The sequence below is a fragment of the Populus trichocarpa genome, chromosome 1 (assembly GCF_000002775.5).
Source record: "Populus trichocarpa isolate Nisqually-1 chromosome 1, P.trichocarpa_v4.1, whole genome shotgun sequence".
Taxonomy (NCBI): Eukaryota; Viridiplantae; Streptophyta; class Magnoliopsida; order Malpighiales; family Salicaceae; genus Populus; species Populus trichocarpa.
Window position 1 is genome coordinate 30,806,534 of NC_037285.2, and position 72,089 is coordinate 30,878,622.

Below are 72,089 nucleotides of genomic sequence, written 5' to 3' on the forward strand. Positions count from 1 at the left end.
CAGAAAGGTGCCAGCGTCGCTGTGCTCCTGAGTTGTCCAGCACCGCCACTAGATGATGTCAATCACTGCGAAAAGATACATGGAGATGGGGGGGAACTAGAACAACATCCTAAACCACAGAGCATTCAGAAACGACCCAGGCGTGACGATTAAGAAAAAAAATCCAATGGTTGCAGGATTAGTGAAGATAAAAGGCTCTAAAGATTGGGGGGTGAATTAAAACGTTGAATTTCACGCAGATCCAAAAGAGGGAGATGAAGGAAAATGTGCTGATCTCAACAATAATAAGCATTAATCATTCAATATTTGATCAACAAATATCATGGTTTACATCCCTTTCAACAGCAATGGAAAAGCACTGCAAAAAACAGATGCAGAACGGTGAAGAAACTCGCTGGTCTCGTTTTACCCTGCCTGCATTCATCAGATACCGGAAACTTCCATTCCCTTCAAAACCGAGAAGAACCTTCAATAAAAACTGTGCATCCACACGAGTAACAAGCCCACAAACAGAAGTGAACAAACTAGACATTCGAGTTAAAACTCATGTTAGCCAGAAGCAGTTTTCCTTTCTACTGCCACCGCTGTATGCATTCAAGATAGAATTAGTAAAAATGTATAGAAGGTTAACAGTTCTGCTATTTTAAAGCTTCACCACCTTCCTCCAGACATGGAAGGTAAACTAAAACTAAACCTCCATTTGCTCTATCCCTAATTGGAAAACCGAGCTCCAACACCTTAGCTGGATCCTGCATTGAGAGTATAAAGATTCGTCCAGGCCCTAGTTTGAGCCGGTGAATGATCATGCTCTATTTACAGATTAACAGAGGCAGATCCCGAAGTCCAAAAAATGACTTGAACTCCTACTTTGTAACTTCTAATCCGTTAGTCAATTAAAGCTAGCTACCAGTATAAACAATTGTAGTAATGCAATCCTACCCCTCAATCAGACACCTCCATCTTCCATATCATGTTATCTGCACAGCTATCATCTGACTTGTCTAGGGCTGCAACTTTCGCCCGATATGCTGCTAATGCCATTGCACTCTTTCCCCTTTCATCCTGAGCTAGCTCACAAGCTTCACTAAAGGACCCTGATTTTAAATCTGCTGGAGGGATAAAACAGTCTACTGAAAGGCCGGGCACATTGAATGCAACCTCTTCAATAGTCCAAGCTTCCTCCATCTTTGTCTTGGTATGGCTCATTGCTACCTCGCCAAACCTGTAAAGAGTCACCACAGTACGACCCGAGTGGGCAATCATGATCCCTTCAACTGGCCTGTAATCATCAAGGAACGAATTGATTGTTGTTTCCCAGTAAACTGCATCTCCACCATTGGATTGGATACGGGTCAGATGTGAATCCTCCATGTGAACAAGAAGTCCAGTCTTTTGACTGAAGTAGCCGAATAAAACATGCCTTATGATCTCTGCAGGGCCTTCACTCCGGGCCTTCAGAGTCTGTGGATCAGCAAAAAGCTTTAGTATAAAGCAATCCTCACCATTTATGTTTTTCTCTCCTATGCACTTTGCATCAGCAAACATACTGGCTGTGGTTCTTGGATCAAGACCCTGAAATAGGATTAAAAAGTACACGGATGAGCAAATTAGTAACACAAAGGTAAATGTCCCAGCACTGTTTGCAGGAGGAATTAGCATAAAGAACGTCACCTGAAGTGCTCGACGCAAGGGTCTGACAGGGCCTTTAGCAGTATGTGCACCAAGCCAAGGTGTGTGCCTCCAAACAAGTTTGCCATTGCAGCCAGCATGAACCTTACTACCCCCAACCGCTAGCTCAACATACCACATATCAGGATTCATCTGCCAAAGCACAAACCCACCCGATTCCACACCTCTAGCACCATTCCGGTTCTTCACCACCCTCGTGGGTGTTTCAAATTCCGAAGCTATCATCTTAAGCTTTCCCATAGCATACGCATTTCGAATAGAGTTCTGCACCTGGTGCCCACCAGACGCTGCCATGTACTGCTGCAATATGTACTGGGCAGAGGAAGTTTCCTGCAGTAATGCAATCCCATAAAAGACAAAATATGAGCAACAACTCTTTTTTGTTTTTCAAAGAAATTAAAACAATTCACACCAAGTAACAGTGAAGACAAATGGAGTCGAGCGTCCACAGTTAGCAGCAACCCATTACACACTATGGTGCAAATATCAGTTTCAACTTTCATGAAAAAAGATTAAAACAAACAAACAAGTCCTTACAATATCATATTTTTTTCAATAATTTCAGCAGAAGAAGAACAGATTGTACTCTTATGAGCACCTTTGGAGATTCAACCAGAAATTTTGTAGAGCAACACCAGATGTAACATCATGAACTTTTATTTCTTTGCCTTTCCTCTGTTTCTCACCAGCCAAAGAAAATATTGGCGCCCCCCAAAAAAATAAAAATAAAAAGCAATTTAAAAAAGTTAACCTAGAAAAAAAAATATTCCATGGATCTAGCAATTCACTGATACAATAATTCTCAATTCACTTAAAAAGAATGAAAAGAAAAGGAAACCCACAAAACTACTACTCTCAGTAAGCCAATGTCCAATCCCAACTCTGCTTAGTTGTTTCCACTTAACCTTCTCCACAAAACAAACAGTCCTCAAAACTAATTACTTAAAAAAATGCAGTTTTTTCTTAAACCTTGCGAAAAAAAAAAAATCAAAAACCGTTTGTGCATTGCTAAAGAAAAAGAGACAGAGAGGGAGTTTACAATGGGAGTGTCTTTAATGCTAAGGTGAGGCAAAGGGTCCAAAGTGCTAACATGCACTGGAGCCAATGGTGCACCCATAACCCCAAGCAACAACCTCAGATCAGACCTCTTGTAAGCCAAACTAGTAACCGACGGAGCCCTCGATAACTGCCCTCTCATCCACTGACCCAAACCCGACCCGACCCGTTTACGCTCACCTTCCCCTCCATCCGGATCCGGACCCTCCATTAGTGGAGATAACGCTTCCCCAACCATTGGCCTCAAACTCCCTGATCTCCCAATCACTGGTTCTGGTTGCGACGCGAAGAAGGAAGTTTCCTTATTGTGTTTTTTGCGGCGAAGCAGGCCCGACATTGGAGACGCGGTTCGAGCCGGGCTGTTGGAGCGGGAACGAGAAGGGGAGAGGCCACGGACAACTTCTTCTTTGAGCGCCGAGAAGAAACCTTGTTTTTTTTCCATTTTTTGTAGGGGGAAGAGATGAGATGAGATGAGAGTAGCCGCCGGTGGTGAGGAAAAGGAAAGAAAGTGAGATGTTTTTCTTCTTCTTCTTTTTTTTATTGGTGAGGGGGACTAGGTGGGGGAGTTTGTTGGAATAAACGAGAATTTTTCATGGGAGATGGGAGTGTTTTAGGGTGTGGGAATGGTGGAGAAGTGGGGAGGGAATAGTGGGAAAACAGTTTGGGGAGAGGGAGGGACAGTGAGCGTGTGTGTTGGGGTTTGTACCAGAGCGAGTGACAAAGCTTGTGATATATATATATATATATATATATATATATAGAGAGAGAGAGAGAGAGAGAGAGGGTTGGGGGTGGGTGAGTGGTTACTGGGCAGAGGCCATATTTGGGAGGGGACTGCGTGGTTAGTGGGCTCGAAGACTTTTACTGTTTTGGTAAGAGCTCTCTTCGTGTTGAATAAACATCCATGAAATTAAAGGACATGGATAGCACCTGTTTCTTTTATCCTTGATTTTAATACAGGTTTTATTAGGGCTGATTGGGAGTCGTTTATTTAAAAATAAAAATATGTACATTAATTTTACCATGTCTTCTGGAAATAAATGGTGATAATATGATAGCATTTGCAGAATGTTTTTTTTTTTTAATCTCAACAATATAGCATGGCCAAGTCAGCAAAAAAAAAAAAAAAAAGCATTAGTAAAGCTTTGTTGCTTGAGGCAAAGCGCTAGGGAATAGTGTTTTGCTTTTTTTAAAAAAAATTATTTGAATTTTTAATATTATGTTGATTTAAAATTATTAAATTAAATATGGAATATTAAGATATGAAATGGGTAAATTAAATTAAAGATATAAAGTTAAATGGCAATGGATAAATTTTTTTAAAAATAGTATATAGCATAAGTTGTTAGAAAATAGAAAAGATGGGGATAAAAATAAAATAATTAAAATATTGGGTCAATGTGTCATTACCTAAAGTTTTGACTATAAAAACCCCAAAATTTCTCTTAAATGGCCGGCTACAAAAGAAGAAAAGAGGGGGAGGATTTTCAAGCCTTTTTCACCAAAAACAAAAAATACAACAAAATTGAAGAGATTTGGATAAGATTTAGCCTAAATAGTGAGAGAATAGTTCCTAGACTAGACAAAGACAGAGGGAGAAAAAATTGAAAGAAATTAGGGAGATTACGTGGAAAAGGGTCGGTCAAGTGGGATAAAAAGTGATTGTTGGAAAACTTTCGACTAGTCGAGGACTCATAGGTTTTAAATTACTATAAAAGTTAGATTGATTATAATTATAAATTGATGTGTAAATTGTAAATTTTATGTTAGGGTTCATGAATAAAATTTAGGAAATGAGAAATTGACTTTGTTTAATGTAATTGGCATGGAAATGGATGAAAAACACACTCAAAATAATGAATTATTGAAGAAAAAAATCCTAGGGATTAGAAGGGTGTTAGTCCCAGCCATAAAGGGATTAAATTGAAAAAAATTAAAAACAATGCATGAATCTACCTTGACATGTGTTAAATGTAAAGAATGGATGAAAACGAAAAAGAAATTTTGTGTTTTTAATTTTAATGAAATGTTGGTTATACTCTATGTTAAGAACATTTCAAAGCTTTTGGGAATTATGGAGATTTTTGTGTTATATTGAATATTTAATAAATAAAGGAATGTAGAGAAAGTAAATGCATTTTAATAAGATAATTTTGATTGTTTATAGAAGGAAGTGAGAAAATTAGTTGATTAGTAGGATGATAGGGTAAATGGCGTAATAAATCACATAGAGGAGAAACAATGGTGTTGAATGGTGAGAAAAACGAATGCAAATACAGTGTTATAAGTCAAAATAAAAAAATTGAAAAACTGGATAGATTCATTATCCAACTTCTAGTCGGATTTATAACTCGAAAATGACAAAAAAAAATTGGAATAAGTTCTCCATGAAAGTTGAAGTAAAGGATAATATCTTTTCAATGAATTTGACCTCATTTAAGTCAGAGTTCTAAAAATCCATATACAAATTAAAAATTAAGGGAAGGTCATACTAAATTTGGCTAAACAATTTTGATGTTACAATAAGAATAGTCTTGAATGTGTCGATGAAAAAAATTGAGTTTCCTTCCTTTTAGTAAAGCTGCAGCCTGTAATTTAGCTTTCAAAAGAAATAAACTATACATGAAACCAAAATTTTAGTTTGGTTATGTTTCAAGTAAGGATTCGTTTAAAGATAGGAAATTGTACCAAGTCATTTTAAATCAAGAATAAAATTATGGTCTATTAAGTTAAAATATGAAGCAGCCGAGGACTTGAATAGTAAATGATATTATTCCTGTTAGTATAAGAGAGACTGTAGAACCCACCTAGCAGTAGAGAATCCGTTTACACGCCCAGACTTCAGGCAGGTGCTTCGCATCTTAAAACTAGAGCATTGTTTAATTTGCATGTAATTCCTTTTTAAATGTATAACAATCGTATTTGATTGATGATAAATTGTTGAAGAAACTAATTACCCTGGTAAATAAGACTAGTGCCCTGATTAATGGGTGATTGAGAAACTAGTTACCTTAATTAATGAGACTAGTGCCTGGTAAATGGGCAAATGAAGATATCGGTTTCCTGGTTAATGAGATTAATGCCTTGGTTAATAGGTAGATGAAGATATTAATTTCTTGGTTAGTGAGATTAGTGTCTTGGTTAATAGGTAGATGGAGATTTTGGTTCCATGGTAAATAGGATAATTCCTTAATTAATGGGAAATTGGAGAACTAGTCCTTGTGATTACTGAGACTAGTTCCCTGGTTAATGAGTAATTAGAGAGATTCGTAATGTAGAAATGAAATAAGTGATGGTCTGACAAGAGAAGATACTACATTCTTAAATCATACGAATTGTATGAATTGGGAATAATTATATATAAAAGTAACAATAGTAAATTTTTTCGTGTCTAAACTAATTATGCTAAGTATTATATAAATTTCAGGTATTTCACAGTGTTGTGACGGGTAGTGGATATTGCATTTGTAATTTTGTGAAATCAATGCATATTTTGTTATATAATATAATTTTGTAACCAAGTAGTGTATGAATCCAAAATAAGTATGGGTGATGTATCTTAATTAGTTTATTTCAAACCATATAATTGTAATTATATAGATAAAGTTTTAGGTTCGCTTAACATTAATATGAATATGTGTTTGTTTTATGTCGTAACTAAGTTAATCATACTGTTACTTAAAGTATTTTGGAATAATATCATAATTGATTTGCTTGAGAAAATATGGAAGAAAAAAAAATTTGTTTTTGAGTTAATGGTAATATCTAAATATGGAAGTACCGATGATGAAAATATGTTGAAATTTTATTAACAGGTTGTGAAAATTGATTGAGTCGATAACTTGGTATAAAAATATAAAGAAAACTCTGCTGAAATTTTGATAGGATAAAAAAAATCATATACTTTAAATGGTAATACTATATGTTTTTGTAAATATGATAAAATAAAATTTAGAGTTATCACAGTTGGTATCAGAACCCTAGTTTAAGTTTATGAATTAGAATGGAACTTTGACAATTGTTGAATTGTATTAGGATGGTTCTTATGAGGAAAGGTACAATGACAAATTCCTTGACAGGACAGGAACATATTCAACATATCGGCATTGTGGAGAGGTAGGGGAAGGATCCCCTATAGGATATTGTCTCTCATATTTCACTGATATCTCATCAATCGAGATTGAAGGAGGCATTTAGACTTTGTGATAATGTTGTCTCAAGACAGGTGAGAGTGTCACAGTCTGAGGGGCTAAGTTAGTAGAGACAGAGAACATATACCCTTATCGACAACAACAACATTTACAAGAATACCCGCACTACACATTAACCTTGCATTTATATATTAAATAATGAGAGTAATGATTGAGGCGATACCCAGTACACCAGTTACGACAGTTCTAGTAGCTCCAGCAGAACAAACAACACTAATAATTATGACCTTTACTAATAATGTAGTTACATTGGTGCAGATTGTGTAGAGCATGAGAGAGTTAGGATGTGAACCTTATTTAAAGGAGCTAGATGTTGAGATTGCAGGTAGATAGCTTCGCACAATTGAGAATATTATGGATCAAATATAGGTATCAAAGGATTTATGAGTGAATTGTGTCATGCACTTACCATCAAATAAGATATGGTCTTGGTGAGATACAATACAATTAAAAAGACCTGCAAGAACATAGATTAAATTTAAGATAAAGTTGAAAAGTTAGTTTTACTCGTCATATCATCGTAAAGTGAAAGAGCAGAAGTTCCTGACTTTGGTACAAGGAGACTTATTGGTGCTTGACTATGAAAGAAGGTTCTATAATCTTTTCACGTTTGCTTCGCATTATGTACCTCCTAAGCAGCGCAAGATAGAAAGGTTACAAGATGGATTATGATAGGAACTGAGGCAATGGCTGATTGCATTCAAGTTCGACATAGCTAGAGAACTTTTTGAGGCAGCAGAGGCCTTAGAGGCATGTATAATAGAGGGCCAGTAGGGAAAGTTTAGGTATGACAAAAGAAAGGATGTGGATTACACTTCAAATAGACCCCTTCTTTTTAAAAAAAAAAACAAGAGACAATTTAATCAGTTTAGAAAATAGGGAAGAGTAATGGTTGAGTCTACTTAAGGTGTTGATGTGGGGTTAATTGGAGGGCAATTGAACCCAAGGGATAGTTCTATTAGAGAATCTTCAAAGCAGAAGACATTTATCTATCCACAGTGTGTTCAGTATGGGCAAAAACATTTAGTGGACTATTCTGCATCGCTAGGATAATACTATATTTATAGAGGAGAGCATAGATGATAGGACTGCCTATATTTAGGTCGAGAGTGCTACTATTGTGGGGGACAAACACATTTTTTAAGGAATTTTCCTCGGTGGACTTAGTTTATTAAGATTTAGCAACAACAAGTTTAGAGTCGGCAGTAATCAGTCACTGTGGACAGACGAGCCAGACAAGCACAATCAGGGGCCAACAACAGTAGGGGTTGAACTTAGGCTCAGACTGACAGGCCTAGAGAACCAGAACTTAGGGCAAAGTATTCTACGTAACATAGAAGAAGACTAGGGCTACCCTTGATGTAGTGACAGGTACATTACAATGAAATTCTCTGCCCGTGTATGTGTTTTTTTATGTTAGGGCTACACATCTTTTTGTCGCAAATAAGCTTGTGGGGAAACTAGGGAAGAATCCATGTAGGTTGTTGTTACCTATTTTTGGGCCCTACGTGCTGGAGATGGTGTGTATCTCTCTTGAACCAAATGCAGGAGTTTGGCTCATGGTTGCTGAAAGATTGACAAAAGCAGAAAATAAAGAAATGTTTTTTGAACCCTAGTTCAACTGTTTTTTGCTCTCTTTATCCTCCTTCTTTGCTGCCGAAATCGTCAGGATTCTTAGGCTACTTAGGAGTCTTTATAATTTTAAATTTGTTCCTTCTTTATCTAGTCTTTAAGGTTTTTATAAATCCCTCAGAATTTGCACTAAAAAAATTGATTATATTGTTGTCGTAATTCTGTTGTAATACCAACTTTGTTCCAACTTAGACTTTGATTCTGATCTGATTTCGTGCAATATCAGACCTTCCCAACTATATTTTGTCATTCATGACATGTTAAAGAATTGATTTGTACCTTTATTGGGTGCTAGGGCCCACTATTCTGAGGTCAAACTCTTAGTCATATTAGGATGCTCAGCATTGTCAGTTTCCGAATTAGATCAAGAAACCCTTTTTGACCAACCAGATTGTGGCCGGATTCTGTTCTTCAAAATGATTTTATCTGACTTTGAACCCCTCATGAAAATTGTATTTCTAGATATGTAGATGAATTTGAGTTTTTGAATCGCCTGATTTCGATATCATAAGCTCAAGATATTCCCGTTTGAATGTCTAGTGAAAAGTAGAGAATCTTGTCGCGAGAAGGATTCTGATCCGAGTTTGCAGGTCTGATTCGAGGAACCTGATTTAATGTTTCAAGGATTTATTAGGTTAATTAAAGACCAATTTTAAACTTTTGAAAGTTAATTGGTTTCGTTGAAGAAATTGAGAACAAGGACTAGATCAGAAAATGTCATAATAAAGGTGCCACCATTTGGAACTTAGCATATTAATTAGTATGTTGGAGACATCATTTGTTTTTTTGCCGTGCTGGGGAAACATTTCTGCTTCTTCAAATGACGTCGTGCAATCCTTTATTTTTAACAAACCACGTCGCGTATAAAACAACCCCATAATAGGAATTAATTGGCATGGTACTGTTCATTTGTGTTTTGAGAATTGTACCCCTAGTCTGCGATTTCTTTCCTTTTCCTGCAACCGTTCCTGTTGATAAGTTTTTCTTCCTCTCATCCTTGCGTCCTCTAGCTGGTTTGGTGTGTAAGTTGTCACCTCTTTTCATGCCAAATGATTAGCTACAATTTGCCTTTTCCAACACATACGGTCAAGATGAGGGAACACTAGAGTTGGTCTCCAAGTCTAAACAATTGTATAAAGAGTTGGTTTTGCAAGAAAAAAAAGGAAAGAATGTGTGGCGGTAACATAGAGCATTAAGGCTAATATCAATGAATCATATATGTTAGGAAAATAATTACTGCAATATAAAAAACCATAGATATAGGAATTGATTGGTGATGGTTATGAAAAATAATTACTGCAATATAAAAGACCATAGATATAGGAATTGTTGGGGTTGTTTATAGAAGTTAATCTCTGTAATAATTACTGCAATATTTCCTTGAATAGCACGTGTAAAGGTTTCTATATAAGTGAACCTCCAGCCATATGCAGAGGGGGGGAGAGTTTTTCTTTCATCTTTTCGTTACTGTGAAAGCCTTCACTGAACGGGAAAAGAAAGAGAGAGAAAAAAAGAAAAACAGAGCAAATGAGTAAACAGAGGGAAAAAGGAAAGAAAGAAAAAAAAAGAGAGGAGGAGAAGACGTTTGAGATCTGCATCACATAAAGAGGAAGCTCTGCTGCTAAACATTGACATAAACTTTCGTCTGTCAAAACTAGTGAGACCTGCAGAAATGAGGGAGATCTGCAACATATAGAGAAGAAGCTTTGTTGCTGAACCTTGACAGAAACGATAATTTGGGTTTGTATTTCATCTTCTGCAGCCAAAACTAGTGAGACTTGCAGGTATAAGTCTCAACTTTCTTCTCCTTTGCTGCATATAAATCTGATTGTTTTTTTATGTTTTAAAAACCTGTTTTGTCTTTTGGCTTTGCACTTTCATTTTCTATATTTTTGACAATACAATGAATGCTTGTCTTCTGTTTCCTTCCGTGGCTTTGAGCTTAGACGGTTATTTTTGTTAGAGTTTGCGGGTTCCTAATGTTTTTTTTTCTTTCTCTCTGGATCATGAGGAACCGTGGGGGGCTGTTAGGTCTTCATTATCAGCTCACTCTTCTGTTCGGGTGTTTTCCCTGCTTTATAATCTTGGATTGCATTTGAAGTAATCTTTCGGGCAAGTCTAGGGGGGATGCGTTTTCCTCTTTGCTTTTGAATGACAACATTTGTGTGTGTTTACTGTTCAAGTGAATTATAATTCATTTGAACAATGACTAAGTTTGGTTTTGGGGTTTAAGTTGATAGATCGAATTTTATTTGAGGGGAGTAGCTTCGAAGGGCCATCTTTTTTTTTTTTTTGAATTGTTCATTTTTTTTTCTCTTGCAAAATTTGAAGAATATATATATGGGCACGGTTTGTCGTCTTTAATTGTGATTAACTGTGATGCTTAGGTTTTTCGAAAAAATATAGAAATGTTTTCTTATATGTTGCATACGGCCAATACCCTAACATATTTGAACATTCCTTTAATAAAAAAAAACTATTTGAAGTTTCGAAAATGTGTTTTAGCATGGATTTCTTAAACACAAAAATTATTTTCTTGCATTCTGAATTTTACAACATGTTTGTAAAACTTCAAAGGGTGTTGGTCAATATTCCAAAAAATACAAAATCTTATTTTTGGGGAATTCTACTTTATTCACCATTTATATTTGGATAAAGAAATTCCAAAGGGATTAATATCCAAAATATTATTGGGAATAACTTGTTATTATTCACTGTTAATATTTGGATAAAACAAAACCAAGTGGTAAATATCCAAAATATTTTTCTAGAAATAACAAGTCATCACACATCCTTAAAAGAAGCCTCGATTATAATTGAGGACATTTTAATTTTTGACTTCACAGTTTACGAGCCGTGAAAGTATAAAACACTAAGGTAAAAATAGGCTTTTAAAGCGCTTTGAATTTTTTTAGATTTTTAATTTTTTATTCCTCTTCCTTGCGATTTACGAGTCACGAATACTTGAAATACTAAGAGAAAAATGAGTTTTTAAGCATATTGAATCTCCTTAGATTTCTATCTTAGCTATCTTGTAATTCATAGGTTATAAATTTAGTTCAAATGAAACACAGATTTTAAGAGATCTACATCGGTTCTTCTTGGCACTCTGTAGACATATCTAAATGTATGATCTATATTGGCCAAGGGTTGCTTTTAGACTTTGAATCCAAGTCCATTCATCATTGAAAACCTATCCTAGGAAAACTGATTAGAGAACACCAACACCATAATAATTATAAGGCAAACCAAACACCAAGTAGCTTACCTTAGGTAGGGCGAATTAGGGATGCTAAAACCTTCCCTTTAGGTAACCAGTCCATTGCCTTAGAATCTCTGAAAGACCAGTTAGGTTTCCTAGTGACCATAAAACTAGGTGGCAACTCCTTTATTCACAAAATAAAGACCCCAACAATCGATTCCCCGCTTCGGGAAGGGTTGCTGAGACGTCGAGCTCTGGCGAGGGTGGGATATAGGTCAGAAAAAAAGTTTACTATAAATACTTTTTTAGGAAAAAATGTTAATATTGATCACGCGTTTAATGGAATCAGGGTTGATATAAAAGGTATGTGAGATTAGAGTAGACCATTAGAAATGTTAATACCATTAGAATTACATGATTTTGATGTCATCCTTGTGATGGATTAGTTGGGTACAAATAGAGCTCAGATGGACTGTTTTGCGAAAACAATGACTCTCAAAGGACCAGATGATGAGAGAGTAATATTTAGAGGGGAAAGGCAGGTTGTACCGAATTTTGTTATATCGGTTATGATTGTTAGGACAATGATGAAAAAAAGGAGTATCTAGCGTATGTGATGGATATGGAGAAAGAAACTATTGATGTAATACCTGGTATGTGATGGATTACCTCTGAAAAGGGAAATGGAAGTCTCTATTGATGTAGTACCTGATATGTCTCCTATAATCCAGTCTCTATTGGTGGTTAATAAGATTTAGTTAATTTTTTCATTTTTATTTTGAATCTTAGAGTGTGTTTGGTATTGCGGTAGCTTTTGTGGTTGTGGTTTGAAAAAAATTGTTTTATAAAAAGTACTTTTAGTTGAGGTTAGTTTGAAAAAATAGGTGTTTGGTTAAAACTGTGGTTGAAATTGAGGTTGAAGAAAAAGTAGTTTAATGTGTTTGGTTAAAAAAATGCTTTTCAAATTGAGGTTATAAAATAATTAATATATATATATATATTAATACTAATGATTTTTAATGCAATAACATAATTGGAATTGCGATCAAATTTCACAAATGCTACGTTATTATGCGATATCCTTCTAATTTATGTAGTGTTATTAAATAATATTAAGTACTAGTTTTTCGAGTAAAACACAATTTTTTTTAAAAAAAATCAACAATTTCATTATGTACAAAATTCATTCGACAATAACTACAGTTATCATGATTTATCATGTGTGCAATAAAATTAAGTAAAATATTATCAGGAATAAAATTGAGATTACAGTACGAATAAATTTAATTTACGTTAAACTAATTTTTTTAAAATATATATATATATATATATATATATATATATATATATATATATATATATATATATATTTCACGTGAACAATACGAGTGCAATTAATTAACTGTACTAGTTTTTCAGGAAAAAAAAACTTTGCGCACTAGTTTTTTTTTTTTAAAAAAAAACTAACTGTTCAATTAGTGAACAGTGTGCAGTGGAGCCATGCTCCACTGTTAACGTTGGGTCAGCATCATGAGAAGCAGCATTTTGCTGCTTCTCAAAACCTGCGGTGCAACCTCAAATATCAGTGGGCCCTACCAGCAAAACACCCTGCTTTTTCTTTAACCAAACACTAGGTAGTGTGGCTGCGGGTGAACCTCACCCGCAGCCACACTACCAAACAGCCACTTAGAATTATTATTTCAGAAAAAGCACTTTTTCCACCTCACCCGCAGCCACACTACCAAACAGCCATTTATAATTATTATTTCAGAAAAAGCACTTTTCCCAATTACATAGAGCTAATTAAAAAAATACACTAAAATCTTACCATAGAATAAATAAATAAATGTTTTGACTTACCAATATATTATTTCAACATAGTAATTTGACATATATCAATTGATATCTATTTGCGATAATCAAATGATAACCACACGATATTTGCTAGAATCATCAAACCCTTGCCCTGTAAAGAACTAGTAAACATGAAAAAAAAAATTCTTTAACTTTTAGCTCAATGAAAAAATAATAATTATAATACGATAAGAATCAAGATGCTAATTTAATTATAGTGTTTAGTAATGCTAATTTAATAGCTTGGAAGCAAGACTTATGTGCTGGATAATCGATTAATCTATTTGTTATAGTAGTATGATTCATTCTCCTTAATCAAAGTGACTGGTAGCCTGTACTTGGTGTTTGGTGAGCCAAGGTGGCTAGTACCCGCTCCTTAATAATCAAGGTGATTGGTACTTGTGCCTCGTAGGCTAAGGTTGCTGGTAGATTATACATGGTAGGTCAATGTGGTTAGCACATGTAAAAGGTCTCATTTTGTAGATTTTAGGACTCTTAAATGCTTAAGTATTTTTTTAGAGAGAGAAAGTGTAATGATATTTTAGAAGGATAAACTCTGAAAAAATATATGTTAAAAATATTGAGAATGAAGAGATTATAAACCTTGGCATTTGAAGGATTCATGGTGTATATATAACCCATGAATCTTGTTCTTTTGTGAAGAAAAGAAACTGAAAATCAATTTCCTCCTGTTAGTATCTATTAGGGATAAATATCTCTTATACATAATTAACAAGGGATAAAAATCTTTTACATTTCATTGACGAGGGATAAATATTTGTTTCACGTCATTAATATTGATGGGAAAATGACAAGTCATTGAAAGACTTTTATACACATAGGAGTGTTGAGAGATGAGTATCATTGACTTCAACATTTTATGTTAAGGTTCACATGAATAAACAAATGAAGTCTTGTGGTCCAATATGGAACCTAAAAAGATCGTTAGTTCTTTATCCATTTGAGCTTGGCATGATACGAAGCCTATGAATATTGAATCTAGCAGCTCGTTTAGCCCTTATATATTTGGCGCTGAGCATAAAGATGTTAGATCTGATAGATGTATTTGAGTTCAATGCATAACCGAACCCAAAAAATATTGTATTATCACCCTACTTTTAACTCTTTTTAACATAAATTTAGACAAAAATATTATATTCAAAACATGCTATCCATCAATTAACTAACAATTACCTTTGAAATTTGTATTTTCAAGCACGGTAAGCACTAAAATGACCGCTTTATTTTTCAAAATAAAGATGATGAATATAAGGTTGCCAACTTGCCATCTCTAAATCACAATAAATGCTCATTGTTGGCTCTAACCCATCACTAAATCTAAGATTTCTTTATGATAATAACTAAATCCATTTTTTTATTTATAAAAAATCTAAGATTCTTTTCAGCTACGTGAGGAAATGTTTTTTTTTTCCAAATTCAGTGATAAGATACACCAATGATTAGTATTTTTTAGAATTACTTAATCTAAGATTTCTTTATTGATCTATGACGGAATCTAAGATCTGGACCACCGAAAAATCTCTTTATATTTTACATAATATTGTTTTGACTAATAACAACACAATCATTCTAGACTTATAATTCATTCGAACAACTATTATATATCTTAATTACTCCATTATTGTAATTTATTCGAACAACTATAATTATATAATATAATATGTATATTATATAATTTATGGTACATTTATTAATTTATTGGTATATTTATTAGTTTATGTGCTATTTATAATTTTATAAAGTTAAATTTGATATTATACGACTTTAGAAGGTTTAAGTTTTAAAGAGTGTTTAGCATTGCAGCTAAAATACTATTTGTCAATTTAATTTGTTAATTTTTTGTATTTTTAAATTGTTTCGATGTACTGATATTAAAAATAAATTTTAAAAAATAAAATTTAAAAAATAAAAAAATATTATTTTAATATAATTTTAAATTAAAAATACTTTAAAAAATAATATCAACCATCAGCTTTTTGCTATAAATTATAATTTTTATAACTAAAATTTTAAAAAAGAGCTTTCACGGGAATCCAGCAAAAATATAATATATATTCATTAATTAAATACTTCTAAATTTATTACAGGAAAACTGATGGGGATTAAAAAACAAATGTCACCGTAAAAAAAAAAATTCGAGCCTAAACGGCCCTTGGTTACCACCATTGGGGGATGAAAGCTGGTGCCGCAGCTGTATGGCACGCGTACATGAGAAGCGTGAGCGAGAGTTGGATAAAAAAGACGTGCATTACATATTCAAGTGGATTGCAGATACGGGATAGCGAAAGGTCTGACGCGAATAGAATGCTGTTCATCCATGCGATTTGAACGTACATATCACGACCTAATGTACCGCGTGGAAGTTATTCTCTTCGCAGGGATCGAATCATTTTTGGCTGCATATATTCTAGATTAACAGCCACGTACTCGCTCAGTTAGTGGTCAAGAATTCACGTGACACCGTCATTCAGAGTCTACAAGAGGATCTGTGAATTGTAACCAATACGAAGGAATGCATGGTGACACGTGGATGAAAGCAAGAGATAGTAGAGATATTTACACTCGAGACGGCATTTGATATTTTGTTCCGTTATGGCAAGTGATTGGATGTTGAAATTTTCAGCAGAGAGCAAATCACCGTTAGTTTTAGCGGCGAGTAACTGAACATTAAGGTAGTTTTTCTTAAAACAATTAATTTTTTAATATTTTTAAATTATTTTAATACAATAATATAAAAAATAATAATTTTTTAAAAATATTTTTTTAATTTATTTCAATCTCAATCTCAAACATGAACTAAAATAAAAATAACAAAGATGAGAGCAGTGGTTTTCTTATCTCAAATTTTGTTATTCCACCATAATTTTTTTTATAATATGGTGTCCGGACCAGTTTACGCGCATTATGACTAATTTTCGGATTTATTGAACACCCTGCAAGTCCAGTAAGTAGATAAAGCACTGCAAGGTATACAAAAATTCAAACCTAAAATGCGAAGATAAAAAATTTTCTGCGAGGACAGCTAGGCCACGAAACTGGGGTGCATTCCACCATAATTTTTATTTTATTTGCAGGGTAAATTATCATCACCCACGATAAAAGGTCTGTTTTTCTATTTTTCAGCGTGCAATCAAAGGTCTACTTATTTTTACACGACGACCTTTTCTTTTTCAGGAAATGACAAATCTAAGTTTGGTTTGGACAAATTATTATCTAAATACTAAAAGAAATTGGAGTTTTCTTATGATATTTTACCTGCAACATTTTAATATATGCTTTTAATCATTTTATAATAAATTCATATCATGACTCGGTCGGTTAGCACTTGTGACATAAATCACGAGTTCTTAAGAGTTGGGGCGCTTTTCTTAAAAAATAAGACTGTCTGCCCTCTTAATTAAAAAAATAATAAAGCAAAGCCAGCGTGGAGGCTTGTCCTGTTGCTAAATTTTTCTCCCCCCTCCTTCTATAAAAATTCACCGATTCACTTATTATTTGATTTTTTTACCATTCTTAAATAAATATTATTATATTTGTTTTGGATTTTAATGATTTTCTTAATTATCATATATTTAATTTAAAAATAATAAAAATAAAAATAAATTGTTCATAAAAAATTGATTGAAATCGAGTTTTTATTCCTAAAATAGTTAAATAGATTTTAAACATGATTTTATCATGTTTATTTTTTATATTTTTTATTAACTTGCTTTAATATCATAAAATATATATTTTAAATAGAAATAATAATTTTAGTTAAAAATATTGTGTAAGCTAAGAAAGATAAAAAATATGTTACACGAAAATTTATCTTTATGAAAAAAAAATCAAAACCACTGTATATTAATGTCTAATTATAATAACAAAGAATTTTATGAGACATTTTTTTTTTTGTTTCAAAAAAACCGGGTCTCCCCGCAATAAAGGCGAGTTTGTTAATGCATTTGCACTTCATTTGAAATTGACCGTCAAAAAGGCATCAAATTAACAATTTTCAAGTGATTTTAGATAAATGATATATTAATTTCAAAATTGAAAAAAAAAAACACCTCAAAAAGGTTGCAAGAAAATAGTTTTATTTTTTCTAACATGTTGGTTGCTTTAGCTTGAAATCTCATTGGAGAGTAATCTAGTCTCTTCCATAAAAAAAATGATCCACATATAACAAAATTGATTTAAAAATATAAACTCACACCTATCATCTTTAAAATTTAATTGGTTTAAAATGAAAAATTTGCTTGTTGAAAAAAGAAAACAATTAATAGTTAGTTTGCATGGGTAAATAAATATAGATATGAAATCAAACAAGTATTTAATCAATTTAGTCACTAATAAAGTGTTGGTCTAGCGGTTAAGGTATTGTTATATCCATGCAAGAGTGAGAACACAAGTTCGATATCCAGAAAGCGCATTTATTGGGAGGGGCATCCACAAACCCCGAACATAACTAATCTCGTCCTTTAAAAGAGTACGAGGATACCCGGAAAAAAAAACAAGTATTTAGTCAAGTTCCTATATAATCAAAACTAGTCGATATGAATCGGATTGAGTTCGAGCATTATACAAAGTTGCAAGATAATATTTAAACTTTATTTGTTAATTTTTTTTTGAACTTTTTGGACGTTGAATTAAAATAACAAAATTAAGAACTTTCGATATTGAATTTGATTCCTAGATGTCTAATGAACACAGAGCGCCGCGCCTGCAAGGCAGGAAATCATGAAGACACGAACCATGCCAGGGGGAGGCCGCTATACACGTGGAAGGCCATGGAGGATGGACGAGGGGCGCCCTTTGCCAAAGCAATCCGTAAACATAATTCGAGACTTCCTTTGACCGTTAATTGGATGCTCATTGACAGTTCATTAAGACAGGCTTTGCGTGTGATTATCTGCACGTGTGGCGACATTATAAATCCCTTTTTGCCTTGTAAATATCTTCACTCCAGAGTCCAGAATACAAAGGCGCCGAATAAATGCAGCATTCAAGCTGAGCACTTACCAAGTTTTGGTTAAATAAATCACAAACTCAGTTGATTTTGCTACGTTCTTTTAGTTTTTTTTTCTAATTCACATGATATTTCTCGAATCAATTATCGTAAATATTTATTTTTATAATTGTAAGCAAATTGGTTCTACACATTATCGTAAATATTTATTTTTTTTAAAAGTGCAAGATAAATAATTTCATCAGATCATTAGTGTTCTGGGTGAAACGTCAAGCACTGCCTTTTTTCCGTTTGGTTACTCATTTTTTCGTACGGGGCTCATAGGGCTCCACACTCAAAATAATGACGAGAGAGATGATTAAAAAAATTATTTTTAAAATTAATATATTAAAATGATCCAAAACATATAAAAAATTAATTTTAAATAAATAAAATTTAATTTTTTTGGAAACATGGGTGCACCACGTTTCCAAACGCAAGATTTGTTTTTTTCCTTTTAATTCTATTATTTAATGTTAATTTTTTATTGAATTTTATTATTAAGTTCATTATTAATTAATTTTTATATTTATTATTATATAATAAAATTTTAAAAAATAATTCAACCAGTTAATAATCCGGATGGCAAATTTAGGTTGACTAAAATCAATTTGATTTATTTTTTTTCTTTTGATTTTCTTAGATCTATCCAGTCGAGAAAGTCATGTCGAAATAATTCTCACACAATTTAATTTAAAACTCGAGCAAAATAAAGATTTTTATCAAGATTTTTCAAGTTTGAACTATTACATCAAGTTTAATAATAATATAAATATTCTTTCATAGTCTGGATATTAATTTTTTACATTCCAATTTTTTTTTGTTATCAATCACAGTGATAGTGCTAGCAATAACCTGGTAATATTTGGATCCAATACATGAAGCTATTTACTGCATATAAAAAAGAATTAGAATAAGAAAAAAGTATAGTGAATGACTGCCGGTACATATAATCAGTATAGATTATTCCTCCAGGCTTAAATATTTTTAACCATAGTTTTGAAATCCAGACCAGCAGGTTGACCTGAGACTGAAACCGATACATGTTGAAGAAAAAATAGAAAAAGAAAAAACCTGGTGTAACCTGGCGGATTGACTCGGCGACCTGGTCAAAAACCCGATTGCAACCTGTTGATTTTTTTTTTACTAAAACGATATCATTTTAATTTTAAAAAAATTTGATCCGAACAAGTCTGTCAAAACTCGAAATCCAGACCTTGAAGTAAACGGGGTCAAAAATCTATATTTTTAACCTCATTCTTTGTACACACGCGCGCGCATTGGGATCAAGAAGGTTGGATTGTTACAGTGGTGCTGTGCTCAATTAGAAAATTCAACACTTAATTCACAGGATGAGACAATTAGCCATGTGAACATGCTAAAGGTTGCCGCTTTGGAGGGCCCAAAGAGACGCGTTTATCACCTTTATTTCTTTCTTTGAGGTTGCTTACAGTTCAGAAAATCCTCCACTAGGAGTCCAGTAGCTCATCTGCAAGGATCAAAAAGAAAAGAAAAGAAAAGACTGAAGGGATTGCCTCTTCTTAATTTTTTTTTTTTAAAGTAGATATCCGAGCGAGTTTATATATACTTTAAATAATTTTTCAGTATTTTAAAATTAATAATTAAATAAATTTTTAATGATTCTGAAATTTGTGATACTCGAATCGGTAATAGTAACAAATTCAGAGCTTGGCTCATTTTTTTCTATGCAGTGCTCGGTTTTTGCACCAGCTATAAGAATGGCTGTCCAATCTTACGTAGAATCTAATTTGCCAAGACAGAAAAAGCTTATCATGATGTAGGAATTCCTATATGAAATACCATTAACTTGTCCGCCTACGAGGGTGGAGATCATGGTACCATGCTCATAGTTTCCTTAGACCATACTTTGAACATTGGCCATTGTTATAGTTGCATGTTCCGCCTCATTTCTATTATTAGTCTACTCTTGTCTGTTCTTTTGTGGTCTTGATGTGAATAGAAAAACAAAAAAGTAGGTTAAGAACCAAAGTAGTTTTAAAGAAAAAACGGCTAAATTATTGTTCATGGGGATCGAGGATAGGCCACCATCTACATTTGTCAATGGACTAGGGTAATGTTTTTCAAAATTCAAACCCACTTTTGCAATAGGATGCGATCCTAAACGTCAAACCTAGATGTTAATCTTTTCATAAAAAAATCCCACTACACCCTCTTTTTTCTCTCCAGCCCCACCTCTCCTTGGCTTGAAACCATTTGACTCGATACTTACGACTCAAAAAGGTGCTTTCCACTTCCATTTGTTCATGGTGATAGGGTGAAAGTAGCTAGTCTCTAGTGCCCACCAAAACATCTATGGAGGTGGGAAGATATAAATTTAACCACAGAAAAGTAGTACATCATTTAGTATCATTTTCTAATTCATTAATTAATATTATACAATGCAATGTAATTTATCGTTGAATTAGCTTTTGTTTTGTGGGGCTCGATTTTTGACTAGCTTCCGGATTGGGAGATGCCCAACTTACTAGGTTTTGATTGACTATACATGAACAAACATGGCATCACATAGATGAAAATGTGCTTGTATTTAGAATAATAGGTGCTGTATCAGCAATACATGTAGCTTTGAATTCATTACTGTACATCCCCAAATCATTCATGTATACTCGTCCAAATATTAAGGTGTATATATATATATATATGGAATTCTCCGGTAACAATGACAAGGGAAGGATGCATGCTGAGTCCATGACGACAACAGAATAGCTGAAAACTCATGCTTTATTTTTCACAAGATATTAGGTAGCAACCCTCGCGTTGCTTCGAAATATTTAATTTTTCTATCAATTAGAAACTCACAGAAAAGTAATTTTATAAGCACGATGTTGTATGAAGGAAAAGACAAAGGCGTGCATCATGTAAAGAAAACAAAATTGAAATCTGTTCATATGTTTAATTGCACTAGGAAACATCTATCTAATACGAGGGGGAGTTGCTATAGTTATGCTATTTTAGTCTAAGCAGTCCAAGTGTAAAAGGAAACTAAAAGCAATTATTTGAAAATTAAATAAAATAATTTTTTTTTTGAATGACTATATATTTCTTAACACTCCCTAAGTTGAAGAGTGGATGTTAAGATCGCCCAACTTGCACGTCATGGTTGATTGAGAATGCTTCCTTTTCTATTTGCTTTGTAAAAATATCCGTGAAATGATCATTTGCTGAATAAACATATTGTATTCTTGTATCTTATCATGAATAAAATGACAGTTCATTTCTATATATCTAGTTTTGTTATGAAAAACAGGATTGACAACTATGTGTAAAGCTGTTGTGTTATCACAATACAACAATGTTTGCTTCGGATGCAATATTCACAAGTCCAATAGCAACGAGTGTAACCAAGATAATTCATAGCATGTACCTGTCATGGCTCTGTATTCGGCTTTTGCTGAAGAGAGAGACACAATTTTCTACCTTTTTATCCGCTAAGAAATAAGGGCAGAACCTAAGAAGATATAATAGTCTGTAGTGGATCTTCATGATGTTGGACATCCACCCCAATCTGAGTCAGAAAAAGCTCTCAAAGACAAATTATTCTGAGTAGGAAAAAATAAACCTTGTCCTGGTATGCTTTTCAAGTAATGCATCACACGCAAAACAACTTCCATGTGTGGTTTACGTGGTGCATGCATGAATTTGCTTAATATATGAACCGAATAGGTAACGTTTGGATGGGTAATAGTTAAGTAAATTAGATGACCAACCAATCATCTATATTGGGAAGGATTTTTAAGCAGATCACCTGATTCTGAGAGCTTCAAGTCTGCTTTATTGGAAAATTTACCAGCTTGACACCTAGAATACCACAGTCCTTCAAAAGGTTGGGCCTTGCGACATGTGAATAATGAGTAGTCCGCATTGGCTTGAACAAAACCAGTTGCTTCACTACCAGAAAATCGATAAATACAAACGAAAATACCGAGGGAATATTTTCGTTGATAAATTGCCGACGGATTTTACCGACAAAAATATTCCCTCGGTATTTACCGAGGGAATAATAGTGGAAAAAAATTTAAACAAAGAAAAAAAATGATGACGTGCCATTTTTACCAACGGAATTATCGACAGACTAAATTTCATCGGTAAAATCATTGGTAAACTGTGAACACTATTCATCATGTCAATTACAAAGAGAATCACCGACGGAAACTTCCGTCGGTATTTTATAGAGAGCTCTGGAACTATTCACTTCCTAATTGCACTGTTAATTATTGTTTTTTACAGACAAAATCACCGATGGATTGAAAAGCCGTCAGTGTTATTTGGCGGTTTTCTAAAAAAATTAGCTTAAATTAAAAATTTAAATTAAATATTACAGACGGAATCACCGACGGATTGAAAAGTCGTCGGTGATATTTGACGATTTCTGAAATTTTTTGATTAAATTCAAAATTTAAATTAAATATTATATACGGAATCACCGACGGAATGATTAAAAATATTAATATTTAATTATCCGTCAGTAAAACCGTCGGTAAAACGCCTTAATAAAAAGCCTAGAATCACTAATTTCACAACAGACTCGTCTCCTTTCTTCTTCTTCTTCTTCTCTTCTGTCCTCAACTCCTTCACTTCTCCTCTATGCTCAGATATGTCTTCTTCTTCTTTTTCTCCTCTCCTCACCTCACCTCCTTCTCTTCTCCTCCATGCTCAGGTATGTCTTCTTCTCCTTTCTTATTTTTTCTTCTTAGTTTTTTTTTAATTAGTATACTTTATGATTTTTTTTTCTCTTCCTAGCTTCACTTGCAACTACATTAAGGTAAAAAAAAATTCTTCTTTTTTCGTGTTTTTTTCACTATATTTGTTTTTTATTTTATTTTTAATTGTTTTTGTTCTTAATAATTGTATGAATGTTGTTGTAGGATTTTTTTTTTCATATGAGATCAATTTTTAGTTGATTTATTTATAGGATTTTTAAATTTTTTTCATATGAATTTTTTTAGTTGAATTTATTTTTTCGTGTTATTTATTTGTTGCAAATTTTTTTGAGTTGATTTTCTTCTTCTTTTTTCCAAGCATTTTGAGTATTATAGAGTGTTGATTAATATTAATTTAATTATTTTATAGTTTTGTAAAATATATTTTTTAAAATATTTTTAAATAATTACCGACGGAATTACATACATTATTTTTCCGAGGGAATTACTGACGGAATGAAGCGAGTAATTTTTTTTTGCTTGCTTTTTTTGTCAGTAAATCCATCAGTAATAATATTTTTTTATTACCAACAGACTTATCGACGGACAAAAAATTACCGACGAAAGATTCATCGATAGAGCATTTCCGTCGGTTATTTTGTTGGTAAATTAATTACCAACGGAATGGTAGTGCAAATACTGACGGAAAATTCCGTCGGTAAATCTAAAGATTGTGGTAGTGCTTGAATAGCTGTAGAGAATTTGGCAAACCATTATCGTGAGGCTTGCTTCAAATCATACAATGATTTGTGAAGACGATACACTAAGTTCTCCCCTTGTTGGCGAAAACCACAAGGTGAGGACATATAAATTTCCTCATGGAGATCACCATGAAGAAAAGCATTGTGAACACCAAGCAGATGAAAGGACCAATCTTGGGCAGCTGTTAAAACTAGTAAATAACAAATAATAGTCATTTTAGTAGTAGGAGAAAAAATGTCATGATAATCAATACCATCTAATTGAGTGTAGCGTTTTGCTACCAAACGAGCTTTATAACGCTCAATTGTTCCATCAGAGTGTTGTTTTACCTTATAGACCCAATGACAACTAATTGGTTGCTTACCATGTGGAAGAGAGGTGAGGGACCAAGTGTTGTTGGCCTTCAAAATATCCAATTAAGATTGTATTGCCTTTTGCCAATAGGAATGACAAGCTGCTTCAGCATGAGATGTTTGCTCAACATCTTGATGGATAACAACGGTGAATGAATAATGCTGCGGTGAGTAACTATGATAAGAAACAAAATTTCCAAGTGAAAATATGTACCTTTGTAAGATCTGGATGATAAAGATGAAAAATGGTTAGGAGATGTAATTTAGTTGCAGATATAATCACGCAAGACAGTTGGAAGGTGATAGTAGCATCGTGAACAACGCAAAGGTGATGGTGAAGGAGCATCAAGAATTGAATTTGGATGTTCAAAATATTGGTCTAGAGGTTCTGTAAATGTTTTGGTTAAGAAAGTTGTGACAATATAGGGTAATACATCATTATAGTTTGTGGAGGCGGAGTGACTGGACTTATAAGGAAATTTGTTTTCTTAGAAAACAACAGCACGACTAGTGAATATTTTATGAGAATGAAGGTCATCAAGCTTGTAAGCTTTCTGACTAGTAGGATAACTGAGAAAAACACAATGTTCAGCATGAGGAACAAATTTATGAGTAGCATACACATTGGTAGCATATGCAAGACACCTAAAAACTCAAAGATGATGGTATGGGGGTGGTTTGTTGTAAAAGCATTCGAAAGGAGTTTTGTTGCCAAAAAGTGGCATGGGCAAACGATTAATTAAGTGAACAACTGTAGAAACATAATCTGTCCAGAAATGTAAAAGAAGATGGACTTGAAAATGAAGGGCTCGTGTAGACTTAAGAATATGATAATGTTTGCGCTCTATAACCCCATTTTATTAGGGGAGTATAAACACAAAAATGTTGATAAATGGTCCCTTTGTGTTTTTTAAAAATCATATATAAAGGAGAATTCTCCTCCGTTATCGACCTTAATATTGGCTATAGAAACATGGAATTATGTTTGGATAAATGAAAAAAAAATAACGATTAAATTTTGTGTTTCATTTTTGTGATTTATAAAGAATATCCATATAAACCGAGAGTAATCATTCACTATAGTAAAAAAAAAATTTGAACCAGAAAAGGATGCAACTTTATAAAGGCCTTGAATATCAAAAATGAATTAATTCAAAAGGTCTAATAGACAAAATCAAACTAAAAGAAAATGATAGTTGATGTTGCTTTGCAAATGAAAAAACACCATAAGTATTATTAGATTGAAAAGGAAAATGTAATAGATGTTTTGCTATAAATCCTAATCTAGAAAAGGACAAATACCCAAGATGAAAATGCTATAAAGCTATAGAATAGGAAACCTGAGGGCTGGATGAACATAAAGAAGTGGCTGCAACTACTGATGAATGTCGTTGTTGGTTTGATGTTAAAGCAACCAAATAATAAAGAGCATCTTATTGTTTACCCAAACCAATCATCATTTCATCACCAAGTCTTGTAAAAAACACCAATAAAAGAAAACGTTACTAAGCAATTCAGATCTTTGGTAAGTCTGCTGACAGATATTAAGTCCACCTTAAAAGATGGTACTCTAAGCATATTGGTTGTAACAATAGTATAACTTAAAGGCAAATAGCCAATGGAAGCAATGGAAACCTGTTCTCCACTTGGTATAATGATTGATGACAAAGCACCATCGTTGCTATTGTTAACAAGTAAATTTAGGGAGGAAATAATGTGGTATGTTGCACCACTATCAATAATCTTCTAACATAGCATAGATGTCATTGGCTACAAACCTGCAGAGGTGGCGACAATGTTAACTTTTGGATTGGCCATAGTATTGTTTGGTTGTACTGTGTTTTCCCCCTATATGATGTAAATTATTTGCTGAATTTGTAAGTCTGAAAGTCCAGTTATAACTGAAGATACCTTATGTATTAGCTGACCCTTCTTAACGTTGTTGGTAGAAACCTAAGGGCCATTATTGCATTTGGATTGAGCACTGTTTGGGGAAGAATGAGAGTGATGCCTATTATTAGATAAATGTTTAGGATATTCTGGAGGATAGCCATTTAGTTTCCAACAAGTTTCTCGCACATGATGATTATGATCACAATAGGAACAATGCAATGGTTTACTGTTAGTAGAGATGAAATGAGAAGAAGCATCTTGTCCATGTCTAGCAACCAGGGCCACTGATTCTGTCTTGTGAACAACCATGACAAAATTATCTGCTACTTTACAAATGCTGCCTAGGCTACTTTGCTTTTGTTCTTGTACAACAAAGGCATAGGCTTTAACAACGTCAAGTAATGGGTTCATCATCAGAATTTAACCTTGAATGGCATTGTATGAGTCATTAAGTCCTATTAGAAACTGCATCAACCGATGTCTATTGTGATCTTTTCTACAAGAACATATGGTATTATTATAGGATCCCAATTTATCTCATATTTTTTTTAGTTTTAAATAGTAAGCCGCAACAATCATATGATCTTGAGTAAAACAAGTAATATCTTGTTCAATCTGAAAAATATGAGGAACATTGCCGTGTGAAAAATGATCCTAAGGTCTTCCCATACTTCTTATGATGTGGCTAGAAAAATGACACTATTTACAATGTCTTGTGTAAGTGAATTAAGGATCCAAGAAAGAATCATATCATTGCATTTTTTCCACGAAGCATATTCATCTGGCTTATTTGTTTTAGATGGCATGAAAATGGTTCCATATATAAAACCCTGCTTGGATTTGGCATTCAAAGAAATCATCATGGCCCTACACCATGTCGAGTAATTAATTATTGTTAAGAGAATTTGAGATGAGCACCATACCTGGATGATCTAAATGATGCAGGAAATATGGATTATTGTTTAAAGGTTGTTGTTCCTCTATGATGATCGGCAGGAGTAGCAAAAAAAAAAAAAGAAAAAATGAATAGAAAGACTAGGGTATTGAACCTAGCTCTGATACCATGTAAAGAAAACAAAATTGAAATCTACTCGTACGTTTAATTGTAGTAGGAAACATCTACTTTATATAAGGAAGTTTCTATGAGCTTTCCTTGTCCCTCCAACTCCCTAGATCTCTTTTCTCCCTGCTATATCAAATTAAGTTTAACTATAATTTACTAAAATTATACCTTGTTAAGCATTGTTTTTGTGTGTGTAAATTGTTTTCTGTTTCAATAGCAACTTTCATAATGAAAAAGAAAAAGAGAGATATTGTGAGTAATTGAATAACAACAACACAAATTACTTCTCATGTCATAACTCATAACCATGAACCAAGGTTATCAAAAATAAATTTTTAACACGACATGAAAATTACAATATAAACTTAGATTGTAAAAAAGGATTATAAAATCATAATTAATTTTATTTTCATACATGGTTAATACAAACAATAAGAAATTCCATCAATAAAGATGTGGTGCAGTTGTTCTTTCATGATAAAATCCTACTGTACAAGACCCAAGAAAAACTTCCTCGCGATCTTTTATGGTAATTGTCTCGTAACTGCATTACTGTAGTGCTTCCCCTTTCATTTAGAAGTTCTCCTTCTTTATTCCCTCTTTCCTTTGAGTTGAAAGTGGAAGTGGTTGGTAAGACTTTACGTCCAAGAAAAAACATTGAAAACAACTATCTCTTCACAACTATGCTCTCTTATTAGCTGACACTAGTTCCAATGCTCCTTTCAAATGCATAACTATCTATAGTGTTTTAGCTTATTTGATGTCTTTGCCTTGATGAATAATGCATCACTTTTAGATATTGTTATATTTTTATAAGTTTCAGATATTGTTTGTTACACACCATAAATCTCAACAAGTGAATTAATAAGAAATTGTAGGCTCTGTATGGACCAAAATGAATGAATCAAACAATTCAAAGTAAGACCTTGTTTTTTTTGTTTTTTTTATCATCTTGAAGTCTGGTTCCTTCTTAGATCTATCTTAGACAAGTTATGAGATTTTCTATAGAGAAATCATAATGTTGTAAACTTATTTAAAGTACTATGGTATATAGGCATAAACACATGGTAAGTCAGATTTTAGAGTATGGTCCGTTATTTTTGTCCATAAAAATATCCCTATTAAATAAGTATCTTCAAAGCTTTGCCCTATAATAGATACTTTTTTATTTGTTATATAAAGGGTTGCTTCCTTCATCCTTTTATTATTGATTGTAGAAAAAATCCATGAATACAAGCACTTGTGAGGGCTCATGTGTTAATGAGTAAACACAAAGGTATGTAATGAAAAAGATAAAAATTAAAAATCTAAAATTATTGCAAAATCATAAGATCAGTAGTAAAATCGTAATTTTACCCGACTTTGCATAGTTTTATACAATTTCATTTTGATTTTTTGATTTTTATATTATTTTACATGATAAGTATATGTTGACTCGTATATGATTTTACGAGTTAACTCGTAACTTTAACAACTTTGCCCCGCACCTCTTGTCCCTGTATAAACTCATGTCACAAGCTTTTAATCTGGAATGCCACCATGTCACATTCAAGCTCCTTGAATATTGAAAGATTGTTGTGTCATTTGTCTACCTTTCTGTTCAAACTCAACCATCATCAGAGTATGGTATAGAAGATGCTTTCCCGCAAGTTGGGATCGAGTTTTATGACCAGTGCAGTCCAGGAATAGCTCAGAGCTTTAATTTAGCAAGCTAAGTGGGAGGAGATTGGGCCAAGTCTTTGTACTCGGTTTAGTGAGGCTGTTAAGGGAAAAAGAAAGAGTAAAATCTTTTGTTTTTTCAACGAGGGGCAAATGAGCTAAAGGTTATCAGCAAACCTGTCCTCTCCAAATCTTCAAATTCCCATCCCACTCTATTTGAGTAATCGAGATCCCAACTCTTAACGGCGTAGTCGTGAACTGAGGACAAACAATTTAAATAATAGCTACCAGGACTCTTCTGATTAGGAATGTCCATTTGAGCATCTTGTATATACGGCGAGGAAATATAGATTGCAAGATTTAAGTTTGAGAAGGGGGGAGGCCTTGGTGATGGTCCCACGCATATGCAAGTCTGGTGTTGTTACATTAAAGAACAGATCTTAGTCAACACTTTTGAGATAGCTTCTATATACTGTCGTTACAATATTGTTTTGTCGAGTAATAAATAAATATATGCAAAGTTTAATATGTGATCATCATTCACTTTTCCTCGCTAGAGCTAAAAACACCATGCAATGACATGTGCTCTTGGCTTGTTTTTATATGATATTGTTTCAAAACCCACATTGATACATCTTCCATCACAAAATCTCTATGATAGGATTGTGTTTTGTAAGTGTGTTGGCATCTCATGTGGCTGATTCCTCAGATATATTGCTGGGTTCTAAACGCTCTCAAGTATTTATGTTCTTGATCAACTTGGAATTCTTGTCCCTATGAGTCCCATCATTCATGCAAGAATATCTTTAAGCCAGATAGTTAAAATTCACCCAAGCATTGTCCCTGCTTTTCAATACTGCCACCGTTATTTCATTGTTCGATCAATCTATTTCAAGTGGGGTATTGCATTTACTTACTGAACTGCATTGGTCCAGTGGGCCATTTCCAATTTATAAAAAAGGGCAGTGAGCAGTAGCCAGAACTGTTGTTGCTCATAGACAAAGCATCCCTTGAGCTTTATGGGTTTTTTTTTCATCTTTTCAGTGCATAATATAAGTAGTTAATCTTTATTCGAGGACTTTGGTTTATGTTGAAAAAAGATCGGCCAACATTTTAGAATTCAGTATATATACTTTATCACAGGCGTGGTCTTGCACAGACCACCCACTCCGAGCTTGCAAAGTATAATGCCAAGAATTTTAAGGGGTGAAACTTAATTAGTCAGATTCTGAATTTAGTTTTTAAAGATTATCAGTTCGAGTGTCATAAATCTTAGAACTACTAGAAGCTTATCTAGTTGTTAATTTCAGGGTCTCGGAAGATTAGTTGAAATACGCGTAAACTGGTTTGAATACTCATAGTTGTAATAAAAAAAAAGTATAACATGAATCTGACATGAATTTTTAACATTCTAATAGAAATAATTCTGTAAACTGGTATGGATATTCACAGTAATTAAAAAAAAAATATAACGTGAATCTGGCATGAATTTATAACATTCTAATAGAAATAGTTTTGCATCGCCGCTCGCTTAATTTATATTATATGTCCGTGCCTTTTTAGCTGCAGGTAAGGGAACTATTTCCATGTATGGGTCAATCTGAAAACGACCTAATTGACAGACCGACGTCTTTTATTAAATGTGCCGCTGGAGTGGTTATTTGAAAAAAGAAAAATAGCTACAGTATCTGCATTGATTCAATCTTATTTTCGTAAAAAATAAATAAATCAGAAATAACTAGGTGTATACGCAGACACACACGTACTTGCACATCTGTCTATCAGCTGGTGTATATATATCCATGCACACACAAAATAAACACTCAATTTTGGAGGCTTGAATAAAATATATGTAGAAATTGTTGCCAATAATCACTCTTTTCATCTATTAATATCGGATTTTCATCTGTTACAATGTCCTTCAACTATACAAAAGATGAAAAGGAAAATTAATCCCATTTATTGCTACAGTATATGCATCTCTTTTTGGCCCGATAAAGAGAGATCAAGGTTTGAATGTTTCGCTGTAATGTGTTTCATATTATTCTAGCATAATAATGTAGAGATCAAAGGGTATAAAGCATGGTCTTGTATGGGTCCCAAACCCATGATACTCTTCTTGACATATCGACAACAGCCTTCCTCTTTACGCTCCGAAGCACGTGCATCACTGATGTAGTTAAATTCCAAATGTGAGAAGAGATGGGGGCATGCACCTTCATGAGAATAATAGAAGGGAGGTCATAATCTCTGATACAACGAGCCTCACACCTCACACCTCACACCTCACACCTCACACCTTTTCTCTTGAAGAAGACTGCTTGAAAAAAGGAGGAAGGTGTCCATCTTTATCCAGTTATGGCGCTGTCCAAGTATAATCATATCCTGTGATGTTTTGAAACGAATGTACGTGTATATGGACATGCATCCCGATCTAAACTAGTTGATCAGCTTATTCGGATACAATTAGTGTTAGAGAATAATATAAATCATATTCTAAGACTTCACCTAACAGCTTAAGCTATTGGGTTGAGATGATTCTTTGACATGGTATCAGAGCCTTAATGACCAAGCGGTCACGAGTTCGAATCTCACCATCCCCATTTATTTGATAAAAATTAAGCACAAGGTAATGTGGGCATGTGCAAGTTTCAAGCCCAAAGGGCTTTCACTTGAGGGGGTGTGTTAGAGAATAATATAAATCATATCCTGAGACCTCACCTAACAGCTTAAAGCTTTCGGGTTGAGAAGTGTTAGAGAATAATACAAATCATATCCTGGGACCTCACCTAATAACTTAAGTTTTTGAGTTGAAATGGTTCTTTGACATGGTATCGGAACTTTGATGATCAAGCGGTCACGAGTTCGAATCTTACCATCCCCATTTATTTGATAAAAATTAAGCAAAAAGTAATGTGAGCCTGTGCAAGTTTCAAGCCTGGAACCTCACTTAATAATTTAAGCTTTTAGGTTGAAACGGTTCTTTGAGGGTTGAGATGGTTCTTTGACAATTAGTTCATGTATATTCTTATTTTTAGCTTGTTAATAATAATATCATGTGATCAGACAATAACAGAGAGTTAGATTGTTCATGCAGTTGCTATACTGAAGTATTTTTTGTTGAAGTTAATTGCTGTTTTTTTTCCGGGTATTTCTTTAATCCTTTTGATACGATAAAAAAGCTTCTTAAAAACATTGTCAAAGTATTGCTGAAAGCTTTATCAAATACAAAACCGGTTCAAACACATTAACTCATACCTCGAAGTGTATCTATATGAAAATATCGGAACCCAATTGAGACGTTGCTCGGACCAGACTGAACTAGATCCATTCTACATGGTGTGAATATGTGATGTAGAGTGACCTCGGAAGATTCTATTTATGGTGATTGAGTTGAGTAGGTGAACATGAAAAGGGATGGTTCGATGAAAGTGAGGACCATGCAATTAAGTTCTCTTTTTAAAAACGAGCTAGCAATTGTCAATGGAGGATTAAGATCACACTCCTTTTAAGGGTGATCCTTAAGTTTGAAATTGATACAATATTGGTATAGGCACCTATTTTTTTTTTTGCCGAGTGCGGGACGTTTGCATCTATAGCATGGGAAAAAAAAAGACAAGATTGTTCAGCAAACCTGAATTGAAGTTTCGGGAAATTTCCTCTACCTAAAAATATATCATCTTATCTTAGAAATGCTCTTTTTCCTTCTCGATATATATGGACGAACTCGCCTAAGAACGTGATCCTCTTGTGGGTATCCCTTGAAATATTGACATCATCTTCCACGAACCTAATCTGATCGATCGATGAACCCTGCATCTTTCAGCGTGCATCATTGACTGTATGTGACAAAGGTGCGTCAACACTAGAATGCAGTGCACAGCAAGCTCTAATAGTATCGTTAATTTGTCCGACTATAGCTGAACTCTAAAAGTGGGGTGTAAGTTCTGCCAAACATGCTTTATCTTTTGGTCTGCGATTACAAGGTGACGATGTCACAAAACCTCCATGACCAAGCTTTCTTCTCATATGGAACCTTCAACATTATTTGATGCATGTCACTTGTCTTAAGAACACGCATGCATTTAATGTTCCGATTGGAACCTAGCCGAGTTAGAAATATTGCCCAAAGGGGAGGCACAATGGCAACCCAGAAACTAAACGGGCTATGCAGGTCAAACCCCTCAAAATGTTGACCTATGTGGAAGCGTAATGGGTGGATCCTATTTTTTAGTTTCTCGGAATATATACGCACAATAGAAATACTAATTTTTTTTTTTTTTTTAGAATCTCAAGATCCCGTTAAACAATCTAGTATTGTTTAGGGTTTATATGAAAATTTCCTCAAGATTAGATATTTTTTTAGCTTCGAATAATTGTTTCAATACTGAGTTATCACAAACAACAAGTCATCCAAGTGATCGGTCTTTAACGATAATATATACAAACCACCAATGAAAAATCTTCTAAATCTTTTTTAAAAAGAGGGATTGATATACTTTTGAGTGATAGTTTTCTTTTGTTTTATATTTTTCAGGTGTTCTGTACCGTTGCACAATATAAAAAATAAGAGGCATAACATTTTATTTATAGAAAAACCTGAAAACCCTATAAATAGTAAAATATCAATTTGTCGCCTGAATAATATCACATATATTATTTCAAGATAATTTTATAAATTTATTTAATCAAGTCCATATTTGATTTTTCAAGGTCTAAAATTGTAATTCCCTGTGTAAATTACATCATAGTTCTCAATTTCTAAAACTTATTAATTTACAATCAAGTCATACTTGATTAATCATTCCATTTTAATTTCTAACTAATAGCTCTTAAATGTGTGACCCATTAGGTTCTTTAATAAGTTGGTTCAAATATAAATCACAATCATAAATAAAATATAATTAAATAAATTAATTTATTATCAATTTAATAATTGATTGATTTATACTTGAAGATCAAATACAATTTCTAGTAAATTGTCATGATTGCTTAAATATTAGAAAAATAATAATTGGTTTGACTTAACCTTTCAGTGACTAGTTTCTCAGTGTAATTATTATCCCTTCATCAATAATGTTCTGATTTAGATATTATAACATGAAGGGTGTCTATTCCGAGTTTAATCATGTTTGTTCTCAACACTATAATTATTAATTTTTTAAATGAAATTTTTCTTTCAAATCTCATTCCTCTTTACTCAAGAATATATAATCAAAACTATTTGATAACATAAAAAATATTTTCTCTAATTCACATAAGGTGATAAATCTTCTCTTGATTACTCAAGTACTTTCATATAGTTCATGTTGTGCCCAATATCTTCATATTTATTATCCTTGATTAAGAAAATATGTACTAGGATCAAAACATAACATTTTCTATATAAGGTTACTTAGTTATCTCAAGTCTAAAAATCACTTGCACAACCATCACGTAAGCCTTTTCATAGACACATGTGATCTCTCTAAATGGAATTCTCACGTGGGTCAGTTTAGTGTACATATTATCTGACAAACACTTATATATTAGTTCTAGGTATCACTTATACTCCATTTTATGAGAATAACTACTTCCTTTAATAAAAGAAATAATAGAATATGTATCAGTCTTAAAAACTCTAATTAATATATAGTCTTAATAGAACATTGATTATAAACATTTAGGAATAATGATTTGATACAATAAAAATATTGTAATTATAAAAACTTTATAATTTTTTGCAAAACATTTTTTTTATCTCAATGACTTTGTTTTCATTCTAAATTAATTAATTAAATATTTGATAAATATTAAAAATAAATAAAACCTTTATTAAAAAAAATATTTAAATTAACAAAGTTAATGTCATGTGTAACCAACTAATTGACCACATGCATGAGTTTCTTGCACTAAAACCAATCACTTATTTATTAAATATCATATCATAGTACTTGACGATAATGTTTTTATTGGGACAATAAAGATCTATAAGGTTTTCTTCAATGGTACTTGCTCTATCTTTACATTTTTTATTTCTATGATTCTTTAATCAAATGAAATTGTTTAAGTGTATTTTTGGATGATTGACGAGAGCTTCTTTTATTTGCTTGTGCAATAGCTATATTGTTATCACAATATAGGGTTACTAGATTGATAATATTATCGCATGTGTGCGGTGTCATAGCGATCATACTTTTGGATAGAGTTTTGAGGTGTGGAAAGAATAAGGAATTCTCGTCCTTTTATGGTTTAGAATTTTGAAGTTGTCACCTAGTGTTTTGGTCTCTAGAAACCTTAACTGATCCACAAAGTCTAGATAATGGAAGACAATATCACCCTTAATACATTATACCTAAGATAAGCTATATTGTTCATTTTGTCCGATTATTATTAAGGCTTTGTTGTGTTATTTTAACTATTAATCTGTCTATTTATTAAAGTGGATTAACCACAGTAAGGTGAACCATGACTTTATGAGTCAAGTTTAGCTATTCTAAATTCAAATAAAATGTTATATATTTTATATTTATTTCTTGTAATACTAGGAATATATTTCACGTACAAGTTCGTGATTTCCAAATATTAAAAGTGAGAGAGAGAGAGAGAGAGAGAGAGAGAGAGAGAGAGGTAATCATTTATTATGTGCTATATTTGTCTGTTTTACTATTGAAAATACATCTTATATATAAGTTTGTAAATCTAAAAATATTAAACGTAAACAAATTTGCTTTTGGTATTTTTTTTAAATTTAGACCAAGTCCCCAATATGCTTAATAAACTTATTATTAAGTCCATGATGTATGCAAGAAGACTATTTTTTAAAATTGTTTTTAGTATTTTTCAAGAAATGTTAAATCATGCAATATATTTTTGGTTTTTTTTTTCTTTTTTTCTTTCATGTTATTTTTGTAGTTTTTTTTTTTTTAAATAAGAACATGATTTCTTTGAAGAAACTTAGCAATATGCAATTTAAAACATAAAACATATGGCAATGAAAAAATGTGTTAGGATGTATTTGCTAAATATGCCATCAGCTAAGAAAACAATAGCTGAAAAATCACTATAAAAATGTATTTGCCAAACATCCTTTAAAATCTAAAAAAAAAACTTTTTTTCTTTAACGGTAAATATAGTCTTAGACCTTGAATGGTTCAGGCCAGTCACATGGATTAAGATTCTTAGACCGGCCCAAAAGCCATGCTAAAACCCAAGCTGCTCTTGTAAGGCATTCACGAGCCCATAATTATCTTTCAAAAACCCAAACCAAATTAAAGACCCAACCTTTAATATCACTCAGATTTCCATTTTAAAACGAAATAGGCCCGATTCATAAAAATAACTAAAAGCCCCCTTTGTTTTTGGAAGATCAAAAGGACAGACTTGAAGAACTTGCCCAGCGTTCTTCACTACAAAACCCAGAATCCACTTTTTTCCAAGACACCGGACACACGCCGTGCCAAATTAGGATTATATTCCAATAACATATGAAATCGAAACCTAAATCATACAAGCACTCGTCATGGAAGAAAGTTCATCGTGCATCCAATTAAAAAACGTCTATGGCAGGTCTGAAACATTGATCTTGCTGGGAATCTCTATGAAATGAAGGAGCATGCTGCATGCATTATTTCAAACATGTCTTTCTCCAAGTAAACCAGGCAATCGATATAAACATTCTTCATGGGAATAAGTTCATCAGACATTTTATCACCTCCCACGGATTTGTAAGTTTATTCCCTAAATAAAAATTGAAAACTGAAATCTAACACTGTGAGGATTAAACCAAATATTGTTGAACTTTCCATAACAAAGAACAAGAGAGGCTGTCATGTTTAATATAGATAGAAAACAATGAGACCTTGAAGCTTGATTTATAACAAATCCATCCATAACAGAAAGCTTGAACCTATGTTGAATTAGGTATGGCATGTTTCAAATCATTTTCAAATGACAACAAGGAAATCAAAACAAATTGCTTCAAGTATTCTGAGAAGATTATAACATCCTGATTGTGATAAATATTCTGGGAAAAATTTTCCAGATAACAAAGAATTAGCATGAACGTGATCAGAGAACTTAAAAACTAACAATCAAGTCAGATAATGATAATAATGAGTGCAAATTCATGGCCCAAACACTATAAATTTGAAATGGTTACAAAAAAAACTTAAACAAAGACTCGTCTGGTCATATAAACTAAAATATGATTTTCAACACAAACTCTAGATCTTATTTGCTATCAAAACATGAATACACCAAACTAGATCTAGGTTTCAAATCATTACTGAAGACAAAGCTCTTCTAAGACATTTACATTTTGAGAAAGCAAATTATTCATGCATCGAAGCAATAAATCAATGATTAATATGGACTACAATAGCTTTACATCCAGAACTTTTAAAACACCACAAATTTTCACTAACATTTACTTGTAATTTTAGTACATGTTTAAGAGTGTGGTTGAATGTTATTTTTTAATGTATTTTATTTTTTTTTGCTTGAAAATATATTAAAATAATTTTTTTTTAAAAAAAATTATTTTTAACACCAATATATCAAAATAATTTAAAAATATAAAAAAATTAATTTTTTTAAAAATAAAATTTACTGAAATTCCAGTACAAAAAAAAACTTCAAATGAACACTAAAGCATAAAGATGGTTTTATAATCTCAATGTCTAATCAACATCCTATTTACACCTCTAGCTTTCACATTTAGAAATTTTAAAACACAAAAAATTCTTCATAATATTTGTCAATCAACCACTAAATATTTGTAATTTAAACCATAAAGATGATTTCATAGTCTCAAAGTCAAATCAATATCCCATTTTTATTTGGGCAAAAGCTTACAGGAGAGGCATTGGGGCGGAGTGAAGGGGAGGCAAGCAGGGGCCCGGGCCCCTGCAAAAATTTTTTTTTTTTTTTTAGGGGTAAAACAGAAGTGTGAATTAATAGGAACTAAGGCTGTGGATATCTGCCGGGTGATGAGAACAAAAGGCTGAAAAGAATGGCCCTACAGCCCACCAATTTTGTGTAATTAATTAATGGATTGTGATAAAAAAAAATACCTACGTGGAAAGTAATAGGCTACAAAGTGATCAATGTGTTTCTTGTCTTTTCTTTCCCTATAGGCTACAAAGTACAACCCTAATATAAATTATTGCAATTCCAACGCAGCCTATCAAAACAAAAACAAGAATAAAGATCCTAAACATAATTTTTGTGTGGAAAGATTGAAGTAGAGTATTGTTTGATTTATTTCTCAGTAAACAAAACAAGGTACGTAATTAGATATCGATAACTCAAATTTAAAATATATTTTTATTTTGTTTTGAGATGTTTATTAAGAATTTAATAAGATTTTTTTATAATTTTATAATTTTTGCTTTTTTTTTTCAAATTTGCTAGTTCTAACAATTGTTTTTTGAATTCTTGTTATAGTGATTTTTTTTTCTAATTGATTAGATATATTTTATTAGTTTGTTTTGATTATGCATGGATTTTTTTTTATGTTTTGTTTTTAGCAGAGCCACCAAAATTATCAATTTTTTCTCACTATATATGTTTTGATTTTAGGTTGAACCATGAACAAAATAAAAAGAATTGATTCCTTTTTTGAAAAAAAAGGAAAAATATTGACAACTCACAACCTAGTGAACCAACTTCAAGTAATGTTGAAGTTATGGTTGAGCAACCTTTATGTGCTTCAGTTTACAAAGAACCTGCGCTGATTAGTGAGTAGCCTCTTACTAGAATCGATATTGCTCATTTAATTAGAGATCCAAGCAATCGTCCTCAAATTTGGGAATACCCGGTTAATCAACAAGATGAAATTCGAAGGGCATACATTAATTTGGGGCCATATCAACCTTTGATGTCTGAATATCCGCTAACTGGTAATAAACATCGTCGTCGATTTCAGTCTCATTGGTTCAAAAGTTATCCGTGGCTTGAATATTCAGAGAAAAATACTGCATTTTGTTTCCCTTGCTATTTATTTCCAAGTAAACCATCTGAAAAGCCAGGATCAGACACATTTACTGTTAAAGGATTTAATTGTTGGAAGAAAGTTAATGATGGGGAACGATGTGCTTTTTTGACTCATATGGAAAAAAGGTCCAAATTCAGCTCATAGATTTGCTACCAGGTGCTTGGAAAATTTGAAAAACCAGTCATGTCATATTGAGAAGGTAGTTAAGAGGCAAACTACTCAAGAAATTCAGAATAATCGATTGCGTATTAAAGCTTCAATAGATATTGTTCGTTGGCTCACATTTCAAGCATGTGCTTTTAGAGGGGATGATGAACGTCCAGAATCAAAAAACCGAGGTAATTTTCTTGAAATGATGGAACTTTTAGCATCATACAATGAACAAATAGGTGCTCTTGTTTTGGGTAATGCTCCACAAAATGCTAAATACACCTCACATCAAATTCAAAAAGAAATTATGCATGTCTTTGCTAGAAATGTTCAGTCTTCAATTCGTCATGAGATTGATGATGCAAGATTTTGTTTAATTGTTGATGAAGCTCGAGATGAATCTAGAAGAGAGCAAATGGCCTTTGTTATTAGGTTTGTTGATAGAAGTGGATTTATTCAAGAACGATTTTTGGATATAGTTCATGTCAAAGATACAACTGCTGCAACTCTTAAGGAAGAGATTTCCTTTGTTTTATCTCATCATAATCTGGATGTTCAAAATATTAGGGGTCAAGGGTATGATGGTGCCAGTAATATGCGTGGAGAGTGGAATGATTTGCAAGCTTTATTCATTAATGATTGCCCTTATGCATATTATGTACATTGCTTAGCTCATCAATTACAATTGGCTCTTATTGCTGCAGCTAGAGAAATATCTGATGTTCACACTTTCTTTCAGAATTTGATTTTTATTATTAACATTGTTAGTGCTTCTTGTAAGCGTAATGATGAATTACGGGCTTTTCAAGCAGCTACAATTGAACATTTAGTTGATATTAGTGAGATTGAAACGGGTAAAGGAGTTAATCAAGTAGGTGGTTTGCAACGACCTGGAGATAGCAGATGGAGTTCGCACTTCAAATCAATTTGCAGTTTGATAAAAATGTATGGGGCAACTTGCTTGGTTCTTGAAAACATTGCTTTAGATGGATCTACTTATTCTCAATGTGGTGATGCGGCTTTTTCATTTAAGTTGCTAATGTCATTTGATTTTGCATTCATCTTACATATAATGAAGGATGTTATGGGAATTACTGATATGCTTTGCCAAGCTCTGCAACAAAAATCTCAAGACATTTTAAATGCTATGCATTTAGTGACTACCACAAAGACTTTAATTCAGAAGTTAAGAGATGATGGTTGGAAAACTCTTTTAGAAGAAGTGACATCATTTTGTAAGCATCAAGACATTGAAGTTCCTGATATGGATGCTTGTTTTTCTAGCGTGGGACGATCTCGCCGTAAACAAAAATCAGTAACAGTTGAACATCACTACCGAGTTGATATATTTATAGCTATCATTGATCAACAATTGCAAGAGCTAAATAATAGATTCAATGAGCAGGCAATCGAGCTTCTTAAGTTGAGCACAACTTTAGATCCTAGAAATAGCTATAAATTATTCAATGTTGAAGATATATGCTTACTTGTTGACAAGTTCTATCCTTAAGATTTTTCTGACCAAGAAAAAATTCATTTGAGACTTCAGTTGCAGCATTATGAGCTTGATGTACCCAATCATCCAAAGTTAAAGAGCATGTCATCGATTGCTGATTTATGTCAAGGACTGGTTGAAACAGGAAAATCAACAATTTATCCACTAGTTGACAGGTTGATTCGGCTTATTTTGACTCTTCCTGTTTCGACAGCAACTACTGAACAAGCTTTCTCAGCGATGAAGATTGTTAAAACAAGACTTCGTAATCGGATGGAGGATGATTTTCTTGCAAATTATTTGATTGTCTACATAGAAAAAGAAATTGCTGAAAGATTCACAATTGATATGATAATCGATGATTTCTATTCTATAAAAGAACGACGAGCACAATTAAAATAAATATGTAAGAATCATTCTTTATTATTTTTTACTTTATTTGAAAGTTTATCAAACATAAATAATGCTTCGCTTTAGCTAATGTTTCTTCTATACTTTGTATGTTTATATTTGATAGGTATAAAGACCAACAACATTAAAGTGATGAATACATGATACATCATGAAGATGGAATTAACTTCATTGCTTTGACTGAATTCGGTATTGCTCCAAACCTTTTACCTTATACAAAGGTCATTATATGTTTGTAATAAGTTATTTGAATAAAACTAAATAATGCAGGGTTTTTTTACAACTCATGTATAATAAATTAAAACAAATATTATATATTGTTATATTATTTTTGGCCACCCCTAACAAATAATCCTAGCTCCGCCCATGGGCATACCACCATGTGCTATAACAATGGGGTTTTGAAAGGATCATAACTTTAAAATGATGGAAGAAACTACTTTGATGCAACAATTACTTGAATCTTGACTATTTTAAACGTGAGGATATTAAAGAAAAAGAAAGGTATTTTTGCTTGATAGATGTTTGTCTTAGAAAATACATCTCCCCCACTCTTTCTCATTTTCTCCCCCGTTTTGATGACCTTTAAGAGATTATTTATAGATGAAGAATATGGTTCTAGAGAGTGTGAGCAGGGGGGATTTCTTCTCTTGATCTTTGAGAATCATCTTCAACCCTTTGATTTTGGTGAGGAATGCATCTGGATGTTTTGATAGCTGAAAAAGTTCTGATCATGCTGGTTTTCGATGACAGTTTTTAAAACCAGTTTGGTTTGGTTGTTTCAATAGTTTTCAAAATGGCTTGGGGACAACAAAAATCAAGTTGAGCTGTTGGATCATGTATGAGGTAATATTAACCATCAATCTAGGTAGCTTTGATTTAGATTGATAAGGTGTTGAGGGCATGGGAGAACCTGAAAGGTGGTTTATTCAAATGGTTTCAAAGAAACATGAATGAGATAATGTTTTTGTGGATTTTTAACAATGTAAATAGAGTAAACCATATGATCTTATAGAGGCTAATCAAAACTAAGGGTTTGGGTTATTTTTGGTTTGATTTGTGTGAGACAGAGAACATGGAATCTGGAAAGTTCTGGAAGTCATCAAGTGAACAAGACCTTTTCGGTTTTTTTTTTGTTTTGGTAGAAGATGATTTACAATGCTTGAACGATGAATTGTTCATCTTTTTTAGACCCTATTCAAAATGACACCATTTGAGTAATCCTTAATAATCATGGTTTTAATGTTTTTCAATTCAATTCCAGTCCTTGTTATTATCAAATTTGTCATCGAAACCCCTCAATTGCTTTTTAAATTCTAAGATCCTTTTAATTACATCCTCAATACTTCAATTAGAGTCCTTGGATTTAGGCACCTTTACAAAATAGTGCTAGGTCTCAAAATCCTTTAAATGGGTCATTTATTGACTTTAAAACTTTTAATTAATTAAGTTCCTAGTCAAATTGACTTCACTCCTTAAGGTTCAATGTTTTTTTCACTTTGATCCTTGGTTTTGAATTTTTTTTAATTAAGCCCCTAATTGACCTCCAAACTTTTTGTTTTGCAATTAAGCCCTCAAATTAGCCAATTAACTTATTAAAATTCAAAGTTGATCCCTAGAACTTTTAATTCTTGCAATTTGACCTGAACTAGGCTTCCAAACTTATTTACCCTTCAATTAAGTTCTTAATTAGGTCAATTAAACATATTAAAAGTCCAATTAAGTCTTTTGGCTTAATTAATTCTTTTAATTTTGACTAAATTAACTTTAAAACTTAATTTTTTTCGATTAATCCCTCAATTATCAATTATGCCCATCAAAAGTTCAATTAAATCCCTAAACATAATTATTTTCCAAGTATGTTATGGTCTTCAATATCTTTCTTCAATTTGGTTCTAAATTCTTGTTTTTTTCTTCAATTACGCCCTCAATTGCTGCAATTGAGTTCTCAACCTTTTCTATTTGGTCTAATTTGGTTCTTCAACTTCTAATTTATGCAATTAAGTCCATCTTCAGCCTATTTTTGCTACCTTCAAATTTCTTGTCCATTTATAACCCTATATATATATATATATATATATATATATATATATATATATATATATTGGATTTTTAAAATATTTTAAAAAGGAAAATATGTTTTACATAAATTTTTTTTATAAAATTCAAAATTGGATTATGAAAAATGCTAAGAACTACACCTAGTTCAGTGATGAACTTCTTGTTTTAAACAATCTTTTTTGTCCTCTCAAACATAGAAGTGTACTCAGCTTTAGTTGTAGAATCTATTTTGGTCTTTTATTTGAAACTCTTCCAAGTTATAGCACAATTATTAAGAGTAAAATATAACTAGACTAGATTTTTTTATTTTCAATATATGATTGAAAAGTAATATCAAAATAACCATGAACTAAACATTATTAGTTCTTCATTTAGAAGTTCTTAGACAACCAAATCTCTACTAATTGGAGTATATATACGATGTTTTCTATTAATAATATGTTGTCAGCATATGATATTAGAAAAACAACTTCACTCCTACTAATTTTTTTTTATAAACACAAGGCTCATTCATATTTTTAATAAAATCAAACTATTCGATTATCTCATAAAAATGGATATTATAACTTATTGAAGCTTGCTTAATTCCATAAATGAATTTTTATAGCATACATACTTTATTGGTAAATTCCTTAGATTTAAAACTTTTAGGTTGTGTCACATACACATCTTCTTAAAGATTCTCATTTAGGAACATAATCTTGACATCTATCTGTCAAATTTCATATACCTAACAATTCATTAGATCTTTCACTTTTTCAGTAAATGGTGTTTCGGTTATCATACCTAATAAACAAGTTTTACAAGTTTCATATGATTCATAATCAAGATGATCAAATATTTTTCCTTATGAAACTTAATGATTTTTATTTTATTGATATGACCTAGTCTACAATGTCATAAATAATATGGATATTGATTATTAAATCTATTTTCCTTGCTATTTATATTGAACTTAGGCATTTAAAGATTAGATATATACAAACCATGTCTATAAGCACCAAATCCATAATAAACATAATTATTATAGAATGAACAACATTTTTCTCTAATAATAAATTTAAATCCATTCATAAATGGATACGATATTTCTAAAAAGTGTTAGAATAAAATAATAATTATCAAGTTCTAATAACAACCCATATAGGTCTAATTTACTTTTATTCAATAAATAAATATACCTAAAGTGGAAGCTTCAATAAGGTTCTTAGCCTTAAACAGTTGCAAGATAATATTTGTAGTTCCTCATATAGTTGTTTTCTTTTCTATAATGATGACAAGTACCCTTGTCATTCTTGACACCACAAGTAGGCTTCTATGTTTGGATTACAAGACTAAGTTAATACTTAACTCATGGTTAATGACAAAGCTTAATTAATGTAATTTCTTAAAATAATTAATCACCCCCAACACATAGGTGTTCACTGAGGAACCCTCTATCATCTTGCAGTTGAATAATTTCTTAGAGGTCTCATACCTCTTAGTTCTATTAATTACATCAAACAACTTTTTAGAATGTATAATTATTATATGGACATCTATATTCTCATGTTATGTTTCATGTTCAAGTGACATGTTGGCTAGCATTACACATGTAGCCTGCTCATTATCATCAATATGACGTTGATATCCAGTCATTACTTTATTATCATCGTCCTTATCAAGAACATGAGGAATTGGATTTTCAAAAGCATATAACTTTCTTTCTTATTTGATAACAATTCTCATATTTCGACCAGTCCAAGAAGTTTGGTTAAATCAATTTATTAGTATCAAATATGTTATGTATGAATATATTTATTTTTATTCATGGTATATCAATCTATATATATAAAGATAATGAGTATTCATAAATATTTACAACCAACTTTAGTTAAGGTCTTTAATTATGATTTGGTCTCCCATTATTTTTCTAAAAATTAATAATCATCACTGTTGATTCAAAAAATCTCACTTAGATCTTTTAGTGGGTTAGGATCCTATTTGATTTACACAACCTTAAGTAACTCAACAAATTAAAATAAATTAAATTAAGTAGATAACATAACTTATCAATCACATCTTTATGTGACTCCCATATTGGTTAAGTATCAACTATTTATCTAAATATATCATATATGTTTCACCTAATTGTTGCCTCTAATCTTATATGATCATAAGTAACTTATTTAAATCATATAAGTTAGTTAAGTAGAACCTAATTTTATAGCATTAAATATATTTGATTAATGGTAACCTTGAGTAACTCAACAAGTTATCCATAAATAATGATATGATTTCATGCATATAAAATCAGAAAGCAACAAATCATGTTTTTAACATGTACTTAATATATTAATGCCTGATTTATTATTTTAATTAAGTTCCATTTCATGGCATTAATGATATACCATACATAAAAATTATATATTGTAACAGTCCCAATTTCTGGACAACACACAACAGTTAACTATAAATTTTAGAAATCTTTTTTTAAAAAAATTATTGAAATTTTAGTGGAGTCTCCCCTATACCGGGAGGTCCCAAGTTATCGACAATACCAGATTTACACTTTCTATGTCATTTCACAACCCGATTCAATTATCATGGATCTTAACCAAACTCATTATCATCATCACAACACATCTTATTCAATAATATTACAAAATTCAAGTTCACAAAAAAAAAACAATGCATAATTCAATTGCTACATATTATCACTACATTAACTATATCATGCATAATAATATTATATAATGAAATTCAAGTGAAGGATCAAATTTCAACTATAAACATGCATGGTTAAAATAGGTACTTAGAATTATATCATTATATTAAAGTTATACATCCAAATTTACGGGTCAATTCTACATTTTAAGTTTAGGAGATAAATGTTTTGAATTATAACATAATTATATAGCAAAAGATAGCTAAACTAAGATCACTCCTAACGTGACTCCAATAGACCTGAAAATAATAAATAACATTTACATATAAATATAATATAAAAAGGTAATAACAATAATAATAATAACAACAACATGTAATAATTTTCATGACATTTCTTTTGACACATAAAATTTAGACATAGACTTCTTTACAATATGCATTTTCCATCTAATATCCTAATCAATTACTGAGAATAATTTCATCTTGAAAATCACAACACGACGAAAATGATTTTGAATGTCATCTCTTTAAGGATCAATCCTCATTTGATACCAATATATTCTTCTCTTGATATCTCATTCTTTCATAATAACTAATTAACATTTCTCCTTCCATTCTCCGAAAGTTAATTATCGATACTAATGAATCTCATTAGTATCATTAGTCTTTCATTATCGGGTTAGACTAATCAATACCATTCAAGTGCTGATATCAATACAATTGATTGATGTCATTAACTATTCCTAACCTGGAATAGTTAATCAATTCTTATCCACATCTAGTTTATCATCTAAGTTGTCAATGTCAAGAACCCTTAACATCATTAGCCTCTTTACCCGGAGTAGCTAATCACACCATAAATGGTTGCCGATACCAATACGACCCATTGATATCATTAATTATTTCCGACCTGAAATAATTAATCAATTTATCTTTCTCCTTTAACTGAGAGTAACCATACCGATGTTAGTAATCTTTATTAACATCATTAGTTATCCAATTACCCAGTATCAACCAATCAATTTAAGGAATGTCAGTACCAATGAAACCACATTAATATCATTAGTTACCCTAATTTTTGGGATAACTAATTAATGTCATCACAACATTCTACTCATACCGTTCACATAGACATAGACTACCAAATTTAAATCATATATATAGATCACTAAGTTCAAATCACTTATATACCTAGCAAATTTAAAATGGTAGGAAATAAAAATTCTTAGGTGTTGGGCACCTACCTGCAGTAAAAGCTTAACTGGTAGTCCCCGGCTGCTGTTTGGGTTTTATGGCTCCCCCTACATTAACAGGCATACCATGTCATTACTTACGAATATTTATTCCTTTTAAATCAATAATCTATACAATTATTTTTTAATCATCTCATTCATTTTTATCCCTATTTTTTTAAATTTACGTCTTATGTTCCCATTAAATCTTTTTCTTTAAGTTCTTTAACAAAAATACAAATCAATAATACAATTGGCGTATTTCCTTATTCGAATATTGTTTTGGGTTTCATCCATAACTAACATTATATAGTTCAGTTTAAGACTAAAATTTATATGAAGAGACCTAGTCGAAATTCCCTCATTTTCAGACTCGAGTTCCCTTTGGAAGACCAAGAGACGAAACTGTTCAGTTTCGTCGACAATTCCATAAACATTCACACATCATCAAATTTAATTTACCTCATTCAAACCAATTCCTTTCTATGTTATATACACTATAATGATGCTAAAAACACTTTTCTAATAATTTGTTTGTCCAATTTTATTAACTAATCAATCAACACTCTTCTCAACCCTCTCTAACACCTTCATTGTTATTCTTTCATGCATTTCTCATCATTTTAATTCATATAAACGCACATCATCAATTCAAATATTCAAATAAAACACCCTTCTTCTTCCTACATCAATGGTCGACCACGCACTTAGTAAGGAGCTATAAATTTTCTTTCAAAATTATTTGTTATTTCAACTCATTTAAACCCTATTCTCTGTCATAAACATCAATTCAATTCAATTTCTCATTTCCCTCAAAATTCATCATGAACCCTAATCTCAATTTGATGAAAAATTTAATGGAAATTTAACAATTCAATTCAATTTCTCATATTTTGAACATTTTTTTATTTTTGGGCATTTTTCACACTTCTATTTTAAATTTATTTGTTAACCTTTTTTTTTCCTGAATTTCAAAGGTCTGTATTCCTTCCTTTACTGCAAGTATTAAATCCTTAATTTTTATGATTTATTTGCTTAATTTTCTTATACACTTCCTTTAGAAGTTTTATGGAACTCCTGAGTTGTACCAAGTTTACATTTCTTAACCAAAATTACAAGCGATGATTTCGGATCAATTTTCGTGCGTGGTGTGTGTGTGTGTGTGTGTGTGTGTGTGTGTGTGTGTGTGTGTGTGTGTGTATTCGTGTCCTATATATCAAAATTCGTACATCATTCATTTTATTTTCTTTATTCAATTTAATACATTTCTTCAATTTTACGCTTAATTTACACCCGGGGTTTACATATATAAACATACATGTCTAGCATGTTATTTTAATTGGATGATTATGAACATATCTAAACCAATTCATTCAAGTCATCAAATGGAACTAGGTGGTTAAAACCTAGATAGATATTGCAAATCTTCATACGTCCTTTACGAGCATCATAGTCGTAGCCTTTTTCATAGTTGTTTCTTTATCTTGGATTAAAAAATATATTTTACTGTCTAAATTCTTACATTTTTAAATTACATAACATTTACATAATTGTATAAGAAATATCAAGTTGCATTCAAGGATATATGAGAAATCTTTTTTTCCAAAAAAAAAAGAAAAATAGAGAAAATATAAGACACACAAACCCTATTTAATATTACAACCATTCAATCATAAAAACATAATTACATTGGTGTTTTAATGTCTATAATCATCCACCATGCATAATAACACATGAAGATGCATAAATTAATACATTACATGCTTCAATTCTAATTATTGAATTTATGTACAATTTTAAAATAATATTTCTAACACTTAGAAATATTAAATCAAATCAATTTGATAATTTCCTAAACTCTATAAATTTTATTTAATACAATTTTCTTCAAAAGCTATTTTTAAAAATTTAATAAGAAAATTAATCATATTAAAATTCTTATTAACATCCTAAAATATTTTAGGATCAATTAAATAAAACTTTCCAGCTAAAAAAATCTCTTTATTTAGAAAAAAAAATATTTTTTTAAAATATTTTAATTAAATCCTAATCCAAATAGGATTACACAAAAATTAGAATCATGAATTAAATACTTTAATTCAATCTCAATCCAATTAGAAAAATTATTTTTATAATTAATTTAATTTGAGTTTCAATTTTAAAATATAAAAATAATACTTTGTACATGGAAAAAATTATAATTTTTACCAAAAAAAAAAGCCTATTATAATAGTTTATTTAGCCACGGCAGAATCATAATTAATTCTACCTTAAAAAAACCGTATTGTAATATAACAAAAGCTCAAAGGCAAATTGTAATTCTACCCCTCGTATTCTTCTTTCTCAGCAGTTTCAGCCAATAGTGGGCTTATTGCCCATTGCCGGCTGCTGGCCTAATAGCAGCAGCAGCAGCAGCAGCAGCAGCAGACCTTGACAGAAGCAGTAATGTTGCCACCTCCTACATCGCCCACCATGCGGGAGACATTAGCCTTGTGCCTGGCTGGACAATAATGTTTGGCTTTGTTATGGCAAGGCAGCAGTCTGTTGCCTTGTTGTCAGCAACGTGTTGGTGCTGTTGGTGGTGGCTTTCTCTGCGCCAAACGCTAATTTTTTATTTTAATTTATGAGGATTTTAGCTAAATTTGACCAAAATAGTAACCACGACTTTAAAAAAAATATATAAAATCATGAGAGAGAAATTATTTTAGAAAAAATTATAAAATTAATACCAATAATTATTAAAACATGAAATCAATGATTTTAATTGTTTAATAATGATTTTGATATCACTATTTAGTTTTTCAAAACACATATATGCAATGAAAAATATAAATTTTAAATTTTTTTAGGAGTTCAAAGATCTCATTAGATAATTTAGAGTTGTATAGAGTTTATATAAAGATTATTTTTGGCTTTGAATAATTACTTTAAGACTAAGTTGTTGCAAACCATAAGCCGTCTAAAATTCTGGCCTCTAACGATAATCCACACAAACCATTAGTGAGAAATCTCTTATGTTCTTTTAAAAGAAAGAGATTGTTATATCTTTGAGTACTAACCCTTTTTTTTTGTATTTTTCAAGTATTCTGTGTTGTTGTACTGTAAAAAAAAAATAAAAAAAATAACATTATATTTTTAGATAAAAAAACATTTTAAATCACAACCATTTATTTAATAAAGTAATCCATGTCCTTGCAGTTCTGTTGCCGTTTCGTGGGAAGCTGCTGAATGCATTTCAATTCTACCTTTTGACCATTGCATTGCTTCAGATTGAACCCCGAAAATTGAAGATGATGGTCTTATAATTCTCTCTTGTTGTCGAGTGAACACTGATCGGTTGGACGAACTGAGCCCTGCATCGGAGTCATTACTGGGCTGGAGATTACGGTGCTTATATTTCAATAAACTTCGACATCGGGGTTCCAACAAAAGGATAGATTGACTAGAGTGTCGAGAAGAGAGCATTATTTGGTTTTGGTCAGCCCTTTATGATACGTCTTAAGCATTGTTTATTGCTCGATAACCACCACCAAGTTTCCTCTCCCTAAGAGTTTGATAAACCCACCAACCCCCTCCTAGACTTTGATTTATTCAACACATGTTTCACCTAATTAACTACCATCTCTAAATCAAATCCAAAATAAATATAAAAAATCCCAATCCAACCCGACTTGTTACTATCATACCACACACCGCACAGATGCTTCCATGCATCAGTCTCAACTTCCCTGAAAAGTGAAAACACCAAAATAAATATTCATTCGAACCTCTCCTTTCCCCGCTTCTCTTGGCTTGCGAATAAGCAGCCTGCAGCCGGGCAAAGTAAAATCAGAAGCTGGGTTGTATGTGTGTGCCCGAACAATACCGACTTCTCCTTCACAGTTTCTGGTCGAACATAACACAACTCATCTCTTCAACCTCCACACACGCACACACACGTATGTCTTCGTGCTTGTCCATAGTTGCATAACTGTTGTAAAGCTATAAAGAAACATCGCCCCCTCTGCTGTCATAGAGTTACTTCTTATTTTTCGCTGATAGTCGGAGACTCCAAATCTAAATTATGGCCACTGATATCCCATCCTTTAATATCTCAACCCTGGAACAAATGTAAGTTGCTCACTTTGCTTTTCAATTTGATCACTTTTTACTTTTTAGATTTTGGATTCTATGATAACATAAAAATTCCTTGAACCCCATTTGGTTGTATAAAGGAGTTTTCCTGGTAAAGATGAACTGAGGGAGATTATAAACGAGGACCCTGTTTTTAGCTGAAATGGAGAAATTGATTTTAACCCATTAAACGTTCTTATGCCCTTTTGTTTCTTCTTTTAATTCTGTGAATTTTAGAGCGAAAGTTGAGAATTGGTGATCAAAGAACCTTGGTAACATTTTCATGTGGTGTTATTTCGAAATTTGGAGAAAGGTTGCATTGAAAGAGGAAAAGGACGGAGAGAGCATAGTCATTGATATCACCTTATGGCTTGTTGAAGTAGTTGTTATTTTCCTGTCTATAGCTAATGAAAACACTTGATTTACTTTGATTTTTTATTTTTTCACTTTGATTCTGGTTGTAGGTACATTGATTCTTGCAAGAGGCATGGTGTCCTACCTAATACAGAAATTTTATCTGGTTTCCTTAAGGTCAGTGTAGGTTAGAGTTACAATTTACCTGTGTGTTCAACAAAACCTGATTAAAATAACAGTAACTTCTATGTGTTTAAATTTGTAATGTTTGATTTAGGCTAGGGTTTAAATTAGTTATTGATGGAAACAAGAAGTTGAACCTGCCTGATCACTGCTTTGCTGTTCAGGCTGAGGTTAAAAAGTCCTGCAATGAGATATGTAGCTTGGAGATCATCTTGGACCATCTTGAAGATATTGATGTTCCTCCGCTTCTTGATGTGTGTGCAACCATTGAAACTTCTGAGATTGAAGTGGTTGACATACGTAACGGACCGAATTGTACTTTGCATGTAGAATATGCTTTATCTTTGATGCGTGCTTTCAATCAAAAGCTTCAAGTAGTTGATCTTCAGGATTTGCCATTTGGAAAGGACTTCTTGCGGTATATAGCTGTTCTTATTGTTGTTACTTGTATAATGCTTTTGATGAGTAAAAGCAGTTCTATGATAAGGCACCAAAGGGACACCATCTGTTTGCAGTGATCAGAAAAGCCACTCCAGAAATAATGAATAAAAAATTCTAAATTGCCCTCATTTACCCAAAAAAATATCTCTGCATACCAGAAATGCAAAGTCGGTAGCCACTGAAGGTTCTTCCACTTCCCAAGCAGCCAGAAATTGTGAGGAAGGCCTAGACAAGAAGAGACTTCCTTAAACCTCAACATCATTTCAGAATCTGACTATGCATTCTTTTGTTAGAATTGTCTAGAATCCCGAATTCTTTCTCTTAAACGAGCATGGAATACGTTGTAGTTTTCTGGAATATGATATATTTTTTTTATTACTAACTTCAGTTTCATACTCAGGGAGCTTTCTCAGAAAGGTTTAGCTTGCCAAATTTTGAATTTGAGGTCTTCTCATTTCCGGAATCTGAACATGGCAGGGAAATTCATGCAAATACATACCCTCAACCTTGATTTTAGTACTTCACTGACAAGCTTCCAGGAGGATTGTTTTACTTGCATGCCCATTCTAACTTGCCTCTCAATGTGCGAGACAAGAGTTGCAAATCTCTGGACAACTATTGCAGCACTTTCTAAACTCTCTTCTTTGGTAGAACTTCGGTTTCAGAAGTGGATATGCTGCAATGATTCTGCCTCTCCTTCAGCATCTTCAGGTGGAAATTTGGAGGATCAACCTGATGTTAGAGAACTTTTGACTGATATTGATGAAGAATCATTTCTTAACCAAGGCACAGATGAGGGAACCGGGAATGTGTTTTCATTCAATGATATAGCTACAGGTCAGCAAGTTCAAAGTATGATGGAGGATTCATCAGATGACAATGAAGTTGATTTTTCAAGTTATTGGCAAGAATTTGATTATATGGATCTGTTGGCCAATTTTTCTTCTGGCTGGAACAGGCAGGTCAATCTGCAAAGTGAGGTAATGCACATGTGCTCGTTCCTTATGTCCTGGTCGCTAGTGATCTCAGTGTAAGGAAGCGGGTGCATCTTATCACTGAAGAAAGTGGCATCATTTTGTTTGTTTTCAATTGGTAGCATTCAGAACGAATCTTTTTAATTCATGTGAAGAAGTCTAGCAAAGTATGATTATTGTAAGTCTAGCAAAGTATGATTAGTGTATCTTTTCACCTGCAATTCTTTTTAATTTTTGTATTTCTCCTGGTCACATTAGACTTGAAAGGATTGGTGGATTGTGGATCTTGTTTTTCTTGTCCTTTTCATTTTAAAGTGGCAAGTGTCTGGTCAGTTGTGGTTATAAATGTAGACTTCCTATAGTGGACGATCCCAGCTTCCTTTATAATGCTGGATTGCTAAATATGTAATATAGATTGAATTTACAGTATTTTCTTGTGTCCATCCAACCCCCTTTCTTTATAAATACTCAATAATCAAATTTGTTATTTGCTTGGCAGCTTTCTTCTGGTACATCTAGGAATAAAAAAGAAGAGTCCCTGCATGGTTCCTTTGGGAGACATGTTGCAGATGTTCCTTCGAAGTATATCTCTCATCATGCTTCACCAATATGCTTCGAGAAACATTATAGAGAGTACATGATAGCTTCATTACCCAATTTGAAAGTTTTGGATAACTTACCTGTCAGAAAGATTGACAGTGAAAGGGCTGCTGTTACATTTTCACAATATTTCGAGTACTTACCATACAATCGGAAGCATAAAGAGAGTGTTGTCAGCATCTTGCACAAGCGTGAAATAAAAGATACCCGTTCTCATATGCTGTCAAAAAATCAAAAGCCTTCTTATTCTCATGGAAACTCCCTATACTCTTATACCCGGTCTCTTTGTGCTGCAAAGTTGGGATCTTCTGCTTGGCCGTTGTTGCATTCACTTTCTGTATCAGGCTGTGATTTAGGTGATGGAAGTAGGAGTTTCCGGCCCAGACAGTTTGAGTACCATCCATCTCTTTCTAGCCTAATGGTGTTTGGAACCTTGGATGGTGAAGTTGTTGTGGTGAACCATGAGAATGAGAAAGTAGTTAGGTACGTTTCATCACTTGGTGCCATGAATAGTGTGTTGGGACTCTGCTGGCTCAAGAAATATCCATCTAAGGTATGTCATTCTGCATTAAGTGCAGTGGATATGTGTCTTTGCATGATGTTCACCTTTTTGTAATTACTTTTGTTTTTCTCACTAGTGTACAAGAAATTATGCTTTGTATGTAAGTTAGGTAATTGTAAACGTCTAACTAATTTTAGAAATGGTCAATAGCTAATTTAAAGTGTTATCCATTTAAAAACAGAGTTAGTTTGATCTGTACTTCTACAGGATTTACTTGAATTTGGTGAGGTGATTAATACTACATGATGCTCATGCGCATCAAGTTAGGAACAGCATATTCTAAAACAGTGTGCATGTTGCTCCGGCCTCCACAAGACCGAACAACTTCTAAGATGCAATAAGATCATTAGACATTTTCTGTCAAGCTTTTGTTAGAGCATTTGATTATGTGCATATCAAGTCCCTGATCGCATGGCTACTTCTGATTCTGATTTGCTTTCAGTTCATAGCAGGTTCAGATAGTGGTTTGCTAAAATTGTATGACATAGAGCACATGCCCCCAACAGTTACGGGCATGTATTCAGCTGCCGGTTCAATCACCTTTGATGACTTTGACCAATTGACATCTGTTCATGTTAACTCCACCGACGAACTATTTCTGGCAAGCGGATACTCAAAAAATGTTGCTTTGTATGACATCAACAGTGGAAGGCGCATACAGGTGTTCACTGATGTGCACAGAGAGCACATCAATGTTGTCAAGTTCTCAAACCATTCCCCATCAGTTTTTGCAACTTCTTCATTTGATCAGGATGTCAAACTATGGGACTTGAGACAGAAACCAATACAGCCTTGCTATACTACTTCAGTCTCTAGAGGAAATGTGATGGTGTGCTTTTCTCCAGATGATCAATATCTTCTTGCATCTGCTGTTGATAATGAGGTATTCTTTGAATTAATTTACTGCATTTTTAGGGGCATGCAGTTCCATCAATTTGAATGTTAAATTAAATTAGGGCCCCATCAATTGCTTTCCCTCATACAGAATCCACCCTTAACGAAACTGAGTCATGATGTGCATACAGATAAGAATTTTCCCCCACAATGCAATGTTCTAAACCCTTTCTTGTTTGTAATGTCACCCCTTACTTTTTTATTACAATTATTTCACTCGTTTTAAGGAAATTAGTGGAGTCTTGAGATTAAAATGTAGAAATGTATCAGGTTCGACAACTTTTGGCTGTTGATGGGAGGCTTCACTTGAGTTTTGACATAGCACCTACGGGAAGTTCACAGAATTACACCCGTTCCTACTACATGAATGGAAGGGATTATATTATAAGTGGGAGTTGTGATGAACATGTGGTCCGTGTTTGCTGTGCTCAAACTGGAAGGCGTTTCAGAGACATATCCTTGGAGGTACCTTCATCTTTTAATTGGGACGTGGAAGCATAGATTTCAATTAATGACATAAAAGTTATAGAGATATTGATATTGGAACCATATTTGCCCAGGGAGGGTTCTAGGATTGCATTTTCTTGGAACCTGTAAACTGAGCATATGCTGTTCTTTTGCAGGGGAAAGGCCTAGGGAATTCAATGTATGTGCAATCTTTGAGGGGAGATCCTTTTAGGGTGAGTTTACACTTGCTATTGATTCTTAACCTTCTTTTGTCAATTCGAGAGTAGATTTGAGAAACTTCTTAATTCTTTCAGTGTTTGGATTTTGAGCAAAATATTGTCATTTGTTAATTTACCTCGTGAAATCTCTCTTCTCCTCCATATTAGTATTATGTAACTTGTTGGTGAAAGCTACTTTGTTTTTTAGTCTGCCATCTTCTCTCTCTCTCCACTTGCCCTCCAGCCACCTTTGTCAACCTCCCATGTGTTTTGGAAATAGTCATATAGCTCTTTCATTTAATCCCATTTGAGTAGCTTCTGTTTGGTATATTGTTAAACTACCAAGCTGAGGTTTGTGCGTTATTGAATTATTAAATGAATCACATTTGTGTTTTTATGTCCCTGTACAAAGGATTTCAACATGAGTATATTGGCAGCCTATATGCGTCCCAACTCGAGGTATGAAATTGTGAAGGTATAAATTCTTGCCCTGCTTTTCTGACTTTGTATTTTGAAGCTTGTTGCTTGGTTCCATTTTCCTTTTAAGATTCTAAGATTTTAAGGTACAATTTGCAGGTCAATTTGCTAGCTTCCTGTGGGAATGCCAAGGGATACTCTAAAAGCCGGGATTCCTGCCCATCCACTAGCATGGGAGGTTGAGGTTTATTTTCTTTTCATGACAAGAGTAGGATTTGAGCTTGAAATCTCACCCACTTCTGGGCTAAACACCCAATGGTAAAAAAAATGTATATTAATCATGGCTTATAAGATCTTTATCTTTGTAAATGTAATGAACATGCATTTCGCAGTGCAAACAATTACGTCATGGTGATTAGTTGAAGAACGTACTGTAATTTGATCTGGGCATTTGGGATCTCAGCAACTTAATTTGTTCTAACAAAACTATACAAGGTGGAGGAGGGTATTTGAAGTTTCGAAAAGTGGCACAAAATCATTCATTTTATTGGAAGGAATCCCCCAAAACAAACAACTTGGCAATTAATATTGAGATTTAGATGAAAGGATGACATCGTTGATCATGGACCGTCGAAATAGAGTAATGCTATTCATCATTCCCAGTTATTTTTACGAACAATATCATCCATGGATGGATGTAAATCGTGAAACGAGAGGAACAAAAACAGGCGTTGGACTTTTCATTTCTGTACTCGAGGTCGAGGGTCATAAAACGCGGGAGTAAAGGCTCAACCACCTAGGAGTACTCATCTTAATTGTATCTGTCCTCATTGCTTACGTTGTAGTAGATAAAACTACTAGTTATGCCACCGAGAACGTACCTGCTGGCGCCAGCGGTGTGTGTGTCTGTCTATATATATATATATATATATATATGAGCACGTTCCTGGGAGTGGGGTAACTTTTAATTATAGTTTTTTTAATTAAAATTAAAAAAAAACAAAAGATTTCTGTGAAATTAGGTTAATTAATGAAACACTTTAAACTATATTTTATATACATACACTAAAAGAAAATAGATTTTTATAGTTGAAATGGCACAATTATTTTTTTTTCAATTTTTTACTGTAGTGGATACTGTGTAGTTATGGTAAATATGTAATTTTTTGTTTTTTTTTAAAATAAGTTTTTCTTATATTTTTCTATCTTTATATTTGATATTTTTATTATTTTATACTCGGTCTATTTATCGTTATTTTTTTATCATTATTTTTTTGTAATTTTTTTTTTATATTTTTTTTTATGATAAGTTTTTTAAAAAATATTATTTTTTATTCTTTACACTTGCAATATCTATCCCTCTATATTTCACATATTTATATTATTTTTTTGTTCTTCTCATAATTTTTTTGTAATTTATTTTTTTATGTTTTTATTTGAAAAATTATTATACAAAAACTAAGAAAATGATGTTTAAATATATCAATTAGAATTTTGTTCTATTTTTTTATTATATTAAAAATAAGTTTGGAATTTTTCATATTTTTATTAATATATATGAATTTTACTATATTTTATTTATATTTATATTTTTTACTTGCGGTAATAAAAACATGCTATATATATATATATATGTTAAAAAAAATATTTAGTCTGTAAACTCGTTAACATTTTTTTTCTTTTTATATTTATTGATATAAATGATTCTTGGGGTGTGTTTGTTTCTCGGAAAGTGGTTTTCGGGAAACTACTTTCCAAACTTTCATGTGTTTGTTTGTTATTATAAAAGTTGGTCAACAAAAAACACTTTCTTGTCAAAGAAAAATTTGACTTGAATTGCAGGAAAGTATTTTCCTTTTATTTTGGAAGGAAAACACTTTTCAGAAGTTGTGAAAATTTTAAAAATATCATATTATTTACTGATTATGTCAAATTTGATCCTCAAACTTTTGATTGTTATATATTTTGTTTGAATCTTTTTTTTTTCAAATTCATCCCTTAAAATTTGATTTAATTTGATTTTTATATTAACTTTGGTCCTTATTTTTATGATTGTTATTTACTTTTCTCTTATCATTTTTTAAATTAAAATTTTTTATCTATCAAATTGATCATCATTATTTGATTGTTACTTATTTTATTTAAATAATTTAAGAAATTATAATTATTATTATTTTAATTTCATCATCTTTTAATTTTTTTTTTCTGTTAGATTTGATCTTTATTATTTTGATTATTATTTATTTTATTTGAGATAATTTATTAAATTAGATTTTTTTCAATTTCATTCTCATTCAACTTTTTAATTTGTAAGATTTGTTTCTTATTATTTTAATAAACTTAAAAAATAAAATAAAACATTAATAAACTGTTTTCCAGCTCATTTTCCATAACATAATCAAACACTGGAAAGTGTTTTTCAATTTACTTTTCATGACACTATCAAACATCAAAAAATAATTTACTTTTATGGAATTTATTTTCTAAGAAAATCACTTTTCAAAAAACTATTTTTTTTTAAAAAAAAAACTTTCGTGTAAATAAACGAGTCCTTGATTCTATTAGATAACTGGTATATAATTAAAATAATACACAGAACGCAACAGGAAAACAAACAAATCCACAGTATCTCTTGCTCGCAAGCTGAAAACGCGTCTGGATATGGCTGAATCCACCGCTCATTCGTAAACTGCCAAGCGAAGCTCCAGCTGTTCAATTTATTGCCCACACCCGTACCACTTTAAACTTTATTAATGGCTTTGGTGTTATATATTCCCACGTACTCTCCCACTCCTCTCTTCACTCCACTCCCTCTTAGGCTCTAGTTATATCTCTGCTGCTGCATGCTTTGATTGAAGCAAAACAAGAGATGAAGCTCTTCTTTGCTGCTTTGTTGCTGTGCTCCCTCCTCTTCAGCTCATCTTTCTTGGAACCTGTCATGGCCAAGTCATGTAACTAATCAAGGGCTTCGTTTACTAATTAATTTAAAAGCTGAGATATATATTTAATTACTACTTTCTTTGTTAGGCCTCTAAAATTAGCAAATGCAGGCTCCATCCCTGTTTGTGTTTATTTATTTAGTTCTCGAAATACTCATCATGTTGGTGATTTCTTGTGGTGTAGCTTTCTGTACCAAGAAGTGCAATACGAGGTGCGCAAACGCTGGCATACAAGACAGGTGCTTGAAGTACTGTGGAATATGCTGTGAACAGTGCAAGTGTGTGCCTTCTGGAACTTATGGGAACAAGCACGAGTGCCCTTGTTACAGGGACAAAAGGAACTCCAAGGGCAAGCCCAAGTGTCCTTAAATGATAATCTCTTACACAGTCAGGATGTGCCTGTGTTGAGAAAGTAAGATCTCATGTATATGTACGAGCTAGCTGTGTATAATTAGTTCTTGGGAGTGTACTTGAGTGATTAGCTTGCGTGCGTGGGGTTAGCTGCTAGATATAATAAGAGCATGTCAATCCTGTTCCCCTTTTTATTTCTCTTCGTGTTTGTTTTTTTTTTCTGGCATTAGTTGCGGGCTTTGATTAGCTTGGTCGTGCATGATCGTGTAATGAAGACCAGTGAATTAATGCTGCTGTTCGTGTCGTACGTCTTATTCTGTTAAAGTGTGTTATTTTCTTCGTTCAACTTGCGATTGATATTTGATTAATTTCAAATGGTTATGATTAATTAAATTTATTAAACTGTCTCTCCTTTCTAATCTTCACCAGTTTGAGTACTTAACTCTAATCTGTATATTTCTTTTTTAACTAGAACTTACCACCACCTCCGAGATGTGTTCGCAAAAGATGAGATCCGGTAATATTTTTTGTTCATTAATCGCTTACATGGTCAACAAGATCAAGAATGAGTTTGTAATATTTATGGCTTGCTAACTCATTCAGCCATAGTTTTCATATCCGATCCGGTTTAAGGCTCGAGTTCCGGGTTTTGACCAGATCACCTGATTGGCTGGGTCAATTTTATTTTTTTAAAAATCAAAACGGCATCGTTTTAGTAAAAAAACAAAAAACAAAAGTCAATGGGTTTTTGACTGGGTCTTACCGGGTCATCGGGTCAACTAGCCGGGTCACACCAGATTCTTCCTTACTCTATTTTTTTTTCAACCCAATCCGGTTTCAGTTCCAGGTCAGTCAGGTTTCAAATCAATGCCTAACCGAGTTTCAAAACAAATATACTAAGATGCTGTTTGGATATGCTGTTGCGGTCGCGGTTGAAATTAAAATCTGCAACATAGTGTTTGGTTAACACCAACCATGTTTTTTATTGGTGTGGGTCCCAGTCCAAAACTAAGGTTGGACTGCAGTTTTTGAAAAGCAATTACCAATTGCTTTTCATGTGTTTTCTCTTCTCTCTCATCACCGACACTTTCCCCTTACTTTCTCAACGGTCGCAAAACTTTCCCAACCCTCACCCAAATTGTTCACAACACGGTTAATTGGCAAATCAATTTGGCCATTGATCTACAAACTCCCATTTTCCACATTCCCCAGACTGTTCCCCTCTCTCGTTTCTTGCCGACAACAACCCCTTTTCAAAATTTTGCAAAAACAACCATGTACAGGACGACGCCAGTTCTGAGAGCATCCTTCCTCAGTCCCTTCTTCTTTCCAAACACCCACAAAGATCGTCGCCCAAACCTTCACCGATCTGTCCCTCCATTGTTACCATTGCAGAAAAACCCAACAGCTTCGTGCTGGGAAAGGTCACACGAGTGAGAGACCCGTAAGTACCTGCCTTATCTTCGTTAATTTTTTTTTAAAATTTAGCTCAAAATTTCATTTCTGTTTTGGGTCTCCATTGTTTCTTTTTGCAGAAAAACGCTGCAGAACCGTGCTGGGAAAAGTCACATAAGAGAGAGACAGAGGTAAGTTCTTGCCTTTATCTCCATCTTCATTTTTTTTTAGCTAAAAATTTCATTTCTGTGATGCTGCATGATCTGTTTACTGTGCGTTCTTGGTTTGTTTGAATTGAGCTAAAAAGAGTAGTTTGATGTTGTTGCTTCTCTTCTGTTTATTGTGCCTTCGTCAATTTTTTTAATTGAGCAAATTTCATTGCATTTTTGTGTTGCTTCATGACTTGTAATGTGCGTTCTTTAATTTTTTTTACTTGAGCTAAAAATTTCATTTGTGCTGCTGTTTGGTCTTTGTATTGTGAGTAATTATGTGTTGTTTGTTGAAATTTGTTTTTCTGTTGATGTCTAGCCTACAGTGCTGCTGCTTCATTAAAATTAATTAATCTGGAAACAATGTCATGCATCCATGCTGATCTGTTTACTGTGCACATTGAAGTTGTTTTTGCTTGATAAACTGTAGAGTTCTTTACTGTGCACATTATGTGTGTTTTATATTGGAATTAAGGTACCATGAAATTAATTTTGGGTCAATTGGATTATTTGCTCTACTGTATTATGTTCCCAATTGAAATATCTCGGCCCACTTCGTTGGTTGGTAGTTTTCCTACTGTTACAATACAAACTGATTTATTTCTCTGCTTTTCATTTCATAATATTCACTTGTTTGTTGAATTTGATGGTCTTATCCATAAATGCTGACTTTTTTTTGGTTGTTGGTTTAGATATTTCCCTTATCTCTTTAACAAGATTTTCATACAAGACATGGTCAATAATACATGTATGTAGATCTCTTAGTTTTCTAGTTTCTCATATCGCCAGTAGATAGCAAAACCTTGATTATTGCTAGAAAAAATGAGACCTGCAGAGGCCAAATTCTAGTATAGCTCACACTTTTGTGATTTGTAATATTGAATATGGATATTAAGATGGATTGTGATAACCTTGTGCACAATATATAGTAACAAAGGCGAGAGGTATCACTTTCAAGAATTTAGGCATCGTGGACAACCAAGTGGTTGGAAAGAAGTGTTTAATTGCTTATATGTACTGCTTGTCTGCTGTTGTTCTTTGTTTAAATCTGGTTTCGTTTTTTATGTCTACTACCAGCTGATAGTGCTGCTGCTGGATTATTTGCTTACTGGAAACAATGTGATGCTTTGAAATTTCATTTATGTGTTGTTCTTCATGGTCTGATATGTTTACTATGCACATTGATGTTGTTTCTGTTTGAGCAACCATAGATTTCTTTATTATGCGTGTGTTTATTATAATTGTAATGAGTGTCATGTTAGCATGTCGTGTAGGATTACTTTTATTTCTACTTGTGCAGTCAAAATCAGAATTTTGAGTTTCTTTTTGTGTGTTTGCATGCTGCGAAAGAAAGTTGGGTTACTTTGAATGTAGAAATAGATTATGTTCTGTTTTTTTTTCCCCTTTTTTTTAGCTTCCAAACAGCATGATGACAATGAAGTGTTGCTTGATAATTCAAATATTATATCATGGCTGAAACTGAGTTTTCTGAACAGTTGAAAATTAATGGGTTTCAATTAGTTTTCATTACGCATTAATGGGAACATTCTCATTCAAATACATGCATGGTTAATGTTTGTTGCTAACCACACAACTTTTATAAATGCTGAACATTGAGTGTTTTATTATTGTTTTAGTCCACGGTTTATGTATGTGCCACAATGTAATTGATATCATTGATTGATTTCAAACTTTTGTTAAATGTTTTAAAAGATATCATGGAAGGTCTTGAATCTTTTGATAAGGCTGCTTGGACAAAGGAAATGTTGCATATATTTTGTGATATATGCATTAAGGCAATTGATATGGGAATGAGACCTAATACTCATTTCGATAAAACGGGGTGAAAACTTCTCATAACATCATTCAAAGAACAAACTGGTCATGCATTCACCAAAACACAATTGAAAAACAAATGGGATAGATGCAAAAAGGATTGGAGGATATGGAATAAGCTGGTTTCTGAAACTGGTGTTGGCTGGAATAGTGAATTAGGCACAATTTCAGCTAGCGATGAGTGGTGGAAACAAAAAATTCAGGTACATTCCTTGTCATCCTAACAATTTCTTTTATTGTTGTCAAATTCCAACACCAAAATTTTACTAGTCTTGATCCTTCATTACTTGATTTAATTTATATGCAGGAAATTAGAGGAGCCAAAAAATTCAGACATGTCGGTATTGAGCAGTCTTTGAAGAATAAATTTGACCGAATGTATTCCAACATTGTCGCAACTGGAGCGTTTGCATGGGCTCCTTCATCAGATGTACCTGCTGACAGTGATGTTGATCCTGGTACAAGCAATGCCGACATTGCTCATGATGGTTTGGAAGAGGGCAGCGGTGATTCGGAGGAAGATGTGATTCAAGATTTCCAGACTGACATGGCTCGAATGGTTGGAGGGATAAATATGTCTAGCAGCAGCAACACAAAAAGAGGTGACAAAAGAAAAGAACGAGATCATTATGATGTGCGAGGTAGAAAGAAGAAAACATCTGGAATTCAGCTGCTGTCAAGGTGCAATCAACTACTTGAGAGTATATCGACTAAGAGTGATTCCACGTTTGTTAATTTGGATCGCGAAGGCTATAGTATTCGCGAGGTGATGGCTGAGCTGCACTCAATTCCTGGAGTTTCAATTGAAGATGAGTTCCACGACTTTGCTATAGAGTATTTGAGTTTAAGAAGGAAAAAAGAAATGTGGGCTAGTATGGGTGATAAGGAGCAGAAGTTGAGATGGCTACAACGAATGTATGCACGCACTAAACGTGCTTAGCTGACATGGTATTATTACATTTTCTTAACCGTTAATCAATTAACTATTCACTTGCTTAATGTATTTATATAATTTTATTTTATTGTTGCAGAATAATGGGATGCCGGTTTTAAAAATGAGTTTTTTCCAATTGCCGAAGTTTATTCGAGTCATTGTATTCTTCCACATTTCGTGTTGAGATATATAGGCATTTCCATTTACGGTAATTTGTTTACTGTTGTATTTATATTAAACTGCTTTTCGGGAGCTAATATACTTGTATGAGGATATTGTTGGTTTTTAATGTTGTATTTTATCAATGAATTAAAACTGTCACTTCTGTTGTTATTAATGTTAAATGGTTGACCATTGGATTGAATTTGTTGGTAATTTTCCTTCACTGTGTTGTTCCCTGAAGGTCTTGAATATTGAGTGTTGCTGTTAAAATGTATGTTCTATTATAATATACCATGTGCAGCCTTGTTTGTTTTCTTTTATGCCATGAGTTGATGGGATCTGTTGCCTTGTGTGTCCAGCTGTAATTGTAATAAACCATGTGCAGTTACTGTGTGAAATGTTGGTGTGTTTTCTTTTCTACCGTGAGGTGATGGGAGCTGCAGCCTTGTGTGTGAAGCTGTATTCATTGATATACCATGTGCAGCTATTGTGTGAATATTTGTTTGTTTTCTTTTTCTGCTGTGAGTTGATGTGTGCTGCATGGTGATAAGAAAGCTGCAAGTAATTGAGATACCATGTGCAGCTACTGTGTGCTTGTGCAGTGTGATAAGGAGCATTTGTGTTCTGTTCTGCAGTGAGAATTGATGAAAGTTGATGCCTTGTTTGTTTTAATGCTATTCATTGTTGTTAACATGATTGTTTCAGCTATTGTGTGCAAGTGAGTTTTGAATATTGTCTTAGCTACTATGTGCATGGGAGCTAGTGCATGAAATATATGTGTATGTGCTACTGTCATTGATGTTTGAGCTGCTGGATTTGTCACCTATTATTGGAATGCATGCTGCTCTCTTTTGTGCATTGCTGTTGGAGTTCATATATATAAATTATATTTATTTTATAAGGTGTCAATTGAATCTCCAGTTATAGTTCTTGGAATACAATATTTGTTGCTTTTCAGATGATTTCTGTACATGTTGGTGTGCACTGTCATGGTGATAAGAAAAGAAAAAAAAGTGGGCCAAGGAATCTTGAATAATAGAATGAGAACAAAAGGTGAAAAAATACATGTCAGAATATATTAGCTGTAAAAGTAACATTATATGTTACTTTTACAGTCTATACATGTGATAATGTACTTGTATTGTAAGCTGAATAAAATTGCTTATAAAAGAGACGTAAAAAGCAGTGAGTTTTTTCTATATAAAGAGGATTGTTTGTAAGCCAACTTTCAAAGAACTTTTTTGCTTCATAACAAACCTCTCAAACCTCCTCAACTGCATTTCATACAAGCAAGTGGAACACTGTTTTTGTTTGGCTTTACAGGTATGAAAAAACTTATGTTGCACCAACTATTTGATAGTTCTTTTTTATTGAATGATATTTAATTATTTAAATAATTTTATTAACAACATATAATTTTTTTTTTGTTTTCATGTAATTGAAGTTATGGATGATTCACGGTTTAATGACATATTTAATGGGGATTTCAATGGCAATTATGATAATGTAATGAACCGCATTGTAGACCACATTAATTATCCTAGTTGTGAAGGTAGTGGTGCCTCATTTTCTGGTGCTAGAGATGACAGTGATGGAAACGACGCCGACGATAGTAACGATAATAATGATGATGACGGTGACGATGACGGTGACGATGACAGTGATGATGACGATGAATTTATTTTAATGACGCATTTTGATATGAAAAAATTAATTATATGCACAGCTGGAGCTATAAACATGTGTTATATTAATTATATGTATAAAGAACCATATATGGTTTCGTATAATACAGGGATGCGTTGGTTGACAGAGGTTTTAAGAGGTCATTGGAAACGAAGTGTTAACATGTTCAGGATGGACGCAACCACTTTGTTGAGTCTGTGCACTAAATTAGAAACGCACTATGGCTTAAAACCATCAAGAAGAATGAGCGTTATTGAAAAGGTGGCAATGTTTTTATTTATAATAGCAGTTGGGGCGTCAAATAGGCAAGTGCAGGAACGATTTCAGCATTCAGGTAAAACTATTAGTAGATGTTTTAAAGAAGTGCTTAAATCATTACGTTTGTTTGCTGTGGAAGTCATAAAACCAGTAGATCCACAATTTACGAGCACACCAAGAGAAATTGCTATGAATCCAAGATTTATGCCACATTTCAAGGTAAGATGAATTTTTGTTTAATTAAGTAGTTTAATTAAGTTATTCAAATGAATATGAAATATATTATAAATGTTTATGAGTACTTAATGTTTTTTTGGCCTATAGAATTGTGTCGGTGCAATTAATGGAGCACATGTTCGTGCCTGCATACCATCTGCAAATCAAATTCCATATATTGGAAGAAAAGGTGTACCAACACAAAATGTCATGGCTGCTTGTAGTTTCGACATGCAATTCATGTTCGTGTGGGCAGGATGGGAAGGCAGTGCACACGATACATGTATTTTTCTTGAGGCTATTGACAATAGCAATATTAAATTTCCGAAACCTCCAGAAGGTTGTGATTTTGACTAAATTGAAGATTTGGTAATTGAAGGAATAAAATATTTTTTTAAAAAGTTATGTTATTAATTACCATGTTGTTATTATTTGCAGGAAGATACTATTTGGTTGATGCTGGATATCCAAACGAGTATGGGTATTTAGGTCCCTACAAAGGCGAGAGGTATCACTTCAAAGAATTTAGGCGGCGTGGACAACCAAGTGGTCGGAAAGAAGTGTTTAATCGTGCACACTCGTCACTACGTAACGTGATCGAACATTCTTTTGGGGTATGGAAACAGAGGTGGAAAATTTTGCAAAACATGCCTGCTTATCCATACAAACACAAGTTGAGATTGTAGTTGCATCAATGGCACTACATAACTATATTAGAAGGAGATCGCAAGATGATGCTGTTTTTTCTGAGTATGATCGCAACCCCAATTTAATTCCAGATGACTTTTTACCTGATATTGTTCAGGTTTCGGCCGTTCAAGGCTCACAAAGGCCTTCACATATGGATTTTGTACGCGATGGAATTGCAAATAGTTTGATGGAACAATAAAGGAGTACATTAATGTATAATGATATTTTATTTTGTTATGTAATCATAATTACAAAACACCTATGTTTTGGAATTATATATGTGTGTCTATATATGTCCTTTTAATTAATTCAAATCAAATATAAAACATAAACCATATTAACCAAACAAAAGAAACTATTTTTTTTAAACCACAATTTAAACCACAGTTTTACCAAACACAAAACTGCTTTTTTTCTACCACAGTTTCAACCACAGTTTTTTAACCAAACACAAGAAACTGTTTTTTTTAAACCACAACTTCAACCACAGTTTTAACCAAACACCAACTTTTTTTGAAATCAACCTCACAAAATGTATTTTTTATTAATTTTTTTTTTCAAACCACAACCACAACCACAAAAGTTACCACAATATCAAACACGCTCTAAAACCATGTAGGTGGATTGTGGCTACGTGGCAGATTAGTAGGTTGATTTGTTGATTGCCAATTGGCTAAAATAATGGGCCCGACAGATCGGTAGTGATGACCAATGTGAGAAAAAAGTAACTTTCAGCCCATGCCCAATATCCTAAAAGCTGCGCTATTTTATTTTTATGGGCGCCCGACTTCTTAAATGGACTTCACCTACAAGGATTCGACCCAAGCCTCACAAAATCAAAACGGCATCGCTTGCACGCATTTAGCCTTTCTCCATCACCTTGGGATTAAAAATCTCCTCTCTCTGCTTTTCAATTTCAAGTTTTCCATTTTTTAAATTTGTCCAAGCGCGAGAGAGAGCTTCCGATATCCAACAATGGCAAACCCTAACCTCCAAGATATTATAGAGAAGCAAGTGCTTACTGTAGCCAAGGCAGTGGAAGACAAGATCGATGAAGAGATCGCAGCCTTAGACCGTCTCGATCTCGACGATATAGAAGCATTGAGAGAGAGACGGTTACAACAGATGAAGAAAATGGCGGAGAAGCGTAGTCGTTGGATCTCTTTAGGTCATGGTGAGTACACGGAGATTCCATCAGAGAAGGATTTCTTCTCTGTTGTTAAAGCTAGTGATCGTGTCGTTTGCCATTTCTATCGTGATAATTGGCCTTGCAAGGTAGTATTAGAAATCACCATCACTTTTTTTCTACAATTTAATTTATTCGATTGAAGAAAGTTCTGTTTTTATTGATGTTTCAGTGTTTTAAGGAATTTTGAGTTTTGTAGGTTCTATTTCTTAAATGTTGCTCCTTTTTTTATGGGGTGGATTTTTAGGGTTTTTCTATATTGATTTTGTAGTCTTTGTTTCTTGACATGGGCTGTGATTTGCCCTTCGTATCAATTGAAGGGCAATTTTGGAAACAAGATTGTCCTCAATTGAAGTTAGAGGTTGCTAGATGACTAAACTATTATCTACTGTGCTTAACTCAAATGCTTATGCAGCTTCTCTCGTTTAAATTTTATTTAATTTCTGAGGGTTATAAGGCACCTGGAAGCTTTAATAGCAATACAATGGCATTGCTTAGTTGCTTGATGTTGTCAACACTGGAAAGAATGTTATGCGAAATAACTACTACGTTTGAGCTATTCAATATGTGATGAAATATGTTGTGTGTGAGAAAGTGATATTAATATTGCCTTTACGTTAACTGGGAAAATGGATGGTTTAGGAGAAAATTTCATGCTTACTGTTCATTTGCAGGTGATGGACAAGCACATGAGCATACTGGCGAAGCAACATATAGAGACACGTTTTGTGAAGATCCATGCTGAGAAAAGTCCATTTTTGGCTGAAAAACTCAAGATTGTTGTTCTTCCAACTCTTGCACTTATAAAGAATACCAAAGTGGATGATTATGTGGTGTGTTTTGTATATTTATGGCAACATGTTGTTGACTGAATTCACACCTTTTTTCCACTGTTCTGAAAATTAGACTGCCATGTTTTTATTGTTTTCAGGTGGGATTTGATGAGCTGGGAGGGACAGATGAGTTTAACACAGAGGATTTGGAGGAGAGATTGGCTAAAGCTCAAGTGATCTTTTTTGAGGGTGAATCGTCTCAAAATTCATCGAAATCCAGTGCACAAACCAGGAGTGTGCGACAAAGTGAGAGCCATGACTCTTCAGATTCAGATTAAATCATAGTAATCTCCTTTTGGGTTACAAGGTGACTCCAGTCCTTGTCTAGTAGAGTATGCCTGTCACAATCTGCCAATTTAGCTACATCTCATAGGCTACGCTACAATCGCTCTATTGTTTGGTTTTGTAGAAAGCAGATTGGGGCTTTATGTTGTACAAGTCCTTGAGTTTCAGCTCATCCTATTCTCGTGTTTGATATAAAGCTTAAATCGATTATTCCATATTTTGAAACCCATGTCATTGCATCATCCCGTGGATGGAATTATGGTGCTTTTAAGTCTTGTACTATCTTGTCGACTTATTTTTTTTGAAGCAGCTTCCATTTTTCAATAGGAAATGAAATTCCCCAAAGCATTAATACCATGTTTCCACGGATTATGATATGTTGATTCATAAACAGAAAGGAACCCTTATGTCAAAACTTCATAAACAGCAAAGCATCCAATTATTATGTAAGAAGGTTGAGAATTGGTGGAAGGAAAGTGAGAATAAAAAGAATAATGGTGTCCCCGACGGCTAAAAGGAATTTGAAACTCAAGGAAAAGAAGAGCTGTTGCAAAAATAAATCCTTAACGTGGGCTGTAGTTTTTCTTTTAATTAATTAGGCCTATAAAAAGATGATAAGTAGGATGTAAAAAAAATAGATTTATACTTGGGCTTGGAGTTTGTCATTGAATTTAGTAGGCCTATAAAAGTGTGTGTCTATATATATATATATATATATATATATATATATATATATATATATATATTTTGTGCATAAACCCAGGCCTGGACCCGAGGCTTAGTTTTGATTGGGCTTTAAAAATATAGTTTTTATTGTATCATTACTCGTAACAATTATTCACTAAATAGTGGATTTTTTTTTAATTTTATCCTCCAACATTAGATCTATTAGGTATTAAAATTCATAATTTATTTAACTATACCCCTCCTCACAAACCACTATTCATTAGAATAATGGTTTGCTTCTTTCTTTTTAATTTTATCCTTTAACATTGGATTTACTAGGTATTAGACTTTATAATTTATTTTGATTTGCTTTTTATTAAGTTATCTTATTCTCATGTTTGAATTGCATATTTGATAGGTTAACTCAAGTTTTTTTTGTCATTTCTTTAATTGATTTTTTTTTCAATACCCCTTCTTACAAACCACTGTTCATAGGAACAATGATTTGTTTTTTTTTTTTATCCTTCAATATTGAATTTATGTAGAGATAACAATGAGTGCCCATGAGTCGAGTTTTGCATTATCCATACCCAAATCCAAATCTAAAATTAATATCCAAACCCAACTCAAACCCGATCGAGCATTGATTTTGAAGATTCAAACTTGATCTAATCAGGTTTCGAGTATTTATAACCCGAATTCAATTTTTTCCATGGATGCTCATTTGTTTGTAAATGCAAAAACCATCCAAATCCAAACAATGAAGGAGAAGAGAACTCATTTTTTTAAACCACAGTGGTGGAAAGTCCATCTTTAAAGTTATAATAATTTATTTTCAGTTGTATCTTTATAGGATTTCCAATAACTAAGGGAAATTCATCCCTATAGCCAATTCGGATGAAAATTAGCACTACTTAAACAATTGCAAAACTTAAACTAAGATAAATGTGATGAATATACTACCACAATCTTTAGATTTACCGACGGAATTTTTCATCAGTATTTGCACTATCATTTCGTTGGTAAAAAAATTACTGATGAAATCACCAACGGAAAGTCTCTGTCGGTGAATCTTTCGTCGATAATTTTTTGTCCATCGGTAAGTCCCTTGGTAATAAAAAAAATATTATTACCGATGTATTTACTGACGAAAAAGGCAAGCAGAAAAAAAATATTTCATTCCGTCGGTAATTCCCTTAGAAACAAACCGTATGTAATTCCATCGGTAATTATTTAAAAATATTTTTTAAAAAATATATTTTACAAAACTATAAAATAATTAAATTAATATTAATTAACACTCTATAATACTCAAAATGCTTGGAAAAAAGAAGAAGAAAATCAACTCAAAACAATTTGCAACAAATCGGTAACACGAAAAAATAAATTCAACTAAAAAAATTCATATGAAAAAAATTTTAAAATCCTATAAATAAATCAATTAAAAATTGATCTCATATAAAAAAAAATCCTACAACAACATTCATACAATTATTAAGAACAAAAACAATTAAAAATAAAATAAAAAACAAATATAGTGAAAAAAACATGAAAAAAGAAGACATTTTTTTTTTACCTTAATGTAGTTGCAAGTGAAGCTAAGAAGAGAAAAAAAAACAAATTAATAAAGTATACTAATTAAAAAAAAAACTTAGAAGAAAAAATAAGAAAGTAGAAGAAGACATACCTGAACATGGAGGAGAAGAGAAGGAGTTTAGGAGAGAAGAGAAGAAGAAGAAAAAGAAACGAGATAGGTTTGTTGTGAAATTAGGGAGTCTAGGCTTTTTATTGGGGCGTTTTATCGACGGTTTTACCGACGGCTAATTAAATATTAATATTTTTAATTATTTCATCGGTAATTCTGTTTGTAATATTTAATTTAAATTTTGAATTTAATATAACATTTTCAGAAACCGCCAAATATCACCAACGACTTTTCAATCCGTAGGTGATTCCGTCTGTAATATTTAATTTAAATTTTTCAGAAAACCACCAAATAACACCGACGACTTTTCAATCTGTCGGTGATTTTGTTTGTAAAGAACAGTAATTAACAGTGCAATTGAAAAGTGAATAGTTCCAGAGCTCTCTATAAAATACCGACGGAATGTTCCGTCGGTGATTCCCTTTGTAATTAACATGATGAATAGTGTTGACAATTTACCAATGATTTTACTGACGGAATTACCGACGGAATTTATT

The 72,089-nt window shown here is 32.7% G+C and overlaps 6 protein-coding genes across 8 annotated transcripts; 5 read left to right on the forward strand and 1 right to left on the reverse strand.

Moving 5' to 3' along the window:
- Positions 1 to 270: 270 nt before the first annotated feature.
- LOC7465058 (uncharacterized) lies at positions 271 to 3,476 on the reverse strand. Its single transcript, XM_002298724.4, has 3 exons — positions 2,729 to 3,476; positions 1,672 to 2,019; positions 271 to 1,572 (listed from the first exon to the last, which is right to left on the reverse strand). The coding sequence occupies exons 1-3, from the start codon at positions 3,185 to 3,187 to the stop codon at positions 943 to 945; spliced, it is 1,437 nt and encodes a 478-aa protein (XP_002298760.2). The 5' UTR covers positions 3,188 to 3,476; the 3' UTR covers positions 271 to 942.
- Positions 3,477 to 39,395: 35,919 nt separating this feature from the next.
- Positions 39,396 to 40,700, forward strand: LOC18095180 (uncharacterized). The gene is made up of 2 exons (XM_052445295.1): positions 39,396 to 40,068; positions 40,177 to 40,700. Exons 1-2 carry the CDS (start codon positions 39,396 to 39,398, stop codon positions 40,698 to 40,700), a joined length of 1,197 nt encoding a protein of 398 aa, XP_052301255.1.
- A 9,795-nt stretch (positions 40,701 to 50,495) lies between these two features.
- Positions 50,496 to 56,668, forward strand: LOC7465056 (protein DWD HYPERSENSITIVE TO UV-B 1). Of its 3 annotated transcripts, XM_024591744.2 has the most exons (10): positions 50,504 to 51,148; positions 51,616 to 51,682; positions 51,853 to 52,106; positions 52,530 to 53,109; positions 53,603 to 54,256; positions 54,708 to 55,148; positions 55,430 to 55,624; positions 55,783 to 55,839; positions 56,237 to 56,299; positions 56,401 to 56,668. In XM_024591744.2, exons 1-10 carry the CDS (start codon positions 51,102 to 51,104, stop codon positions 56,482 to 56,484), a joined length of 2,442 nt encoding a protein of 813 aa, XP_024447512.1. In that variant the 5' UTR covers positions 50,504 to 51,101; the 3' UTR covers positions 56,485 to 56,668. The 3 variants fall into 3 exon arrangements, with proteins under 3 accessions (XP_024447554.1, XP_024447512.1, XP_024447598.1); XM_024591786.2 differs by lacking the exons at positions 56,237 to 56,299; positions 56,401 to 56,668 and having other exon boundaries at positions 50,496 to 51,148; positions 55,720 to 55,839; XM_024591830.2 differs by lacking the exons at positions 50,504 to 51,148; positions 51,616 to 51,682 and having other exon boundaries at positions 51,958 to 52,106; positions 52,607 to 53,109.
- Positions 56,669 to 58,917: 2,249 nt separating this feature from the next.
- Positions 58,918 to 59,877, forward strand: LOC7465055 (peamaclein-like). The gene is made up of 2 exons (XM_052453322.1): positions 58,918 to 59,192; positions 59,365 to 59,877. The coding sequence occupies exons 1-2, from the start codon at positions 59,111 to 59,113 to the stop codon at positions 59,547 to 59,549; spliced, it is 267 nt and encodes an 88-aa protein (XP_052309282.1). The 5' UTR covers positions 58,918 to 59,110; the 3' UTR covers positions 59,550 to 59,877.
- A 1,711-nt stretch (positions 59,878 to 61,588) lies between these two features.
- On the forward strand, positions 61,589 to 63,912 carry LOC7465054 (uncharacterized). The gene is made up of 2 exons (XM_024596006.2): positions 61,589 to 63,174; positions 63,279 to 63,912. The coding sequence occupies exon 2, from the start codon at positions 63,348 to 63,350 to the stop codon at positions 63,909 to 63,911; it is 564 nt and encodes a 187-aa protein (XP_024451774.1). The 5' UTR covers positions 61,589 to 63,174; positions 63,279 to 63,347; the 3' UTR covers position 63,912.
- A 3,831-nt stretch (positions 63,913 to 67,743) lies between these two features.
- LOC7459748 (thioredoxin domain-containing protein 9 homolog) lies at positions 67,744 to 69,446 on the forward strand. Its single transcript, XM_002300213.4, has 3 exons — positions 67,744 to 68,192; positions 68,778 to 68,936; positions 69,035 to 69,446. The coding sequence occupies exons 1-3, from the start codon at positions 67,893 to 67,895 to the stop codon at positions 69,212 to 69,214; spliced, it is 639 nt and encodes a 212-aa protein (XP_002300249.3). The 5' UTR covers positions 67,744 to 67,892; the 3' UTR covers positions 69,215 to 69,446.
- Positions 69,447 to 72,089: the final 2,643 nt, after the last annotated feature.

What these genes read in the sequence shown, in the direction of transcription:
- LOC18095180 (XM_052445295.1), top strand. Translation starts at nt 39,396, where the DNA reads ATGGAACTTTTAGCATCATACAATGAACAAATAGGTGCTCTTGTTTTG. An exon ending in AGGAGTTAATCAAGTAGGTG is followed by an intron (nt 40,069 to 40,176) that starts GTTTGCAACGAC and finishes ACATTGCTTTAG; the next exon opens with ATGGATCTACTTATTCTCAA.
- LOC7465054 (XM_024596006.2), top strand. Translation starts at nt 63,348, where the DNA reads ATGTATTCCAACATTGTCGCAACTGGAGCGTTTGCATGGGCTCCTTCA.
- LOC7465058 (XM_002298724.4), bottom strand. Translation starts at nt 3,187, where the DNA reads ATGGAAAAAAAACAAGGTTTCTTCTCGGCGCTCAAAGAAGAAGTTGTC. An exon ending in GCATTAAAGACACTCCCATT is followed by an intron (nt 2,020 to 2,728) that starts GTAAACTCCCTC and finishes GCATTACTGCAG; the next exon opens with GAAACTTCCTCTGCCCAGTA. An exon ending in CCTTGCGTCGAGCACTTCAG is followed by an intron (nt 1,573 to 1,671) that starts GTGACGTTCTTT and finishes ATCCTATTTCAG; the next exon opens with GGTCTTGATCCAAGAACCAC.
- LOC7465055 (XM_052453322.1), top strand. Translation starts at nt 59,111, where the DNA reads ATGAAGCTCTTCTTTGCTGCTTTGTTGCTGTGCTCCCTCCTCTTCAGC. An exon ending in ACCTGTCATGGCCAAGTCAT is followed by an intron (nt 59,193 to 59,364) that starts GTAACTAATCAA and finishes CTTGTGGTGTAG; the next exon opens with CTTTCTGTACCAAGAAGTGC.
- LOC7459748 (XM_002300213.4), top strand. Translation starts at nt 67,893, where the DNA reads ATGGCAAACCCTAACCTCCAAGATATTATAGAGAAGCAAGTGCTTACT. An exon ending in GTGATAATTGGCCTTGCAAG is followed by an intron (nt 68,193 to 68,777) that starts GTAGTATTAGAA and finishes GTTCATTTGCAG; the next exon opens with GTGATGGACAAGCACATGAG. An exon ending in CCAAAGTGGATGATTATGTG is followed by an intron (nt 68,937 to 69,034) that starts GTGTGTTTTGTA and finishes TATTGTTTTCAG; the next exon opens with GTGGGATTTGATGAGCTGGG.
- LOC7465056 (XM_024591744.2), top strand. Translation starts at nt 51,102, where the DNA reads ATGGCCACTGATATCCCATCCTTTAATATCTCAACCCTGGAACAAAT. An exon ending in TCAAGAAATATCCATCTAAG is followed by an intron (nt 54,257 to 54,707) that starts GTATGTCATTCT and finishes ATTTGCTTTCAG; the next exon opens with TTCATAGCAGGTTCAGATAG. An exon ending in CGAGGTATGAAATTGTGAAG is followed by an intron (nt 56,300 to 56,400) that starts GTATAAATTCTT and finishes TACAATTTGCAG; the next exon opens with GTCAATTTGCTAGCTTCCTG.